This window comes from Heloderma suspectum, chromosome 14, assembly GCF_057233095.1.
Source record: "Heloderma suspectum isolate Gila_16-S chromosome 14, 16-S_ref, whole genome shotgun sequence".
NCBI classification, from domain to species: domain Eukaryota; kingdom Metazoa; phylum Chordata; class Lepidosauria; order Squamata; family Helodermatidae; genus Heloderma; species Heloderma suspectum.
Window position 1 is genome coordinate 24,646,559 of NC_139471.1, and position 54,947 is coordinate 24,701,505.

General features: G+C 52.9%; 2 protein-coding genes across 2 annotated transcripts; one reads left to right on the top strand and one right to left on the bottom strand.

Annotated features, from left to right (window-relative positions):
* Nucleotides 1-557: 557 nt before the first annotated feature.
* Nucleotides 558-16,087, top strand: AMBP (alpha-1-microglobulin/bikunin precursor). Its single transcript, XM_084821462.1, has 10 exons — nt 558-679; nt 2,213-2,355; nt 4,324-4,400; nt 6,484-6,597; nt 7,756-7,857; nt 8,695-8,732; nt 9,345-9,423; nt 10,150-10,317; nt 11,610-11,774; nt 13,275-16,087. The coding sequence occupies exons 1-10, from the start codon at nt 584-586 to the stop codon at nt 13,307-13,309; spliced, it is 1,017 nt and encodes a 338-aa protein (XP_084677588.1). The 5' UTR covers nt 558-583; the 3' UTR covers nt 13,310-16,087.
* A 23,287-nt stretch (nt 16,088-39,374) lies between these two features.
* Nucleotides 39,375-40,027, bottom strand: NRARP (NOTCH regulated ankyrin repeat protein). The gene is made up of 2 exons (XM_084820824.1): nt 39,993-40,027; nt 39,375-39,929 (listed from the first exon to the last, which is right to left on the bottom strand). The coding sequence occupies exons 1-2, from the start codon at nt 40,025-40,027 to the stop codon at nt 39,623-39,625; spliced, it is 342 nt and encodes a 113-aa protein (XP_084676950.1). The 3' UTR covers nt 39,375-39,622.
* Between the last annotated feature and the right edge of the window lie 14,920 nt (nt 40,028-54,947).

Sequence of the window (54,947 nt, forward strand, 5' to 3'; positions counted from 1 at the left end):
GGCAGTGCAAAGCCCCCCCCCCCCCTCTGCTTCACCCTCGCAGCAACCTTGTGAGGTGCGTTAGGCAGAGAGTCTGGGACTGGCCCAAAGTCGCCCAGGGAGCTTCATGGCTGAGTGCGGACGAGAGCCTGGAGCGCCGGAGACCCAGTCCAGCGCTCTAACCGCTACACCACGCTGTCGACAGTCTGCACTGTGACTGCTTGTTCTTATGCCCCCCTGGCAGGTCTTGTATCCTGAGAGGAGGCAGGACAGCGACTGCGGGCAGCAGCCGTCGGGACATCGACGCCAGGCGCGCGGCGAGGCGGGCGACGGCAGGCCGGGGCCCCCGCAGGGGCGGCGCCGCTTCCTCGCCGGGGGCCGCGCCTCGGGGACGACGACGAGGGGCCCGGGCCGAGGCGCCCCCCCGCGCGCCCGGACGCGCCTGCCCGCAGGCCTCCGGCCCGCCCTTCGCCGGCCCCTCCGGCCGCGCGCCCGCCTGGGCCAGCAGGGCGAAGTCCGGCCGCCCCGCCCGGAGCGAGGCTGCGGCCGCCGCCCAGGGGCCGGAGGGCCGCCCGCTCAGTGCAGCAGGAGCCACCGCGGCGGCATGGCGCTCCAGGCGGCCCTCCTCCTCGTCGTCTCCGCGGCCGCCTTGGCCCCGGCCGGCGGCGTCCCGGTGCAGGCGCACTTCGCGGAGCCGCAGGTCGGGCGCGGGCGGGGACGCGGCGGGCGCGCCCAGGGCCCCGCGGCCTCGCGCGGCGGGAGAGCCCGGCTCCCCGCGGTCCCGGCAGCCCCGGGGCCCGGGAAGCCCTGCCGCTCGGAGGGGACCGGCCGCCCGCCGCCGGGCGCCTCCGGGGGGGTTGCGGCTCCCGTCACGGCCCGCCAGCGGGGCCGACGGCCGCGGCGGACGGGAATTGACGGCAGCCCTTCCCCTCCCTCTCTCCGAGAACTGGAGCCCAGCGGGGCCCCGCGAAGCTGGGGGGCGAAGGGGGGGCGAAGGGGGGCTCCCCGCCCCGCCCCGCCAGAGGGAAACCACGGAACTGGCTGCCGCAGGGCGTCGTGGCGGCCGCCGCTTGGGACGGCTCAGAAGGGGGTTGGAGAAATTCCCGGAGGAGGAGGCGATCCGCGGCTGCTGGTCCTGCTGGCTCTGCGCTGCCTCCAGCACCACGCGCAGTGAGCCTATGCGCTCCAGTTGCTGGGGAACATGGGCGGGAGGGGCTGTTGCGCTCATGCCGCTTGCGGGATCGTGGCCGACGGCTGGCTGGCGCCTGTGTGAACAGAATGCTGGACCAGGTGGACCCTCGGCCTGATCCCGCGGGGCTCTCCTGATGTTCATCCGTTCTCACAAGCTGTTGTCCGACACATCTGGAGGGCACCAGGTTCATGACAACTGGTATAAAGCAATCTGTCTCCTCCGGGCCCTTGCTGGGTTAACATCTCCTTGCTCTGCCTTCCGCACTAGGTGTGGGTCATGGACAGCAATTCATTTTCTGATTAAATTTGAACTGTTGGCTTTAAAGCACTAAAATGCCACCTATGATTGTTTAACTCACCCCAAGGGCATTTGCCAATTGGACAGTAATTTTATTGATTTTATTTATTACATTTCCGTACCACCCAACAGCTGATGCTCTCTAATCTAATAAGTCTAGTAAATAAACTAATAAATAAACCAATAGTCCCCCAAATAACCCATAACACAGCCTTTTCCAACCTGGTGCCTGCCAGATGTCTTGGACTACAGCTCCCAGCATGCCTGACCATAGGCTGTGCTGGCTGGGGATGATAGGAACTGAAGTCTGCCCTAACAGGGTGAATGCCTCCAGTGTGGGAGAGCCCACCACCTCCCTAGGTCATCAGTTCCATTGTCGTATTGCTCAAACAGTCAGGATGTTTTTCCTGATGTTCAGCCGGAATCTGGCTTCCTGTCACCTGAGCCCATGATCCCGTGTCCTGCACTCTGGCATGATGGAGAAGAGATCCTGGCCTTCCCCTCTGTGACAACCTTTCAAGGACTTGAAGAGCGCTATCCTATCTCCCCTCAGTCTTCTCCTCTCAAGGCTAAACATGCCCAGTTCCTTCAGTCTCTCCTCATAGGGCTTTGTTTCCAGTCCCCTGATCATCTTTGTTGCCCTCCCCTGAACCCTCGCCTTTGTTTGCTTGTTTGTTTCAAAAGGAGCTCTCTCTCTCTCTCTTCCTCTCTCTCTCTCTTCCCCTGGTCCTTGGTCCTTTGTAGCTCTATGGAAAATGGTACGGCATTGCAATTGGCACGACTTGCCGCTGGATGATGCAATATAAGGACCGCTTCAACATGGGCACGCTGGTGGTGGCCCCTGGGAAAACAAGCGAGGAGATCAGCCTCACCACTACCAGGATCAGGTAGGTTCTGCTCAGGGGCAAAGAATGGAAAATGCAGTGCTCCTCCACGGAAAACAGGAAGACATCCCCGTTGGTTGATGTCACAAAGGAATATGGGAAGAGTCCTGCTGGATCAGACTAAAGGTTCATCCTGTCCAGCATCTGGTTTCCTGCAGTGGACAACCAGATGCCACTGGGAAGCCCAAAAGCCAGCCTTCCCCACTGTTTGCCTCTAAGGAGGTACAGTGCTCCTGGACTTGGAGGTTCTGTTTAGCCATCATGAGCAGCTAGCCACTCTCCTCCATGAAGGATATGCCACCTGTCTGTCCATCTTCTCTTCCTGTGTTTAGTCTCTTGGCCTCCTCCTCCTTCTATTTTAAAAAATATTTGTAAATATAACAAAAAAAAGAAGAAGGGGGGTGGGGGGAGAGAAAGACCATGATATACTAGCATATCCATACATGATAATGTTCACAATACCATTAATAAAAAAAAGGACTCAACACTTCTATTTCAAATATATACATTAATATAAGCAATTCATATATCTAAAGAAGCTTCCATATGAGATTGCTGTAGGACATACATTCAAATGTAGCAAGAGCAGTAGGATCTTCAGACCACTCAATGAGTGTTTATCCTTCCAAGCTTGAAGTGTGAGTCTCTTTGCAACTGTAATAGCTCCCAGAGTCCACTTTTGCTGCCCCTCTGATCACCCCCACATCCCTGGAATATATATTTTAAACTGTATAAAAGCACATGAACATCCACAATTATCACAGGTGTTTTCTTTGCGCAGGCTTCATCCTCGCATGATGAGGGGGCTGCTCTGCGCACAGACTTGCTTTGCCAGTGTTAAATATGTGTGCAGGTGGAGGGATGTTCCCCTGTGGACAGGAACACTCTGCTGCTGGAGGAAAAAGAAGGACGGGGCAGCAATGGAAATCTCCATCCCTGTAGAGGGGGAGGGGATATTGTGGGCCGGCCTGGGTACCTGCTTTTCCTAAGGAACCTTCAAGTGGAAAGTGGCAGTATATAAATTGGGGGTTGGATCCAGGATTTGTCTTCCGTGGGAGGAAGGGGTCTCCCTGCGGAAGGTCTCTCCACCCAATCTAGGGGGATCCCTCTGCCCCCACACCACAGCTCATCCCCTTCAGCAGGGTCTCCGGACTCTCTGGCCTGTTTTGCAGTATGGGTTGTCACTGAATCATGGGTCGTCATTATGCTGGAGCCCTGCACTATGCTTTAGTTCACAACCCAACAACGAACCATGGGTACAGTACTTGTCATGGGTTGTCCATGTAACACATGTACATTTCACATGTACATTCACATGTACTTGTTACTTTCACATGTAACGAACCCACGATTCAATGACAATCCCTACTAAGCCCATATTCTGGGTTGTCGTTACGTGCAAGCCAGGTCTCTGTGCAGCATTTGCAGGGGGCTGGAGGGGCTGCCATGGGGAGGAAGAGGCAGGGAAGTCCACTTCTGCCAGCACAGTTGAGCCAGCATAAATCTGGATCGAACCCTGTGACAAGTCACACAATGCAATAACTATATATCTGGTGGTATTTTCTGGGATGGCACCAACCGTATAAAAATTAACTGGACCAGAGAGATGTGGTCAGAACAGCTGCAAGTCTTTGTCAATTAATCTATCAGGTTTTAATTGGTTAAAAACATTTTGTTCATCTAAAAAAGTGCCCCCATTAATCAAGCAGGAGATTATTCTGTCTTCCCTGCTCTGTGTGTGAGATGAGGGGGAAGCAACTCACAGCCACATTATCTTAAAAAATGGAGTATGCTTTCTTTCCAGCAATTGTGTTTCACACACACACACACACACACACACACGCCTGCCCTCATATGCCAATGTATGTAGATTTAATCAATTTAATGACTACGCTTTCTTTGTTCAGGAGACAGCTCAAGTTCTGAAGTTGCAAAGAGCTGAGAACTGTCCCACTTTCTCTTTCATTGCAGGCAAGGCGTGTGCAGCAAAGTTACTGCAGATTACGAGAAGACCGACATTCCAGGGAAAGTCCAGTATTACAATGCTAGTATGTGTCTAACCAAGAGACATGCATCTACTCATCAGTTGTCCAGTGTGACCTGGGGGATTCTTCTTATGATATTGTTGCACTCCCTTCTTCCTCAACCCATAGGAAGATTCGGTCTTTGAGCAGATCCCTGTCCAGTATTGTGATGCCTCTTGGCATATGCATGGAGCAGATGCCTGCAAGCAGGTGTCCAAAAGCTATGGCAGGCCCTTATGGCTCCCCCCCCCCCCAACATGCCTTTTTTGCCAGCCAAAGGGATGGGGGAATGGAGTCTCCTTGCCAGCCCCAGCCCCAGACTGCAACGCCTTGCCGGGTAGGCAGGCTGGGCCAGCCAGCCACACGTCAGTGCCAATGAGCAGAGGCCATGTCGGCACAGCCACCCAAAGTCACGTCACGTGTTGTGGTGGGACCTTGAGAAGGTCCACATGTATGCAGAATGTGGGTTGCGATTCTCAGACTGCCTGGTGCATAAAAGCAAAGGAATCAATCCATTGAAAAAGTGCCCAGCTGTAGACAAGGTTGCCACCCATGTGGGTCGCTCCGGGCACACCCTATTCCAGCCTCCCCCAACCTGGGACCCTCCAGAGGTGTCGGACTACACCTCCCATAATCCCCCAGCAAGCATAGCTGTAGTCCGATACCTCTGAGGGCCCCAGGTTGGGAGAGCCTTATTCCGAACAGGAGGGAAATCCAGAACACTGCAGGAGTGCTGGGGACGTCATTCTCTCTCTGAAATGCCCCAGAGGTTGCAGAGCAAAGTGCGTGTCTCCAGGATTAATTGGGAGTGGGGAAGAAGAGGGCGGCTTCCTCCCTGAACAGACTTCCCTCTGTCACAGACTTGCAAGCGGTGATCAGAGAAGGACTGGTGTTGCTACTGAGACTATCATGTCGTCTTTGATGGTTTCAATTGCCGTGAACTGCCCAGAGAGCTTTGGCTGTTGGGTAGTATAGAAATGTAATAAATAAATAAAAATAATTAAAAATGGAATGGGGAAGTCATGAAACCGTTACAGTGGATGAGATCTGTGTTTCATACTGGGGGGTGGGGGAACAATAAACATTTCAGAGAGAACCCTGGGGAATCTACATTCAAGGAAGGTTCTCAGAGAGTGTGTGTGTGTGTGCGTGAATTGTAAATGTCTCTTAAAATGGAAAATACTGCAAGGCGGTGTTTTGCTAATCAGGGCATAATTTATGTGGTTTCTGCTAGTCCTGGGGCTCCACCCACACTACTCGTGGCCCTGCCAGGCTCCATGGCCCTCCTGATTTTTATTTTATTTCTTAAGGGTTTTTGTCATGATTTTTTGGTCATTATAAAAAACTGGGAGGCGGGCATGCCACAAAGTATGGTGCTGCCCTCCAGCACCCTCTTTATTTGGGTTCCAAAGATTGGTTTTGTGTTTCAGAGCTCAGCCCCCACCTCTGCCTTGTACGTTGGTTCGTGGGCAAGTTACTTTTCTTTTAGTCTCACCTGTCCCCTTCTGGGAAATGAGTGTTTCGTGTCTGCTGCCGACCACCATGGCAGTCATTTTGTGAGAGTGACCACAACATGCTCTCAACATTCCAAATGTGTTCACTGACCCAAAAGGGTTGGGGACCCCCTAAATTCTCTCCCTCCCTCCACTCTAACCCCAGGACTTCTAGAAATCCTGCTTAGTTCTTTTGCTTCCCAGATCAAATGTCTTCTCATAAGTTCTAGGAACCTGAGTGAGTTTGTTTATTTACACAGACAACCATGAAACCTAGATTCTCAAGAAGATGAATTCTGTGTCCGATATTTAGTTATTTTTATTTTTTTAAGCTTTTCTCCCATCCACCCCTTTTTTAATTCACCAGTCCAGATCTTCAGGCTGGAATAGCAATATTCATAAAACCATAAGCAATCAAACACACATTAAATGACAACAACATGGGCAAATAAAAAACTGCAGCAGTAAACTGGATGACAAAAACAGGGAGCCATTTTCTAATTAGATTATATTAAAACATTAAAAGAGTAACGCTACCAGCTGTCATGGCCAGGCCAAAGAATATCATATATGCAGCTCTCCCAGCAAATTCCCTTTTCCATCTGTTGCTCTAGGGTGGAAGGCAAACATCGAGATGTACGTGGCCCGCACCAACTACGACGAATATGCCATCTTCGTGATGCGGAAGAACAGCACCCAAGGACTCAGCATCACGGCAAAACTTTATGGTACGCAGCCCAAAGTGAGCATGACCCTAAGGCAGCCTTTGCCAAACCCACAACCTTGCAACATGTTGGACTCCACATCCCATCATCCCCAGCTGCCCCGGCTGGGGGTGATAGGGGTTGAAGTCCAGCACCTTGGGATGGTTGAAGCAAGGCACTGAGGAACGGGGGAAGATTCACTAGGCCGCAATTCCGACCTGACCACTGAGTCGGTCACACCACTGCGGGGCCCTAAAATGTGAAATTTCTGCCGCCAGAACAGCCTTGTGATCGCAATAACAAAAGTGGGAGTGCCTCTGAACATGGGCAGCCTTTACCTCACCTCCTTATAACCACAACCAAGCTCCTGTTGTCCAGGATAGGGAGAAAAGTTTCTGCATCGACGCCTGATACTTTAGGGGCGCTGCGCATTTCAGGCATGGACTCAAGGCAGCGTTTCCCTGGGGCCCAGTAGACCAACGTTCCCTGAGCTCCAGAGATGCAGAGCTCCAGGCAACCGGGTCAGACATGTGCCGTAGGAACAGGGGGAGCCGGCTTCTACTGTGCCAAACCCTGCTTGGCCCATCTGGCTCAGCACAGTCGACGCTGACTGGCAGCAGCGGCTCTCTAGGGCCGCAGGCAGGATCCCTCCCAGCCCTCCCCAGGGTGGTGCAGTCACGGACCGAGCCGCGTTCTACCCCACAGGGCTGCCATGACTACTAGCACTGCTGGACGCATTGAGAGCACGTCAACACTACAGACCAGACTGATTTTGTTTCCTCACATGGAAGCGACATTTGCTCTTGGGCTGGAGGAGGGTTGATGGTGAATTTTCGCTGCCTGATCGGAAATGACCACTCCCAGAATTCCTTTGGGAAGCTACAAGGGTTAAAGCCACTTTATAGTGCAGAGACCTTGTCCTGCTGGATTCCCCCAAGCACGCTGTTTCCAACAGTGTTCAGCCAGATCCCTTTGAAAGCTCAGAATTGGGGCAGGAACGGGGGTGGCCCATCCAGCGCCTGGAATTCGGAGGACAGCTCCCTCTAAATGCGAAGGTTCAACTTCGCTCTTGGGGCCAAGGGCCCTCAAAGAAAAAAGGTTGCCTGCAGGGCTCTATGCATCCCCAAAGCATTACGGTGCGGACTGGGTACACAACTGCCATGCCTCTTCTTTCCTTTTCAGGGAGGAGCCCAGAGCTGAGGGAGGATCTCTTGGCCGAGTTCAGACAGTTCTCCCTGGGACTGGGGATTCCGGAGGATGCCATTTTCAGCCTGATTAATAAAGGCAAACGAGGACCTAAAGGGGGGCGGGTAGTTCCAGGGTGGGAGCAGAAGGGGGGGCACTTCAGTTTTCAGAGAGATTAAGGAGGGGGAATGCTTCTCAGCAAGCTCCTGGTTCTTGCTTGTGCATAATTCAAGGTTAAACTCCAGAAGGAGAAACATATCTCAGGATCAGCTGTTGTGATTGCAGTTCTGTCTGTACTTCACAATCGTTGCAGGAAAAGTTCCCAAACTATATGCCAGACCACCCTATGGTGCCATGAGAGAATTGCTGGCACACTGCAAGAAGTAAAAAATAAAATTAATTAAACGGTTAAAGGTTCCTGGGAGCCACTACAGATCTCAGACTCGAGCAGAACACAGCAGTGAGGTGTGGGTGCGTGACGCTCCTGGGGGGGCAAGCCCCTGGGCACAGCTATGGGAAACCACCTTATGCTGGGGGACGTCGTCTTGGAAGCTCACTCATGGTCAAGATGTCCCCCCTCGTTAACCATAAGGACCAGGAAATTGTTGTGGTTTTAAATAATGTTTTTAAAAATTGAAGTTCAGGATTCCAGGACAACGTGCTCAGTCACAATAAAAGCCCCATTTGCCATTGAACAAAAGGTCATGCAGCCCTGCTTGGCTGCTTGTTCTGGCCATTTTGAGCAGGGCACTGGAGAATCACCAGCAAGGCCACCAACTCCAGTTCTCCTGCTGCCAAGCCTGGGGGCTACAAATGCTCCCTTTTACACCCAGATAACGGCCTCATCGGGGTCCAGGCCAGGCTCTGGGGGCTCTGGCTCCTGCAGTCGATTGCCTTTCCCTACCTAATGCCACTCCATCCTGTCTCTCTTCCCAGGGGAGTGTGTTCCCTCCGAGCCCCCCAATGAACCACAGGTAGGTGACGGAGTTAAAAAGAGCCTTTTGGGGGGATCACACGAGCACCCAGGGGATTTGGGGTGGATGAGATGGGTGGGGACGACAGCCGCGCTTCGATGCAGGGCCGGTGCGAGGGCCAGCCTGGCCAGGCACCTGCCGAGGGCCCACCCCCAGCAGGGGCCCCTGACCAGAGCCCCCTGGGGTTGCTCCTCCTCCACCTCTTCCCCGTGGCAGCCTGATGGTTCCCCCACCTCTCGCTGTGGCCCAGGCAACGGCGGGGGTGAGCGGGAGGAGCAGTGGGCGCCACGGCCTGCTCGCTCCCTGGCCCTCCGCCTGCCCAGCAAGCCAGTGGGGGCAACGAGGAGGAAGAGGAGGGGGAGCAGCAGCAGCTGACAAGGTGGACTCCTGGAAGAGGGGCCCTCCAAGCTGTCTTGCCCAGGGCCCTCCAAAACTTGGAGCTGCCGCTGCTTCAACACACCCCCAAGGGACCCCGGAAGGCAGAGCCTCGGCACCACATCCGATCTGCCTAACGCATGCCTGGGTTGTGTGTGGAAGAGAAACGGACCGAAGCCGCTTGTGCTGTTGTGGCTGCAAATCATCACCGGCTCACGGCCTTTCTTGCCTTGGCAGAGGGTTCGGAGGACCGCCTCACTCGATGACGAAGGCTCTGCCGACGGCCCCTGGCAAAACGCCCCTGGCAACACGGAAGGTCAGTTCCCCACCCGTAGCCTTCCTGCCACAGGATTGGGAGAAATGGTGGCCTCCTCTAGGCCAGGGGTGGGCAACTTGTATCCCTCCAGAGGTTGTGGGACTGCAGCTCCCATCAGCCCTAGCCAGCATTGGCAGTGGCGAGGGTTGATAGGAGTTGCAGTCCAACAACCTCTGTTGTAGGCATAAGCTGAGATGAGGGCCACAGTCACTAGACCTCGAAGGTGCCTCTCCAGCTCTGAGTTCCTGAGGAGGGAAGCTGGAGAGACTAGGCAAAGTCAGAAGGCCAAGCTCCTGGTAGATATACTAAGCCTAGCCAGTCTGGAGGCATCATGCTGCTAGCCAGTCTGAAGGGCTGATGTTGCATACCCACGGGTCCATTTGGCCACAAATGATCTCTCAGGCAGCTGGTACATGCCCAGTCCACAGAAGCTAAGTCGGCTCCAAACACAGATCCTACGGGGCTTCCTGAACCCTTGGACACTAGGGTGGCCAGGGGGCTTATTTTACAGAGGTCAGGCCTCTGTTCTGGAGACATGTCAGAAGACAGTCATTGTTTGGAGGGGCTGTCCAGTCCAAGTCAGGTTTAATGTCAAGGAACCATCAGGACGGAGAGCAGAGCAGGGACCATCCTTGGCACCTGAGCAGGGACTCAAGAAGAACCCCCCGTCGCTTCGGCCCAAGGTGTTGGCCCCGCCACTGCAGACGCCCCCTTTGTCGCCCGCAGATGACTGCCGCCAGCCGGTGAGCGCGGGACCTTGCCTTGGGATGAACGTTCGGTACTTCTACAATGCCACCTCCCAGATGTGCGAGGCGTTCTTCTACGGGGGCTGCGTCGGGAACGGCAACAACTTCCCTTCCGAGAGGGCCTGCCTGCAGGCGTGCAGGACGGAGGGTGAGCGGCAGAGCGGCGCGGCGCTCGTGGCCGCCCCCGGCCGCCCCCGAGGGGCCCAAATAGGGGTGTACGAAACCCTGCTTACCTGGCTCCGCCGGGTTCCGCTGGGGGGGGGAGGCGCTCCGTCCCTCCCCGTGGAATCCTGGCCAGCCGGCTCCGCTCCGCTCCGCAGGGATTCCACGGAGCTGCCGGCCAGCTCCGCCAGCAGCCAGACATCCGGCCGCTGGCTAGCAGGGACGCAAATGGCGGCGGCAGTAGCCACTGCCGTTTGCGTCCCTGAATTCAGCCGTGATAGGCTATGTAAAGACTTACGCAGCCTAACACGTCTGGGTTAAAAAAAAAAAACCAAAAAACGTGTACGCAAATGGCGGCAGCTACGCCATTTGCGTTCCTTATTTTTGGCTGTCTTAGTCTACGTAAATATTTACGTAGACTAAGACGGCGAAAATAAGGGGGAACGCAAATAGCGTCCACTACGCTATTTGCGTTCCCCCTTATTTTCGCCGTCTTAGTCTACGTAAATATTTACGTAGACTAAGACAGCCAAAAATAAGGAACGCAAATGGCGTAGCTGCCGCCATTTGCGTACACGTTTTTTTTTTTTAACCCAGACGTGATAGGCTACGTAAGTCTTTACGTAGCCTATCACGAATGGGGGGGGGGGAACAGACTGCAAATGGCGGCGGCGGCCAGTCAGAAGACCAGCCGCCGAAGCCGCCACTGGAGCCGCCACCGTCCGGAACATCCGCACCAGGTAAGTCTTGTCTCGGGGGGGATCCGCGGGGGGGCAGGGGGGTGGCAGGCCGTTCCACCATGGAGTTCGGGGGGCCGAATGCACTGGCATTCGGCCTCACCGAGAACCATGGCGGAATTCTCTGACATCCCTAGGCCCAAAGCGCCCGGCGGCGGGGCCGATCCCTCTCGGCCAGCCCACCCTAGCAGTCTCCGTCCCCCCAGGAGCGGGGCCTCTGCCGAGCGAATGGCCCCGAATCGCCCTCCCCGGCCCTGGCCGCCCTCGAGTCCCTCGCGCCGCAGCAGGGAATGATATCTTGCTGCTGGGAAAATCCCCCCCAGCTACTGTGGGGATCGCAGCTCAGCTCGGAGGGCACAGGGACGTCTGGGGGCGGCGGGGCCCCACTCATCAGGCAGCCGCGAGCCCTGCCCCGCTGCGCCAAGCGGGGAGCGGAGGAGCCCTGCCCGGCTTGGCGGTCCATGGGCCGGTTCAGCCCTACGCTCACCCCAACGGGCCCAGGAGCCCAAGGGGGTGTTCTCACATTTTCTCCCCCCCCCAGCGGCCTGCCGGCTCCCCATCATCCCCGGAGGTGCTTGCAACACCGTGTTTTGGGCCTTCAACGCAACCCAGGGCAAGTGCGTCACTTTCCAGGGCTGTGGAGGCAACGCAAACAAGTTTTACCTGGAGAAGGAGTGCAAGGAGTATTGCGGAGTCCTCCCCGATGGTACGGCCCCCCCTGCCCTCTCAGGCAGCCCTTAGGAGAGCCCCTGACTGCGCAGGGCTGCTGTGTGCACAGAAATAACTCTTCCCCAGCCTGGCGCCCTCCAGCTCTAGGAGAAGGGCGAATGCTTCTTCCAAGGTGGCATTTGCCAGCTTTCATTTTTATAAGTATTTCTCTTCTTAAAAGAACATTAACATTTCAGTCTACTACCCCCATTAATCAGCATGAGTGCGCCTTTTGATGCGAGTAATTTTTAAATGAGGGAATCTGATTAATGGATTAAACATTGTCCCCCTAATATTTATATAAATTTTGCACCAGGAAAAACTGGCTTGTACAACTTGTACATATTGTGCAAACTCAGGAACATTTGCATCCCTTTCCTTAAGATTGCAGCAGTGATTCTGCTTGGACTATTTCTGGGGAGAGGCAAAGAGCTGTGGGAAACAGAGAAGTCCCTCCCCCCAAGAAAAACCCTGATTCAATCCCTCTGCCCAGCTTCTGTGATTTCAGTAGGTCTTGTCCAGGCACCATCTTGCCCATAAGGACTAGAAGCATGCTTTAAAAAACCAAACCAAACAAAATGCGCAGGGTGCTAAATTCCTGAGCATGTGCAGAATTGCAGCGTGCATGCACAGTGCTGGCCCTGAGGTGTCAGGAAGCTTGCTAGGTGGAGCAAAGAACAAACACAACAACTCGAGAACAGCCCTTCTAGGTCCACCTAGTCTAGGCCTCTGTTTCCAGCACTAGCCAGCCAGGCTCTTCCAGGAGGCTCACAGGGCAGGAAAGCCACCATGCTCCCTGGTACTCTATCCCCAATACCTGGCATTCAGAGGTAGACTGCCTTGGAACAGGAAGGTTCCATTTTTGTATTATGGCTCATAGCATGTACTAACTGGTGCAAGGAAAAGCTGGGTTCTGCAACCTGTTTAAACAAAGCTTGTGCAAAGGTGCCTGAATCTTTCTAGTTCACCTCATTTACTCTGCATCATTTCGTCAGGGCTGCTGAGGGCCAGGAACTGGGCAGGGCACTGGGCAGACGTGCCCACCTATCCTGGGCACTGTAAGTATTTTCCAGCTGCCCTTTTGGCTCCTGAGATTTTAGGAAAGTGTTGCCCGTGCGTTTTCAAGAAGATCTTCTCATAAGGACTAGAAAATTTGCCAGAACAAAAGCCAAGGTGCTTAGGGAGATGAATCCTGAACCCAACCGTACGGTTTCTTGCCCCTTAAAACAGAGTGGTGAAAAGGAGAACTGAGCCAGAATTAGCCCCTCCGGATCAGCCAGGCAAGCTGTCCGTTATCTCACAGCCTTAGAGGAATCCTCTGGATCAGCTTCCCCAACTGCCCGCCCTAGCTGTGTTGGTCTACAGCTCCCAGCATCCCCCAGCCAACTGTGCTGTGGGCCCTCCAGGTTGGGGAGGCTGGTCTGGGAGACCACAGGGCCCTCAGGCGTTCAAGTCCAACCCTGGCCACCATTCTCCTCTCCTCTTTCCTTCCTCCCAGGAGATGAAGAATTCCTCCGCCCGTCCCCGCAGTGAGGTGGTGTCCAAGGAACATTTGGGGCTGCTGATGGCAGAGCTGCGTCTCTTTCCAATTGGCCTTCCCGGAGTGTGCCAGCATGAATAAAGGCAATCTTTTAGACTGAACCATGTGGTGCATTCAAGACCGCCCTCTGCAGTCTCCTACGGGGGCTCCCCACCCCTTGTGGCATCCAGCCTAAGCTGCTAGTCCTCAGTGTCAGAGTCCTCCAAGGCCTTGGCTCTCCCTAGCTGTCTGCTCGTATCACACCCACTGACCCACTCATGAGCATCAGTCCCGCTCCCTTAACCTCTTGTTTTCCTGTGCTGCCCCCATTTCCTGGAACATGAGCATGACACCCCCTCCCCGCTCCCACTTCAACTCCCTCCCCATTTCTGTGGGGCCTTTGTCTTGACCCTTAGTCCTCATTCTCAGCTTCAACAAAGCACTAGCTTGAGAAAGCACACGTGTGCTCAGATTCATCCCTCCCACACACACTCCTTGTGACCCCCCCTTCTCCTGCCTGTTCTTTCCTCCACAGTTGAAATTTGGATCATGGCCTCCCCCTTTCTTTCTATAAAGCATCATGTGGAATGGTGGCTAATTGGAACCAGTTTATAATGGTTATACCTTAACATTGCATAAATCATCATCATTGCAAATTCAGCATTAAAGCAATTGCACAGAGCAATCGATAATTAAACATTTTAAAACAGCCTGGAGGGGGTCAACCTATAGCAACATTTACCTGCTGTGTTCTTGTGCAAATCCTGTTCATGTCAAATCCTAAGGCACATAAAAAACAAAAGATAGCCATGCTGGTCCATGAGTAAAAATCCAAAACCCACAGTTAAGAACATAAGAGTCGTGCTGGATCGGGCCAGGGTCCATCTAGTCCAGCACTCTGTTCAGACAGTGGCCAACCAGCTGCCGACCAGGAACCCACAAGCAGGGCATGAGCACAACAGCCCCCTCCCACCCATGTTCCCCAGCAACTGGTGCATGTAGGCTCACTGCCTCTGGTACTGGAAGTAGCACATAGCCCACAGGACTAGTAGCCATTGGTAGCCCTCTCCTCTGGGAATTTGTCCAACCCCCGTTTAAAGCCATCCCAAGTGGTGGCCATCCCTACATCTTGGGGTAGCAAATTCCGTAGCTTAACTCTGCGCTGTGCGAAGAAGGACTTCCTTTGATCGGCCCTGAATCTCCCCCCAGTCAGCTTCAGGGGATTACCTCACTGGGTTCTAGTATTATGAGAGAGGGAGAAAAATGCCTCCACACCATGCATCATTTTGTACACCTCTGTCATTTGTATAAGGGCGGTATGATTTTCACCATTTTATTTTTGATTCCTTTCCTAATTATGCCTAACATGACATTTGCTTCTTACACTGCAGCTGCACACTGGGTCGACCCTTTCGCCGAGGGGTCCACTACAATCCCCAGGTCTCTTCCTTGGTCAGCCACCACCAGCTCAGATCACATGAGGCTATACGAGTTGGGATGCTGTGCCCCAAGGTGCATCACTCACACTCACCTTCAGGTCTCCCTTGGGCAGCGGGTTGGCCACTGTGGGAACAGAATGCTGGATTTGATGGACCCTGGCCTGATCCAGCACGACTCTCATGTTCTTAAGTTATGGACCAGCTTGGCTGTCTTGTTTTTTATCAAGACAGTGATAGACTTTATCTCCAGTTTAGGGAGCTCCACTGTTAGGCAATCCATTTCTTAAAAAGGTAAAGGTAAAGGTGTCCCCAACCAGTCGTGTCCGACTCTAGGGTGCGGTGCTCATCCCCGTTTCTAAGCCGGAGAGCCAGCGCTGTCCGAAGACGCTTCCGTGGTCATGTGGCCGGCATGACTGAACACCGAGGTGCACAGAACGCTGTTACTTTTCCTGCCGAGGCGGTACCTATTTATCTACTTGCAATTTCTTGCTTTCAAACTGCTAGGTTGGCAGAAGCTGGGACTGAAGACGGGAGCTCACTCCGTCACGCAGCACTCGGGTCTCGAACTGCTGTCCTGACGACCTTCCAGTCTGCAGTTCAGCATCTTAACCACTAAGCCACCGTGGCCCCATAATCCGTTTCTTAGGACCAACCAAAATGCCAGAAAAGATTAAGCGAGCTTTTGAGTTTCCCAGAACTCTTCATCAGGCTGAGCTTGATGAACACTAAACTGTTGAAGGGTCCTTGGGAACTCGAAAGCTTCCCCAACCTTTTGTGGGATTTTCGTTAGTCGTAATAAAGACATTGCCTAGCTGCGATTTTTGGATTTTAAATCCTAAGAGCGCCTCACTACTTCCTGGTGTCAACAGGTGGCGCAAGAGGCCAATGGATCCCTTCTCCATCATCACATCACTTGAATCGCCCAAAGCCCCAGGTCTTTTGGAAGCACTTTTCCAGTGCTTGCTGGACAAATGTAAATCAGATATGAATGCATTTGCATGAATGTATCAGCTCAAGCATTTGTCCTCTTCAAGGACAAGCAGCAGAAATCACACTTTTCTGCTCCAAGCCCGTTGAGGGAGAACAACCCTTCCTTCGCCATGGCACTATTACTAGTGAGGTGCATCAAAGCAAAGGATACAAGAAAAATGATGTGTTGGGGTGGGAAAGGCTCCCATCTTTTCACTGCCCCCAATGGTGAGGGCTTTAAAAAATATGTATTGTTCTTTATTTTTAAGTATTTTTATACTGCCTTTCTGCAAACAGACCAACCAACCAAGGTGTGGTACAACAGCTCCAAACAATACAAACAGCAACATAAACATGAAAATCGGCAATAAAACCATCATTAAAACATTCAAAAGAAATCACAGTAAAAAGGCTAGAATCCCGTTTAGAAGGCCCAGACCAAATAGTGCACCTTGACAGGTTTTGTAAAAGCAGAGAGAATGGGGATTCCTCGGAGGTCCAAGGGAAGGGCATTTTCATCCAGTGAACTCTCTTCTCTCTGTGATCTTGGGGTTACACAATGGTGCGGGGAGGCAGAGAAGCCGTGGTGTTCCAGTCCTCCAGCAGCAACCATGGCATGTGAGAGCTTCCCCTTATTAACACCCTGGCAGTGCCATCCTGTGCCTGCCTACTCAGGTCGGTCCTAATTAGTTCATGGGGCTTACTCCCAGGTACATGGGTATGCACTTACTTGGAAGTAAGCTCCATTGAACTCAATGAGACATACTGCTGAGTGAACCTGCACAGGATTTTAATGCCCACTGATTGCACCCAGGGAGCCCTTCATGTTTAGCAATCTGTGTCTTTACGTGGGGCGCATGGCTATGTGTGTTTGTGCTCATGGGAATGCCTTCCCCCTTGTAAGCTCCATGGGGCAGAGGACTGTCTTCTCTGTTCATCCTCTAAAGCACCACGGACATCCATGGGGCTGCATAATTGATAGGACTGAACTTGTTTGTGGAAAAATGTTAAATCTCTTTAACATTTTTATTAATGACTTGGAGGAGGAGGTGCAGGGAATGCTGATCAAATGTGCAGATGACACAAAATTGGGCAGGATAGCTAATACTTTTGAAAACAGAAACAAAATTCAAAGTGATCTGGATAGACTGGAGCGCTGGGCAGAAAACAACAGAATGACATTTAATAGGGATGAATGCCAAGTTCTGCACCTAGGAAAAAGAAACCCAATGCACAGTTACAAGATGGGGGTACGTGGCTCAACAACACTACAAGCGAGAAAGATCTTGGAATTGTTGTCGATCACAAGCTGAATATGAGCCAACAATGGGATGTGGCTGCAAAAAAGGCCAATGCTCTTTTGGGCTGCATTAATAGAAGCATAGCTTCCAAATCCCGGGAAGTACTAGTTCCCCTCTACTCAGCACTGGCTAGGCCTCATCTGGAGTACTGTGTCCAGTTCTGGGCACCATACTTTAAGAAGGATGCAGACAAACTGGAGAGGGTTCAGAGGAGGGCAACGAAGATGATCAGGGGACTGGAAACAAAGCCCTATGAAGAGAGACTGAAAGAACTGGGCATGTTTAGCCTTGAGAAGACTGAGGGGAGATATGATAGCACTCTTCAAGTACTTGAAAGGTTGTCCCAGAGAGGAAGGCCAGGATCTCTTCTCGATCATCCCAGAGTGCAGGACACGGAATAATGGGCTCAAGTGACAGGAAGCCAGATTCTGGCTGAACATCAGGAAAAACGTCCTGACTGTTAGAGCAATACGACAATGGAACCCATTACCTAGGGAGGCGGTGGGCTCTCCCACACTGTAGGCATTCAAGACGAGGCTGGACAGCCATCTGTTGGGGATGCTCTGACTTGGATTCCTGCATTGAGCAGGGGGTTGGACTCGATGGCCTTGTAGGCCCCTTCCAGCCCTACTATTCTATGATTCTATGATTCTATTCTATGAAAGCTGACAGGAGCTGGGAAGCATCTGGTCTGGGATGAATTGCCCCTATGGGATGAAGATGAAAATGTTTCCGATTGCCCAAATGGGGACAGGGAAGGGATAGGCCTGGACCATATGGTGAAACATGATAGCCAGGCAAAGAGGCCAAAGTGCCATAGCAGAAGTTGCAGATGCCAGAGGCATCTGGGGCAGGGCAGTATGTACAGGTGTTTCTGTGCAATGCTAGCAGCCTCTGAGCCAAAATGGGAGAGTTGGAGTGCCTGGCTTAAAGGAGAACCTAGATGTGGTGGGCATTCCATGGGTAGAATGGAGGGAACCAGTCGGATACAGTCATCGATACGAAGGTCAGAAAGGACAGGGAAAGGCGCACTGGAGGGGGTGCTGCTCTGTAAGCCAAAGAGGGCATAGCATCAAGCCGACTAGAGAACCAAAACCTAAAAGAAAGGCTGTGGGTGATGATTCCAGGCCCCAAAAGTATTTTAGTGCTGGGGACATGATATCATCCCCCCAGTTCAGAACACTCAGGGTGATCTTGAGATGGGAAATGAAATCAGGGAGGCCTCCAACAGAGGAAGTGTTGCAATGACGAGCAACTTCAATTGCCTTACATTGACTGGACAAAGGCAAGTTCCAGTCACGACAAAGAGGTTACATTTCTCAATGCCCTAAATTACTGAGCCTAGAACAGTTGGTCATGGAGCCGACCAGGAGGCGACTCTGGATTTAATCCTAAGTGGTGCCACCCAGGACTAGCATGAGATGTGAGTGCTGTCGAACCGACTGGAACTATGAGTAGCACTCATAGTCAACAAAAGGGTGGGAAAAGCAGTACTGGGGTACAATCTCAAAAACAATAGAATGATCTCAGTACGAATCCAAGGCAAACCATTCAACATCACAGTAATTCAAGTCTATGCCCCAACCACTGAGGCCGAAGAAGCTGAGGTTGATCTGTTCTATGAAGACCTGCAACACCTTCTAGAATGAACAACAAAAAAAGATGTCCTCTCCATCATAGGGGATTGGAATGCTAAAGTAGGAAGTCAAGAAATCACCGGGATAACAGGCAGGCATGGCCTTGGTGTACAAAATGAAGCAGGACAAAGGCTAATAGAGTTTTGCCAAGAGAACACGCTGATCATAGCAAACACTCTTTTCCAACAGCACAAGAGGCGACTCTACACATGGACATCACCAGATGGCCAATATCGAAATCAGATTGATTATGTCCTTTCAGCCAAAGATGGAGAAGCTCCATACAGTCAGTAAAAACAAGACCTGGAGCTGACTGTGGCTCAGATCATGAGCTGCTTCTTGCAAAATTTCGGCTTAAATTGAAGAACGTAGGGAAAACCACTAAACCATTCAGGTATGACCTAAATCATATCCCTTATGAATATACAGTGGAGGTGAGGAATAGATTGAAGGGATTAGACCTGAGAGACAGTGTGCCTGAGGAACTAACTATGGATGGAGGTCTGTAACATTGTTCAGGAGGCAGCAACTAAATCCATCCCAAAGAAAAAGAAATGCAAGAAAGCCAAGTGGCTGTCTGATGAGGCTTTACAAGTAGCTGAGGAAAGAAGGGAAGCGAAAAGCAAGGGAGAAAGGGGAAGAGATATCCAACAGAATGCAGAGTTCCAGAGAATAGCAAGGAGAGACAAGAAGGCCTTCTTAAATGAACAATGCGAAGAAATGGAGGAAAACAACAGAATGGGAAAGACTAGAGATCTCTTCAAGAAAATTGGAGATCTCAAGGGAACGTTTTGTGCAAAGACGGGCATGATAAAGGACAAAGAAGGCAGGGACCTAACAGAAGCAGATGAGATTAAGAAGAGGTGGAAAGAATACACAGAAGAACTATACAGGAAAGATCTGAATGATAGCCATGATCACTGAACTTGAGCTGGACATCCTAGAGAGTGAAGTCAAGTGGGCCTTAGGAAGCATTACTAACAACAAAGCTAGCGGAGATGACAGTATTCCAGCTGAGCTATTTAAAATCCTAAAAGATGATGTTGTTAAAGTGCTGCACTCAATATGCCAACAAATTTGGAACACTCAACAGTGGCCACAAGACTGGAAAAGATCAGTTTACATTCCAATTCCAAAGAAGGGCAACGCCAAAGAGAGTTCAAACTACCATACAATTGCGCTCATTTCACATGCCAGCAAGGTGATGCTCAAAATCCTACAAGCTAGGCTTCAGCAGTACGTGAACCGAGAACTACCGGAAGTACAAGCTGGGTTTCGAAGAGGCAGAGGAACTAGAGATCAAATCGCCAACGTTCGCTGGATCATGGAGAAAGCAAGAGAATTCCAGAAAAACGTCTATTTCTGCTTCATTGACTACGCTAAAGCCTTTGATTGTGTGGATCACAACAAACTGGCAAATTCTTAAAGAGATGGGAGTACCAGACCACCTTACCTGTCTCCTGAGAAACCTGTACGAGGGTCAAGAAGCAACAGTAAGAACCAGACATGGAACAACCGATTGGTTCAAAATTGGGAAAGGAGTACGACAAGGCTGTATACTGTTGCCCTGCTTATTTAACTTATATGCAGAGTACATCATGAGAAACCCTGGGTTGGATGAATCACAGGTCGGAATTAAGATTGCCAGGAGAATTATCAACAACCTCAGATACGCAGACGATAGCACCCTAATAGCAGAAAGCGAAGAGGATCTCAAGAGCCTCTTGTTGAGGGTGAAAGTGGAGAGTGCAAAAGCTGGTCTGAAACTCAACATTAAAAAAACTAAGATCATGGCATCTGGCCCCATCACTTCCTGGCATATGGAAGGGGAAGAAATGGAAGCAGTGACAGATTTTATTTTCTTGGGCTCCAAGATCACCGCAGACGGTGACTGTAGCCATGAAATTAAAAGACGCTTGCTCCTTGGGAGGAAAGCTATGGCAAACCTAGACAGCATAGTAAGAAGCAGAGACATCACCTTGCCGACAAAGGTCCATCTAATCAAAGCTATGGTTTTCCCAGTAGCAACGTATAGCTGTGAGAGCTGGACTATAAGGAAGGCTGAGCCCCGAAGAATCGATGCTTTCAAACTGTGGTGCTGGAGAAGACTCTTACGAGTCCCCTGGACTGCAAGGAGGTCAAATCAGTCAATCCTAAAGGAAATCAACCCTGATTGCTCATTGGAAGGACAGATACTGAAACTGAAGCTCAAATATTTTGGCTACCTAATGCAAAGAGAAAACTCACTGGAAAAGACCCTGATGCTGGGAAAGACTGAAGGCAAAAGGAGAAGGGGACGGCAGAGGATGAGATGGCTAGAGAGCATCACTGATGCAATGAAAATGAACTTGAGCACGCTCCGGGAGAGAGCGCAGGACAGGAAGGCCTGGCGTGCTATGGTCCATGGGGTCACGAAGAGTTGGACATGACTTAACGACTGAACAACTTGCCCAAATGAGGAAAAAGGGAGCACAAGCTTGCACAAAGGTGATGCAAGCAGACAATAAGAGGTTCAAAAAGGCATTTTGAGGAGCATATCACTAACAACATCAAGGCCAACAATAAATAATTCTTTAAATATATCAGAAGCAGGAAGCCAGCTAGGGAGGCAGTTGGACCATTGGATGACAATGGAGTTAAAGGAGTACTGAAGGAGGACAAGGAGATTACAGAGAAGCTGAATGAATTCTTCACATTGGTCTTCACTGCAGCACATACAGGACAGATACCTGTGCCTGAACTGATGTTTTTAGGAAGGGAATCTGAGGAACTGAGGCAAATAGTGGTGACAAAAGGCAAGTTCTCAACCATATTGACAAAATGAAAGTTAATAAATCACCAAGCCCAGATGTTCTTATAAAATTCAAATATGAAATTGCTGATCTTCTAACAAAAAATAAATAAAAAATATAAGGACTGCAGAATGGCCAATGTAGCATCAATTATTAAAAAGGGATCCAGGGGGAACCAGGAAATTACAGACCAGTTAGTTTAATGTCTGTTTAGGGTAAATTGATTGAAAGCATTATTAAAGATAAAACTAGTAAGCATATAGGACAAGCTCTGCTGAAAAAGAAACAACATGGCTTCCCCAAAGGTAAGTCCTGTCTCACTATCCATTTAGAGTTCTTTGAGAGTGTCAGTAAACATGTAGATAGGGGTGATTCGGTAAACATTGTTTACTTGGACTTCCAAAAGGCTTTTGACAAAGTCCCTCACCAAACACCATTGAGCAAACTCAGCAGTCATGAAATAAGAGAGGTCCTCTTATGGATCAGTAACTGGTTAAAGAACAGAAAGCAGAGAGCAGAAATAAATGGTAAATTCTCCTGATGGAGGGATGTAAATCATGGGGTTCCACAGGGATCTGTATTGGACACAGTACTCCAGATGAGGCCTAACCAGTGCTGAGTAGAGGGGAACTAGTACTTCCAGGGATTTGGAAGCTATGCTTCTCTTAATGCAGCCCAAAAGAGCATTGGCCTTTTTTGCAGCCACATCACATTATGGGCTCATATTCAGCTTGTGATCAACAATTCCAAGATCCTTCTCGCTTGTAGTGTTGTTGAGCCACGTATCCCGCATCTTGTAACTGTGCATCTGGGTTCTTTTTCCTAGGTGCAGAACGTGGAAAACGTATCCCTATTAAATGTCATTCTGTTGCTTTCTGCCCAGCACTCCAGTCTATGAAGATCACTTTGAATTGTGTTTCTGTCTCCCTGGGTATTGGCTATCCCGCCCAATTTTGTGTCATCTGCACATTTGATCAGCATTCCCTGCACCTCCTACTCCAAGTCATTCATAAAAATGTTGATGACTGCTGGGCCCACGACTGAGCCCTGCGGTACCCTGCTTGTTACCTCTCCCCAGTTTGAGAAGGTCCCACTGAGAAGCCCTCTTTGAGTCCGATTCTGTAGCCAACTGTGGATCCACCGAATCGTTGTTTCATCTAGCCCAACCCTGAAATTATTCAGGGTTGGTAAAACAAAAAGGTATGGGTGTCCATTTGATGGGCTGTCCAGCCGAAGTTTGGGTCAGGGTCAAAGAACTGTCTGTTGGGGGGGGAGCCAAGTAGGGGCCTCGAAGTTGTCCATTCATACTTACCACCCAGGCACACAGGCCACCTGGTCAGTCTTCTCGAGGATTTATATTTCTATTGAAATGTGTGCCTCTCCCCCTAAAATTGCATGTGCAAATCAGTGCGCTCTTTTGCCCTCTTGGTTTTGGTGATGCCATTCCATTTTACCAATGCATAAATGGCCACCCCACTGGATCTCTACGAGGGTGAGCCTGGCATGGGTCTCCCACCAACTCTGCTGCCCTGTTAAAGTCTGGCTAGTGCAGCTCGCTCCATCTCATCTCCTCAGGGTTCAACTCCCCCTCCAGGGCAGAAGTGGTGGGAGGGGTGTGTGGTTGCATCTTGTTCCTTGAGCTCTTGCATCAGATTGCACCTCTGAAATGTTGGGGGATGTGTTGCTACGCTTTGTCCAGGAAGGGATGTGTAGCACAAACCTCCCCAGTTATGAGATTTTCTACACAAAGCATGTATTGTGTGCTCATGATTCCTTACTCACGGTTGTTTATCAGTTCTTTAGACAACGATGTGATCCTCCAGTTTCATTTCAGGTTTTTAAGAGAGTTTTCCCAGGTTGATGTGGGGTGGGGAAATGGGGTATTATTTCTTAAAGCAAAATAACTACTTGTGTATTTGTGCTGTTTAGCTACAGCACACCACCACCTACAGGTTATGTAGTGGAAAAGCAGGAAAGGAAAAGCTCATTGTGTAGATCTTGGATGTCAATTCTTCAACTAAACCGAAAGTTGATACAGCAGTTAACAGCCTCATGTAGAAAAGTTCGATATTAGAAAGCCAAGAGGCTCCTCTGGAATGTATGTTCTTGGCAATTTCTCAGCCAGCACGTCCCTTCCCCCCTGAAACACGCTCACGCACACGCTTGCCAGTTTCGATTTTGTATCTGAAGCTCCGGCAAGAAGGGCCCCCCGTCGCTGCGGCCCAAGGTGTGGGCCCCCCTTGCCGCCCGCAGATGGCTGCCGCCGGCCGGGGAGCGCGGGGCCTCGCCGCGGGATGCGCGTTCGCTCCGTCTTCCGCGCCACCTCCCGGGCGCGCGAGGCGTCCTTCTGCGGGGGCGCGTCGGGGCCGGCAGCAGCCCCCTTCCGAGCGGGCCCGCCTGCAGGCGTGCAGGACGGAGGGCGAGCCGCGGCGCGGCGCGGCGCTCGCGGCCGCCCCCGAGGGGCCCACAGCGCCGGCGGCGGGGCCGATCCCTCTCGGCCAGCCCGCCCTAGCAGTCTCCGTCCGCCCAGGAGCGGGGCTCCTGCCGAGCGAGCGGCCCCGGCCGCCCTCGAGGCCCTCGCGCCGCAGCAGGGGCGATACCTTGCTGCCGGGAACCCCCCAGCTGCCGCGGGGGTCGCAGCTCAGCTCGGAGGGCGCGGGGGGCGGCGGGCGGCGGGCCCCGCTCGTCAGGCAGCCGCGGCGCGGCACCCCGCGAGCCCTGCCCCGCTGCGCCGAGCGGGGGGCGGCGGAGCCCTGCCCGGCGCGGGGCCCGTGGGCCGGCTCAGCCCGACGCTCGCCCCGACGGGCCCAGGGGGCGTCCTCCCCCCCCCCGCGTCGCCCCGGGGGGGCTCGCAACGCCGTGCCCGGGCCTGCGACGCCACCCAGGGCTGCGGAGGCTGCGCGAACAAGCTTCGCCCGGAGGAGGAGTCCTGCGGAGCCCCCCCGAGGGTGCGGCCCCCGCCCTCTCAGGCGGCCCGCAGGAGAGCCCCGGCCTGAGCAGGGCTGCTGCGCGCGCGCGGAAATAACTCTTCCCCAGCCTGGCGCCCTCCAAACGCGATGGACTACTACTCCCAGAATCCCCCAGCGAGTCAAGTTGATGTTTAGAAGCCTGAACTAAAACTGAGGCACAGAATCAATCCGGTAAAACAGCAGTCAACGCGTGTGGGTAATATGCAAAGTTATTTACATATACATTGGCTAAGCTGAAAGGCAGGTGATTAATCAAGTAAATGATATCTAATTGGGTTGACAGCAGAAGTAAAATAACAGCAGCATGTTTTGACCTTATGTTCAGCAGTAGCTTGACATGTATCAGAATGTTCTCCATTCGATGGCGCATGCACCTCCCCCGCCCCCGTGTATGCTGTTTTGTCCGTGTGTCCAGAATTATGTTGCTGTGAGGATTAAAGAATCTCCCCATGCACCTGTCCAGGAATACATTCTTGTGGACAGATGCCTGCAGCAAGGAACACATTTCTGCACATGCTTGAACATTAATGCACACACAGCTGTCTGATGGGGTCTGTGCTTGAGAGTGCCTTTGTCCTTTGGTCCAAGGGCACACAGACAGACACCCCACACACACTTGCTCAGCACCCCGTGTCCTTTAATTTGGAGGGAGCCCTCCACACTGCAATTGGGGATGTAGGCACAGGGGTGAGTGTCCCTCTGACAGATCTCACATGGGACCCCCAGACGGCTCTTCCGCCACCATGACCCTTCAGCCCGGCTCCGCCAGTGCTGCTACTCAAACTTCCCTCTGTTTTCTTCTGGTGTGTCGCTTTTGCCCCAGCCCCTCCCGCAATGAACAACCTCTTCTCTCCCCCCCCCCACCCCCACAGCTCTGCACTTTCCAGCAATTAAAAAGAATAAAGCAACAGTTGTCTCAAGGCAGGCCAAGGGGCTGAGTGACCCCGATTTTCTGTGTGGCTGGGCAGTGTGAATGGGGCCTTTGAGAGCCCTGATGACTGGCACCTCCATCAGCCCCCCCCCCCGCGCGCACAGCCTCCCTCCCCACCTCCTTTCCCCCCCCCCTCACTTTTTCATTTCCTTCCTGGACAGGGAGCTCATGCTGTCCTCCCATTGGCAAGGTGGGGATTAAAAAGGCCCACGGGGTTGGGAAGAGGCAGCGTGAGCGTGGCCTGGCCAGGAAAGAAAGGGGGCACAGTGGGGCACCGGAGCAGGGCCCCCCTGCACTCCTGACCAGGGCTTTTCTTCAGAGCCCTCCACAGGACAGCTGCCGCTGCAGGGCGCAAGCTAGGAGGGCAGGCGAGCCTCGCCTCTTGCCCCACATCAGGGCCTGCAGGGGCCCGTGGGCTGCTCTTGGTCATGGTCGGACCATGGAGCTCTACCCTCCAATCCACGGGGCCAATGAAAAGCCCCTGCACCTGTTTGCTCTATGCATGTGTGCCTGTTTTTTAATTGGTGAGGCCAGTTTTGAATCAGCAAGTCTTAGCAATTTCAGGGCACACATCTCCTTCTCCTTTTTAAAGACTATTTTCCTGGGTTACTACTGTTAACGGAAGCGAGAAAAAGGAAAGAAAGAAAGAAAGAAAGAAAGAACGAAAGAAAGAGCTTGCACCTCTAACAACACACTCATACTTGCCTCTTTAAATTGTAACTTCTTTTGCCTTTCCTTGGGCATCTCAAGATGGTGCCCATGTTTAAGGCCTTGTTCATATGCAAATAGATTTCATTGGATCAATCGGTTAAATTGCGTAGTTCTTTCATTAGTTGGCAGCTCTAATGTACCAATTGTTGGACTTCTTTGATAGCCAGGTTCCTATGCAGCAGGAGGAACTTATATAGGAACTTCTGCTATACAATAAAATAAACTTGTTAGGGATTTCTCCCATACAGTAGATGGAACTTATATAGGAACTTCTGCTATGCAAAAGAAGGAATTTATATAGGAATTTCTCAGGTACCCTAGAAGCAATTAGCCCATCACAGTGGACACACCCACCTTCCCCAACCTGGTGCCCTTGGATTACAACTCCCAGCATCACCTTTGTAGCAATAGACCAGCTCTGCCAAGAGGCAAAGTGAGGCAGCTGCCTTGGGCAGCAAGATGTGGGCTGAGGTGTTGGAGCATAGAGCTGCGGGCGGGCATACACACACCCACACACCCACCGCCCCCACCAGGCTCGCTTGCTGCCCTCAGGCGTTGAATTAAGATTGAACTGCCAGCCTGGCCCACCTGAAGGGGTGGGGGAGTTGCCTCCTTTGCCACAGGCAGCAAAATGTCTTTGGTCCTGTGGGACAAGCTGCCCATCTTCAAACTGAGGAACCCAATGACCTTCCAGGTAACCCTACAGTTCCAAGACCACCAAAGCAAGAAAAACAGGTCCTGGGATTTGACCAGTATCACTGGAAGGGACCAGGGGACTGGGGGGGATATTGTCTCGACTACGAGCAGTGAAAGGAATTCAGTGGCCCGGTGAAGCCAGGCCGTGCCACCGTGGGACCCCTTGCCCACCCTCCTGCCTAGCAAGGTGCCGCAGAACCGGAGCAATAGGCCAGAATGGCCACCGCCGTCGCTCCTGTGCTGCAGGAAAGGTGCTGGGCCTGTGGCCAGGGAGGCCTCGTGAGCACCTTATTTGGGCTGAGATGCACAGAAAGGGCGGCGGTGCGGGAGCTGCCCCCCCTTAATGCAACGCTGTGAAGACGAGGCGCTCCTCCGGTCCCTGTTTAATGGATTTGAATGTGAAAAGGTGGTGGGATTTGGGTGCCGGGGGGGGGGGGCTCGGGGGGGGGCTCTTTGTTCAGAGCTGCTGCGCCTGGCATAGAGTCCTTTCGCCTCTGGAGGGCATTGCGGGGGGGGGGGCTCTTTTTCTCTCCCTCTCCTGGTCTGTCCCTTTCTGCCTGGTGATCATTAGCATACCAGCTGCTGCTTGAGAGAGGGACCAAAGGAGGGGGCAACAGAGGCGTCCTGGGAATGAATAGGGGCGGAGGGGGGTAGCTTTTTAAAAAAAAAGAAAGGGAGGGGGCGGAGGCTATGAATGGCAGTGGGGAGGAAAGCTGAAAAGATGTCAGTGCCGTTTTGAATGAAGCAGGAGGGGTCTCCCAACGGGTGCAGAGGGCGGGGGAGGCCTACCCCAAGGGGCAGGGGTGGGGGGAAGCAGACGGAAAGAGAAGCAGCGGCTGGGAGGGGGAAGCGGGCAAGGGAAATCTGACCTTAGAGTGAGCACATGGAGGTGTAAAGTGAAGCCGCTTTTCACGTGCGCCACCCTCCACACACACACTGCAAGGGGCATTGAGGTGTGGGGCTGCAACAGCAAAAGCCTTTGCCTCTTCCACCTGCGCCCCAGTAAGAAAGGGCCCCAGAGCAAAGAAGAGTGCACAAAGGCCCCTAGCCAGCGTGGCGCGATGGTCATGCAGTGTGGGACTGGGGCGACCCAGGGTCTAGTCCCCATGCCACCATGAAGCTCCCAGGGTGGCTTTGGGGCAGTCTCAGCCTAACCTACCTCACAGGGTTGTCGTGAGGATCAAATGGAGAGGAGGAGGAGCCATGTGAGCCACCTCGGGCTCCTTGCAAGAGCAGGAGGAGGAGGCAACAACGACAAGGACAACGACAATTGCCTGGGGAGGCGGGGGCTCTCCCGCACCGGAGCCATTCAAGACGAGGCTGGACAGCCACCTGCCAGGGATGCTCTGACTTGGATTCCTGCATTGAGCAGGGGGTTGGACTCGATGGCCTTGTGGGCCCCTTCCAGCCCTACTATTCTAGGATTCTAAGGATCCACAAGGATTTGTGGGCTAAAAAGGAAAACAAGAACTTCCCTGTCGGCCTCAGACATTAGAGTGCCGAGATTGCTTCATGCATATTGTCTCGGCAATCCTGAAAACAGCCTTCAAGGAAGGCCAGCACTATTGCCCCGTATGGCAGACACGGCAGGGGAGGTGGCTAGAGGCTGAGAAAATACCAGATCCTGGCTGGGTTGAGAGGTGGCCAGGGGATCTCTTGGTCATCTTTACTGATTTATTTATTGCAAAAATTCAGTACTGCTTTTCATTCTTTAAAAAAATCCCAAAACAGTTTACAATATAAAACCACAATACAATACAACAAACCCAGTCACTCAAACAATAGAACAATGACTGCAAACAAAAACGTCTCACTAGGAACAGCCAGGGGTCGCTGGCCATACCAGCAGTTGGGGGATGCCTGGGCAAGCAGGCATGTGGTCTTTAGTTGTCAGCAGAAGCAGTGCACACAGACAGCCTGCCTGATCTCAGTGGGGAGATCCTTCCACATGGTGGGTGCCACAACTGAGAAGACCGTCCTGCATACCACAGCCAAAGGAGCGTTGGTGGGCCACAGTGTGGTCAGCAAGCCCTCCCTCACAGAACGTAAAAATCGGGGCAGCCTATACGGAAGGATGTGGCCTCTCAGATAATCCGGTCCTGAGCTGCTTAGGATCTGATAAACCAGCAACATGGCTCTGTAGCTAATCTGGCAGCCAGTGCAGAGCTTTCAGCACAGGACTCATACGTGTGTGGCAAGAAGCTCCGCGGAGCGATTTAACTACCGCGTTCTGCAGTAGCTGCAGCTTCTGAACCAGTCCAGGCAGCCCACATAACGCACATCACAGTAGTCCAGTCTTGACTACCAGTGCATGAATTGCTGTGGCCAAGCTACGCGCATCTGGGAATGGCTGTAGCTGTCATGCCAGCCAAAGCCGGCAATAGGCGCTCCTTGCCACTGAGGCCTGTTGGGCCTCCGGTGACAGAGATGAATCCAAGAGCACCCCCAGACTACTTCCCTGTCCCTGTAGGAGGAGGACAACCCCATCCAGGATAGGTAAGTTACCCAACTCCTGGACCTGGGAACTGCTTGCCCACAAGATTCCATTTCAGTTGAGTGGTCCTTGCGCAGTCCACCACGGCATCCAAGCACTGATCCAGGTCATGCACGGCCACGCCTGACTCAGTTGTCACAGCGAAACAGTGCTGGGTGCTCTCTGCATATTGATGATACCATGCCCCAAATCCCATAATGAAAAGCACTGGCAATGGGATTGTGCCCTGGTGAACCCCACAGCATGCAACCCCCCAATGCCACTCTCTGGAACAACCCCACAGCCAGGAACAGAACTATGCGCCCCCTAATCCAGCCTCACAGAGCCAATCGAGGAGACGCCATGAACGATGGTATCAAAACTGCTGAGAGATAAAGGAGAAGCGATGGGGTCGCACTCCCCCTGTCCCTCTCCAGATAAAGGTCATCAACCAGGCTAACCAAGGCCGATTCCGCCCCCAAACCAGGCCTGAACACAGATTGAAATGGACCCAGATGCTCCGTATCCTCCGGGAGTCTGCAGCTGTGCCGCTGCCACCCTCTCGAGCACCGTGACCAAGAAGGGGGTATTTGCCACTGGGCGGGAGTTAGCACAGACCTCCGGGTCCAGGGAGGGCTTTTCCAGGAGCAGTCACACAATTGCCTCTTTAAAGGAGGCTGGCGCCATTCCCTCACGTAAAGACGCATTCACTATGCCCTGCACCCACCCAGTCAGACCTCCCTTGCTAGGCACGATGCACAAGGGGGCACATGGCTGCTCATGTTGCTGCAAGTGTCTAGTCCACATCATCATCAGATCTCATCCCCTGGGATGATCCCACAAAACTGGGCGAGTTGGTGCACTGGATACCCCAGCAGGGCCTGTCCCGACACAGGTCACCATGAAGAGCAGCGACTGGGCCTCAACATGCCTAGCAGAGTCGTCGGAGCAGGCCCCTGGCCGTCAGCACGCTGCTTGTGGCACAGATGACATTGAGCCGTGGCCCACTTGGAAAAGCTCCGTGAGGCAGCTCCTGGAGGATGCCACGCAGGCCGCACTGAGCCTTCTTTGCAGATCTCCCTGCCACGCAGTTGGTGTGAGGGGTGTGCTCCCACACATGTTCAGCCACACTTGCAGTAAGTCCCAGGCCACAAGCACTCCAGCCTTCGTCCGGCCTGCCACATCCTACCCTGGCTCTCCCTTGAGTCAACCCTTCCCTGCCTGTTCACCTGGAGGAAATCCACGGTCACCAGAGGCAAACGGCCATTGGGAAACTGGTGGCAGATGGCAGGCACCGGTGCGGGGGTTGTGTTTGTATGCATGCTGGGGTGCCCCGTTGGGCGGATGCCTTCTTGCCACTTTGTCCCATGAATTCATGCAAAACCTGCCCGGTGGATGGACTTCTGCCACCAGCTGAGAGAGAGGCCTCAGGCACAGGGAGGGTGTCGTCTCCATGCCTGGCAACTTTGGGGAACAACTGTGTTGGCTGGGAAAGAGGGGAGTTGCAGCCCAACACATCTACAGACCTGCGAGCTGAAGGCTGGACCAGCTGCTTCCCAACCCCGATTGGCTCTGCAAGATGGACCCAGTTGCTCTGTACTAAAACCATCTATGTTGTACACAAGCACACAGAAGGTTCCCCAGAAGTCATTAATTGCCTCTTTAAAGAAGCATCTTAATGGCTTTTAGTATCCCAATGATACATTCCCAACCAAGCTGTTTAAAATGCATCAAACACTGAAAACAGGCCTTTGTAGAAGAACTTAAGGAGAGCCCTGATGCTGGATCAGACAGAGTCCACTATTCTGTTCACACAGTGGCCAACCAGCTGCCCACGGGAAACCCACGCGCAGGACAGGAGTGCAACAGCACCCTCCCGCCCATCTCCACCATTAACTGGTGCACATGGGTAAACTGCTTCTGGTACTGGAGGTAGCACATGGCCATCAAGACTAGTAGGCACTGATTGTCTTTTCCTCCTCCATGAATGTGTCCAGTCCCCTATTAAAGCCACCCAAATTGGTGGCCATCACTACATCTTGTGGTAGCAAATTCCATAGTTTAACTCTGCGCTGCATGAAAAGGTACTTCTTTTTGTCTGTCCTGACTCTCCTGCCAATCTGCATCACTTCCACTCTTTGCCCCTCCATGCACTCATCCCTTCCAGTGTTAGCCCCCACCCCCCATTCAAATATAAACCCACCCCAATCCATATGAATTATTTGATTCAGGAAGCTTGAAACTGCTTGATGGATGAAGAGAAACCTAACTTGAGACAAAGCCATTCAGCACTCTTCGTTTGCTGCCTCCCCTCCACCCCCACCCTCGCCTAGAACTGAGAGGTGGCTGATCCATCTGTTTTGGAGTCAGTCACGCAAACAAGATCCCAGAGACAATTGCAGGAAACACTTGAGGAGTTCAAAATTCTTTCATGGGTTTCGGTTGCAGCGACATTAGCCTACACAAGGCAGCCGGTGGACAATGAGATGCAGAAAAAACACACCCTATAATACCGGACTGGTGTGTGTGTGTGCGCGTGTGACCAAAAAACCCAAGAAGTCCGTAACAGAAGTAACCCAAGCATTGGAAAGAGAAGGAAAAGATGGCGGTGTTGAGGCATCTCTAATCTGCTGGGGGTACGATTATTTTGGGGACAGTGGAACAAGGGAGAACTTGGTCTCCTGACAATTTGAGGGGGGCTCTCTTCCTCTAGCATCCCTGAAGCATTGCAAAGACCTCCAGGAGGACTTGGGGTGTCTCACAGCGCCCCCCACCACAGAAGGGCTGGAACTCAGTGGGAGCACCTGTGCTTTGACTGCAGACAGTCCAGGTTCAATCCCCAATATCTCCAGCTAGGGCAGGGGGGGGGCGTCTGAAACCCTGGAGAGCCGAGGCCACCAGTCTGTTTAGCTAGAGGGACCAGCGCTCTGATTTGGAACACAGGAAGCTGAGTCAGACCTTGGTCCATTTAGTGCAACATCATCTTCACTGACTGGCAGCAGTGGCTCTCCAGGGTTTCAGGCAGAGGTTTCTCCAGCCCTACCTGGATATGCTGCTGGGGGTCGAACCTGGGCCCTTCTGTCCGCAAAGCAGGGGCTCCACCACTGGGTTATGCTCTTTTCCCTAAAAATGAAGATTCTAGTCCTCATGATTCTAAGTAAGGAGTGGAACTAAGTAAAGGGCTGAACCACAGAGCCACAGGCCCATTTGATCCAAGGCCATTTCCCCTGTTCCTTCCCAGCCCAGGAGTAACACCCATCAGGGTCTCTGCACACCTGGGCTATCCCATTCCAAGCTTTGGCAATGAGGACAATGGCACTTCAGCAGAACTGGCCATGCTGGACAAAGTCAAAGGTCTCCTGAGGTCATGGTCCTTTGGCCAAGAGCAACCAGCCACATGGTGCTGGGATGCTCATGAGCGGGACATGAGGGGGTCCACCTTGCCTGTCACTTTTGTCTGTTCATGGGCGCTCCATTTCACCTTCATGGCTAACGGGGTTAGGGGGCCATTCATTTGTTCAAATCTTTCCTTTAAAAATTGGCATTAGCTAGTGGTTCTTGCCACATTTTGTCCATATGAATGGGAAGGAAGTCTCTGCTTTTGTCTGTCCATTGACAATGGTGATGGTGCTAGGAACTCAGGCAACACATGCCCCCCCCCCCCCCCCGGAACACACACATATTTTATTTTTACACAAAAGTCCTGTGAGACAGATTAGCTTGAGAGATTGTGGCCATCCAGGGTGCAGAGTTGATTGATTTTATTTGTACCTTGCTGTTCCACCTAAAAATGGGCACTCAAGGTGGCTTACAGACATGGTTAAATTGCTGGTGAATGGAAATTTGAAACCCACCACCCCACCTCCTGTGTGCCTCTAGCAACGTATTCCAAAGTTTGATGATGGAAAACAGGCATCCTTGCCCTATGGTTAGTGAGCCAGAAGTCCACAGCCACTGTTTGGATGTCCAAGCGCATCACAAGCCTTCTCCAACCTGTGGCCCTCAGAGGTGTTGGACTACAACTGCTGGCTGGGGGTTATGGGAGTTGTAGTCCAAGACCTCTGAGGGCCACAGGTTAGGGAAGACTGGAGCGGGCCGGAGGACTTTCGAAATCGGATATTAAGCTCAAGTTTTTTTGGGGGGGAATGTTCTAGGACTCATCTGGCAGTTTTCACACTCCACTTGCACCTGACACATTGAATCCCGCACAAAGCACTTGATGGTACAGATGCTCAGCCTGCGCACCAGCCATGCTGCAGCCGGTCTTCCCACCAGATCTGTTTCCAGCCAGACCTCGTCCACCAGCGGCTCAGCTCCCATGATTACGTGCCCTGCCCTCTCTTTGCCAGGGGATTCTGGCTGGGGTTGATGGGAGCTGTATTCCAACACATCTGGAGGGCAGCCACTTGGGGAAGGGCGGGCCACATGCTTGCAACCAACAGAAGCAGCCTGTCCATGGGAGAATTGGCTTCCGTGGGGCATCGCTCCTCCATCCGGCAGGCATTTCTGAGATCAGGCGCCGTGCGACACCTGACCGCCAGCCTCCTTGCCTCTGGGGCCTGCTGCCCTGCTCCCTGGCTGCTTTGCCCCCGCCCTCAGGCTTGTCAGGAGGCCCTGCCCCTTGGCGTGCTGTTGGCAATGCCACGCTTGGCGATGTGTGGTTCGGCACCGTTGGTGCGTGCCCCACCTTGGGTCCCCTTTCTCTATGGCCTTTTCCTCACATTCTGAGGATAAAAATGACTGGGGGGAGGGCAGCTTTCTAAAGAAAGTGACAACAGAGCCCCAGTGCATGCCCAGAGTGCTTCCCCTCTCGCTGGTCATTGTTGGAGGGCGCTGTTACACTCCAGCCCTGCCTGTAGGTTCCCTGTGGGCAGCGGGCTGGCCTCCGCGTGAACAGAATGCTGGACTGGAGGGACCCTGGGTCTGATCCAGAATCAGGGCTCTTCCTCTGTTCTTACCTTATAACAGAGGTGGGCAGAAATCAGGTCTCCAGATATTTGGACTTTAAGTATGTAAGAAGAGCCATGCTGGAGCTTCGGCTAGTGGGTGGTATAGAAATAAATAAACAAACACACAAACAAACAAACTTAAGGTGTGTGCAGAAACCGAATGGCCAATTCAGGTGGGGGGTGCCCTAGTTTGTGGTGCCCCCTTGCTCAAGCTCCCATTTCAGCCACAGACCACTTTCCAGGCAGTCCCATGCCAAAGCAACTCAGAATTCTACACCAGGAAGGCCCCACAGGGTGCCCAAATTATCTCCCTGGAGCCCTCTGCAGGCATGTCAGGGCTGGGGAAGATCCGTGCCTGAAACTCTGGGGAGCTGCTGCTGCTGCCACCCCTGGGAGATGGACCTGATGGAACTCAGGAGAAGGCAGCTTCTGGTATTCCTGTTAGCTCAGCCCTTTACTTAGAATCACGAGGACTTTGATTTTAGGGAAAGGACCATAGCTCAGTGGGACAGCCCCTGCTTTGCATGCAGAAGGCCCTGGGAACAGACGCCTCCTTGCTGAATCGGGCCAAGGGCCCAGAGTCCTGTACCCCCTCTCCAACTGTGTTGCTGTGGTCTGCCCCTTGTGACTGGTACTCAGGAGACTTTTGCTGGCTATGGAGGTTCTTATAGAGACTATTGTATTGACAGACTCCAGACATTCGTCCAAACCTGGGATTCTCCTCAGCTGCTGGTCATTCACACTTATTCACACTGGTCATTCACAGGAGGGAGCTTAATTCCTCCATGGGTGGAAGCTGGGCCCTCAGATTTGTGTGGCACTGCAACTGGTTCTCTGGACCAGATGGAGGGTGCTCAGCCTGTTCCGGATGGGGCTGCACTCCCCCTGAAGAAGCAGGTCCGTAGCTTGGGGGTCCTCCTGGAGCCACCTCTGTCACTTGAGGCTCAGGCGGCCTCAGTGGCACAGAGCGCTGGCCCAGGCACACCTGTACCTGGACAGGGATAACCTGCCTTCAGTAATTTATGCTCTGGTGACCTCCAGGTTAGATTACGGCAATGCACTCTATGTGGGGTTGCCCTGGAAGAGGGCTTGGAAGCCGCAGCTTGTGCAAAATGTGGCAGCCAGATTGATAGCAGGGACCGGGAGGTCTGAGCATATAACATAGTTCTCGGGCCAATGGTGCCGTCCGCCTGTATATTTCCGAGTCTGACCCAAGGTGATGGTTTTGACCTAGAAAGCCTTACATGGCTCGGGGCCACAATACCTGATGGAGCGCCTCTCCTGATATGAGCCTGCCTGTACACTATGATCAACCTCTGAGGTCCAAGGGAGGTTCAGAGGGGGGCAACAAGGGGAGGGCCTTCTTAGTGGTGCCCCCACAATTGTGGAACACTCTGCCCAGTGAGGTCCCTCTGGCACCAACATTGTCATCTTTTCAGCAACACATTGTCTTTCCTCCACTCCCAGGCATATGACAGCACAGGATGGGGCACTTTAGTGGGGCTTTTTAATCAGTTCCTGGCAGTTTTATCATTACTTTAAAAAAACTGTTTAAAACTCTTTAATGTTGAAGGTTTTCTTTTCAAGGGCGCTTTGGCTATTGGGTGGAACAGAAACACAAGAGATGGATGAACTCTCATCATTCCCAGCCAGCAGGGCCAATGGATGGGCATGATGAGCATTGCAGTGCAAGACATTGGGGGGGGGGGTGTCAGGTTAGGGAGGATGTCCTATACCCCCTCTGTCACCTACATTACAGTCTCCCCAACTTTTAGTATTATGAGAAAATGAAGGGGGGGAATCTCTCTCCAATGAAACGTTTGAGAAGTGTCTATTGTGCCCCTGCCTTAGCAGCCTTTTCTTCCTAACCTACACAGCCCGGCCACGTCACCCCCTTTGGCTCCTTCTCCCTTGAGGTGTCACTTCAATGCTAAAGTGCCTGCTGGTGTAGGTCTGCTGGATGAAACCAGAGGGCTCTGGCCCAGCCAGCCACTTCCTTCCCAGAGGACAGTGAGAAGGAAAGTGGGCTTGTTCAGGGGCAGGTGGTCTTTGAACGGGGGGGGGGAGAAAGAGCCACAAGGGACGCATCCTACGGTCTCAGGCACTTGTGCACATGGGAGAAAGCCACACTGGGAAAGCCTCTCTGTCATGACATGCACCATCTCTGGTTGCAAGCCTGGACCTGAAGGGGAGCCATTCTGTGCTGGGGGAAAAATCAGCAGAATGTCCACCTGATCGTGCGCATGTCTGCTCAGAAGTATGTCCCAGTGTGTTTGATCTACTTTTCCTGTGATTGGCCCTAGGACTGTAGCCTTTAAAGGGGAGGGGGAAAAACCACAAGGAAACATATTTTTCTTTTTTTATAAAACGATCAGTGAAAAAATTTATTTATAAATTTCTTACCCTGGGACTACGCAACACTATCATACACTTAGGAGTATGCCATCTTGTACAGAGTTGGTGTTTCATTTTTTTATCCAGTTAAAAAATGATCATACAGTGACCCACATACAGCTTCAATATAAGCCTAAAACTCTTAACAAATTAATTAACATAATTAAAAAAGGTATTTGCCATCTAGAAGAGGGGGAACAACAACATTATCTACAGAGAAACTCCTCTGAGAAGTAATTTGTTTATTTCACCATCAGAATTAGGGAAGGAATGCTGAATGGATCCATGATGCACAAAACAGAACCACCCCAAACCTCTCTCTCGCTCTCTCATTAAATAAGGAAAAGAGAGATTCTCCATTTTGGCACAAAAAGTCACAGCAGCACGACAAGCCAAACAATCAGAGGAGGAGAGCTTTATCCCTTTTTATTTCTCAAGGTGGGGTAGGCAGAACATCTAGCCATATAGGCAGGCTTTATGGGGTTGCATAGAAAAAAAAAAAGCCCTCAAACCCTACACACTCAGGCTGAAATCCAAACTCTGCTTACCAAGAGGGGAAGTCCCACTGAATTCAGGGAACCTACTTCTGAATAAACATAACTCAGGATCACACTGTAGCTGAAGCAGCAGCTTGTTGGGATAAAGGCCAAAATATAAAGAAGCCCCCAACTCACAGAGGTGCCCATTTCCAGAGCAAGAAATCCTCCCCTCCTGGGAAAAAAAAGTGTGTTTTCCTGAGCCGGTTCACATGGCGGCGCGGGGGGGGGGGAACGCTATGCAACTGGAAAAAGACTCCCCAGTTCTTTAAATGGGAGGGGAGAAAACATCCAACAACAAAAAACCTCACTCCTTGTTTCATGTCACCCCCCCAAAAAAAGTTTCACAGTCTTCAAAGCCAGATTTTTTATATATACAAAAATATAAATATGTTTTAACATCTTTACAAACACTCCCAAGAGAGTTTTCCTTTAGAAAATTGGGTTTCAAACCAAGATCTTTTCCTAAACCCTACCCCAGATCTTGGATTACTGAACATAAGCTACTTTTTAAAAAGTCATCATAATAATGTCATAAATGTTATGACATTTTATTGTGGCAAATCCATCTAAGAAAAGAAGAAATTATGTGCAACTCTAAAACAGACACCAGAACACAAACAGATGATTCTCCCCCACTGAGAATCCTAAAAGAAAAGCACCCTCCACACGCGCCCTTCTCAGGAACAGTTTGGGGAAAAGCAGGCACACAATTGCTTGTGACGTCACAGCATTCATAAAGGAAAAGCGAGGGAGGCCAGTGGAAAGAGGCCAGCCTGGTCCCTCCCAGCGTAGATAGGGGGACGTGAAACTATGGAGACGGCAGAATAGCTCAGTGCAATGGGGGGGGGGGTGAACATATTGCGAACCACACTTCGGAAGAACAATGCATAATTCATTTCCTTCCCACCCCCCAACTGTATTTCCAAACCACTCAAAGACCCCTTCAAACAAAGCACCCAATTCTCTCCTCTCTCTCCTTCTCTCTCTCTCTCTCTCTCTCACACACACACAGATAAATAGTTAAACATGCAGCCCCAACACAGTGGGAAACTATCTTTAAACGGTTTAATGGCTATTTGACAGGAGGGTGGACGCAGAGAGAAACACAAGCGATATGGCAGTGGAAAATATTTATCTCTCTCTTTAGTGCATACAAAAAGATGGGAGAAGAGACACAGACTACAGGAAGGAAAGGGGATAGACGGACTTCTCGGCATTCACGGGAGATAAAGCAGCGCAGACATTTCCCACGCGGCCCTACTTTAAAACAGGCTTCCTCATTTTTTCTTCCCCTTTCAAGATGGACTGAACGTTGGATTGCGCATTGAAAAGAGTTATTTTTAAACGACATTGATTTCCCCACCCCCAGTAGTTTCTCCCCTGCCAGCCCCCTTGGACAGCAGGGGGCACGCGTGTCCTTCCAGAGAATGTTCATAAGCTGTTTCCCAGACTCCTCGCTCCCCCCGCCCCACGGTGGCCCTGGCTGAAGTCACCAATTAAAAAAGCCCCCCCTCCCGCCCCGCAGTCTTATGTACGCTACACTGATCCCCGCAATCTTATGTATGCTCCGCTGATTTGAAGGAGAAGCAAACTGAAAAGCCAAGCCCCAAAAGAGCGGGGCGGGGGACGAGGACGACACATATTTTGCATTAGTGGTTTCGCATTGCTGATTTTGCATCAGTAGGAGTCTATTTCAGTTTGGACACCATACACTATAATAATAATAATAAAATAGTTCCTGAACTATTTCTGTATTCTAGTGAAGGTGGGAAGAGGGGCTTTGTTTTTTTGCTCTGTGATAAGGAGAAAGCCCACCAACTCCAGAATATGATTTGTTTTAATAGCTGGACCTGTAACTATTCAGTTTTACCTAGTTTACACCCAAAGAAAGAGTTTGAACTCCAAGAGGTTAATGACAGGGTGGTTCATTTTTCTGGGAGGGGGTGGTTGGGAAAACTGTGTGTGTGTGTTTGTAGGAAGGTGTCTGAACGCACCTGACCAGTTCCTTACACTGAAAACGGGAAAACAGCAAATACTGTAGAACAACCGAGGTAGATGGAAGACAAAAAAGGAGAAAGTCGGCGGGAGCGGGGTCGTTTTGTTTTACAGTAGAGCAAACACCAAACCTGGTGAAAGACATGAAACCCTTCCCCGCCCTCCCCAGTAAAACTTGCATGAGTCCCCGCATCTCTTTTGCACACAAAAATAAAATAATAATAATTACAACACAAAAAATCCAAGCAGCTTCGAAATCTCTCTCCTTCCCAGATGGGGCTTCTTGCAGGACCTTGAGGCGGCGGCGGCGGCGCGCGGGGGGCGCGCAGAGTCTCCGGGCGGGGAGTGCGCAGGCTGCGCGTTGGGGGCAGCCTCGGCCCTCGCCAACCCCCGCGGCTCAGGCGCCCGGCCCCCGTCCGGCGCATCCCGTTCCCGCGCGGGGGGTCTGGCGAGAGGCGCCGCGTCCCTCCCGCCTCGGCCGGGCCCCCGAAGCCCCTCGGCGGCGCGCGCGCTGCTGCCCGGGCCGCGGGGCTCAGCCTCGCCCGCCCGAAGAGTACTTGGCCTTGGTGATCAGGTAGAGGACGATGTCCTGGTGGCCCCCGAAGGCGGCGATGTGCAGCGCGCTCCAGCCGTCGCGGTTGGCCAGGCGGATGTCGGCGCCGAACTTGACCAGCAGCTTGACCAGCTCGAGGTTGCCGTCGATGACGGACTGGTGCAGCGCCGTCTGGCCCTCGGGCCCGAACGCGTTCACGTTGAACTCGCAGCTCGTCATGCTCTGCAGCAGCGCCTGCAGCTCGCGCGTGTTGCCCTGGCGCACCGCCTCCTGGAAGACGCGCTGGCTGGCCGTCGGGGGCGCGCCGCCCGGCGGCGCGGCGCCCGGCGGCGCGGGCGGCGCGGGCGGCGGCGCCGCGCAGGTGGACAGCTCCGTCTGGCTCATGGCGGCGGCGGCGGCCCGGGCTGGCGGGGCCGGCCCGGCGCGGCTCCCGGCATGGGCGGCGGCGGCGGCCCGCTGGCCGGGGGGGCGCGCGCGGAAGCGCAGCCGGCGAGCCCGCCGGCGGAGAGGCCCCCCGAAGGCGCGCCGGGGCGCATCCGAGGCGGGCGCCCGCCGCTGCCCCGACGACGGCCGGCCGCGTCCGAGGGCGGCGAGGAGGAGGCGGCGGCGGCACGGGAGGCGCGCCAGGCAGCCGGGCGGCGCGGCGACGCCTCTGCTCCCTCGCCGCCCCGCCTGGCCTCCGCGCGGAGCCTGCTGCGGCGGCTGCTCCGCGGGCGGGCGGCGCTGCCGGGCTCGAGCGCGGTCCGGGGCGGCGCTGCTGCTGCTGCTGCTGCTGCCGCCGGTGCCGCTGCCGCGCGCGGGCTCGCTGCTGTCCCGCCGCCCGCTCGCTGCCTCCGCCGGAGCGGGGATGCCCACGGGGCGCCTTTTAGGCGGCCCGGCTCATTTGCATAACAATGCCTGGCGACGCGTCCCCGCCTCTCCGAAGGGGGGAGGGGAGGCCGCTGATTGGCCGCCGCCCGACGGAGGGAGCGCTGCCGGCGGAGGGGAGGGGCCAGGCGCCCCCCTCCGGCCCCTGCGGACTTTCGCCGGGGCCGGGCCGGGCCGGGCCGGGGCGCCCCCGACTGGGAAGCGCGTCCCCGCGCTGCGCCGCCCTTTGCTCGCGAGCCGGGCCAGCTCACGCCGAGGCAGGCTGCAGCCGGGAGTGATCCCGTGAGGGTCGACGGGGCTGGCGTCTGGCGGCTCCCTCGGGCTTCCTCGGCGGAGAAAGACCCGGCTCGCCTGCCGTGATCGGGGGGGGAGGTGGCGGGACGGGGAGAGAAGGGCCGCCCGCGAGCGGGGCGGCTGGGGAGACGGCTCCTCTCCGCTCGCGCACGGCCGCCCTCCGATGGCTGCTGGCCGGGGCCTGGCGGTTTCGGGCGGGGCGGACCGGGCCCGTTTACTCGAAGCCGGCCCGCGCGGGTGCCCGCGCCGAGAGGCCCTGCTCGCCGGCAGGCGCGCGGGGGTGGGCGCCGGGCGGCTGCCTCGAAGCGGGCCCAGCCGAGCTCGAGCCCAGCTCCTCCTGCGGCGGCTGGCTGGGGCTGAACGGGACTTGTAGCTTCGACCGTGTCTTGTCCCTGACAGCGAACCAGGCGCCATAAATCAGCCTTCCGCAGCTGGGCCTTCCAGAGGGAGCTGTCGCCCAGCCCCTCCGGAGCGCCCCAGGGTTTGCCGAACCGGAGGAGCCCAGTCGACGCTCTTGTCCCGTGAGAGTGCCACGCCCGCGTGTATTACGAGGGCGGGGAGGGTCCGCTTCCCGGGTCCGAATTCCGATGGGGAGCCATGAGACGGCGGGCAGGCGGGCAGGCGCTCCATGGCCGGCACCGGGGCGCCTCCAGGCGGCTCGCCGCTCGCCGCCCGCGGTGCTGCGGCCACAGATCTGCGGGGCGCTCCGAACAAAAGCCTTCTGCTCAGGTGGCGCCGGGGGGAGGGGATCCGCCCCCCGCCCGCGGGAGGAAACGGCGGGATTTGCGGGAGACGCTCTGCCCGGCCGCGCGCAGGGGGCGCTGATGCGCAGCGCCGCGCCGGGAGCGGGTCCCCCCGCGCGGGAGAGAAGGAGGCACGGGAAGGGCGATTACGATAAAGGGAGGATTTTCTCCCCCCCACCCCTCAGATCCCCCCCATAACTTCTACACTTTTCCATTATTTTTCTCCCCCCGCCCGCGCCCCCTCGCAAAAAAGAAAAAAGCCTCGTGTGAACTTCCACTCGGAGGAAATACGGTTTCGGCCCCCCTTGGACCTGCCCCAGAAATCACTCTCGCGCACACAGCCCCTGAGTTCTCCCGGGTGGCAGAAGGGATGGAGAGGGAACCCGGAAAGGAGCCCTTTGCGCCTTCCAGGCGTTGGAGTGCGCCAGGCCGACATCCATCGCTGCTTCTGGCCTGGGGGAGCTTCTCTGGTTGGATTTCAGCCTTTCCAGGACCCGTCTGGAAAAGAAAGGTGCCTATGGCACCCAGACCCACTCCAGGCCCTCAAGCAATGTCAGAAAGAGTGGAAGACGGAACTCTCTGTCACAAGATGTGGCCTGGAGGAGACTAGGCCCACCTTTCCCAGCCTGGTGCCCTCCAGAGGCATTGGACAGGGCTGGCTGGCGGATGCTGGGAGTTGTAGTCCAACAACACATTTGGACGATGTCAGGTTGGGGAAGGCTGGATTAGACCAAGGCATCGAGGAGGAGGCTGATCCCCCCCATCACATGACCGCAGGGCCTCTCCATGTTCAGAGGTGCCCTGCTCCTGAGGAGCAGCTGCTTGGGCGCAGGCCCTGCGGGAGGTGAGAGACAGCTGGGCCAGGCCGGCCCTTGCGCCGACTTGCCCTCGTGCTCCCGGAGCCCCTCTGACCGCCTGCGGCATGCCCGCCTCTCACCACAGCATCTGCACAAGCACCCCTTGGCCCAGCATCTGGGATCGGGGGCAAGGGTGCCAGAGCAGGCAGCTCGCCATCCTGGGAAGCTGGACTGCCAGTCTGTCCAGGCAACCCACGGTCTCCCTAGGGCACACTGGCCACAGCAAAAGCCCCGTTGGCTTCGAGGCAAATCAGGAGAGGCCTGGAGCCTAGGAAGCTGCCTTATCCGCATTCAAAGGCCATTGGTCCTCGTTGGCCAGTATTGCCTGCGCTGACTGGCAGCAGCAGCTCTCCGGGGTTTCAGCAGGAGTTTGTCCTCACCTGGAGGTGCTGCCGGGGATCGACCCAGGGACCTTCTGTGTGCAAAGCAGGGGCTGTGCCATGGAGCTAGAGCCACTCACCTAGGCTAGTCATGACACAAGGCTAATCAGGGCACGTGGAAGGCTCACACGGTGATCCTGGCAGAAGCTTTGGTGGACAGCAGCCTGCTGCATCAGGTGCATGAAGGGTTATCCTGAACGGCAGGTGTGTGTGTGCACGTGGGGGTGTGTGGCTAAACAGTGAGGTTAGAGGGAATGAAATGCAGAAAGTACACATCAGGGGTAGGAACCTTTTGACCAGAGGGATGCATTAGCTCTGGGGAAAGATGCTGAGGGCTGCATGACAGCAGTGGCAGGCTGTGGCTCAGAGTGGGAGGGCTGGGTCCCTCCCCACTCCCCCTGCTCTCGGGCTCTCACACACACACACACCAGCAAAGCCAAGTTGGCCTCAAGATAGCAAGAGGGCCTTGAGTTGGCAGCCAGCTCTCCTCCCTACCAGGGACAGATTCAGGGAGGGGTCTCAGTGGGCACTTCAGCAGGCCGGATGTAGAGGGCTGGCCGAGTCTGGCCCATGGGCTGAAGGTTTCTCATCTCTGATAAAGATGGCGACAATTACCGTAAACCAGAACAGAACAGACCCGGGCAAGTCCTCCTGACTCCACCCAGATATAACAGTCCAGCACCACCTAGCCACTAACTTGTAGAGTTATCCACGCATCTCCCCCACACCCTTACTTAAAGAAATAAACACTAATTAAATCCGTACTTTTGAAACTTCTGGGGGTGTTGAGATAAATTGATCACTCCTCTCTAAATCTCAAAAGCTTCTGAATAATTCAGCGGCAGTAAATGACAACTGCTGAAGCCTTGCAAGATGGCTCGAGCAGAGTCTCCATAGATGCACTTACATTTTGGGGTGCTGCTTGGGCACTTGGCAACGGTCAGCTTCTCAGGGCTGGGGGGGAAACTATGTCAGTGGTTTCTGCTCAACATGCCGCACGGGGTGTCATCAGTCTACGACAGACTTCCACAACCTGATGGCCTCCCGTTGTGTTGAACTCTCAGCTTTCCAAGGTACAGAAAGCCGCAGACAGGCCCCCTCCACTGTGCCTGGATTCTCCTCTTCCGCCTCTCCCACCTGCCACTGAGGGGGACTTCTGGAGGAGAGGAAGCAGCAGCCCTGATGCTGTGCAGAGATCCACCTCCCTGACCCGCTGAACTTCGCGATTGCAGAGCTAGCGCCTGCATTTTGTTTTTTCCTCCCCCTGCTCCTCTTTCCTTTTGTGTCCTGTCTTTTAGATTATAAGCTTGTGCACACAAACTGTCTTGTTCCTTATCTTTGTAAGTGACTTGGGGGCCTTTTTGGATGAAGGGTGGGATAAAAATATATTGAATGAATGAATGAATGACACAGTCTGGGTGACTCATTTTTTTCCCTTGTAGGTTAGGTGAAGTCTGCCATGTCTTTTCACCATCAGGTTTGACACAGACTCTTTCTCTTTGCTCTCAGCATGGCAGTTCTCGCACTGAATTGTGCCGGGTATGGAATGCTCGCAACCCCTGTGAGCTTTGTAATCTGGCAGCTTTGTAATCTGGAGCGCTTTTCCCAGGTCACACCACTTCGGGATGAGAGTGTTCTCCGGGTTGGAATGGGTGTTCTGATTCGTCTTTTACATTAGCAGTTCTCATGGACAGTATCCAGCAGCAATCAGTGGTGTTGACTGGTAACTTACAAAAGCAACATCTGGGTCATTCTGTCTCAATACTTTCTTTGATGTCTGTACTGCTCTCTTTGCCTCCCTGTTTGCTTGAAGGTAGTGAAGTGTAGTGGTGCTATGGTGAAAGTTGTAAACTGTCCGGAATGACTGGATTTCTCCCGTTGTAAATTGCATTGCTGTTCATGAGTTCATCTGGTATGCCAAAGCAAACCAGAGGTATTCTTCAGTTGCACAACTAAGCTGCAGCAAGTAATGTCAGGAAAGGGGAGTACGTCAATATATCTAGAATAGTAGCCCAACAACGAAAGAGTGTCAGTCTTTCAATTGAGCCATGAGCCCTTATCAAGGTCTGTTGGCATGATCAAAGGTTCCTCTCATCATGCTGACCTATTTCTTCTGCAGGAGTTGCAGGATAAAATTTAGTTCTTTATGCAGTTCCCAATACCTGCGCACCATACTGTCTGCTTGCCTTACAGACACCTTTCCCATAGCGTAGCAGAGGGGGCTTACTTGCACCATTCCTTCCTCCTCCTAGACCTTTGTGGCCATGCGAAAGCAAGCAATCCTTTCCATTCAGGCCATGCAGCAGGATTATTAAAGCTGAAGGCTTCTGGCATCTGGAATAGTGTCATTTTCTGTTCTTGTTCAAAATGGACACCATACCATGGAAGGCTTAGAGGACACCCCAGCCAGGAAGTGACACAAGAACTTGACTGACTCCACCCATATGCAACTGCCCCCACTGCCCCCTAGTGAATAAACTGTAGAATGACGGTATCCATCTGAAAATATCTTGTGAGCTCTGTTGTGTGGCTTGAGCTGTGCTGGGTGGGTGGCTGTGCTGCTGTGTACATGTGCTCCACCATCACCTTGTTGCAGCAGGCTCTTCTCAGGTCTGATCTGTAGCCAAAAATATTGTGGGCCTGGTACCAGGGAGGGGCAGACGTAGGATTCCTATTTGGTGGTCAGGGTGCAGAGCCAAAGTCAAGGGCAGAGAACGTAGGGCTGTCTTCCCCAACCTGGTGCCCTCCAGATGTGTTGGACTACAACTCCCAGCATGTCCCAGCCAGCTATGTGTAGTCCAACACATCTGGAGGGCACAAGGTTGGGGAAGGCGGCCCTAGGGGTTCTGGAAGGGGAGAACCTGGTAGGTCTGGGAGTGAGATCAAAGGAAGACAAAAATACTAACCCCCACCATGGGTCAAAATAGAGGGAAAGCCATGGGACAATCATGAAATCCACAAGCCCCACCTTCTGATCCCCCATAATTCTAGCCAAATCATAGTGTGTGCCCCCAGAACCTTCTAAAACGAAGGAGCCACCCCCAGAGGTCCCCCATTGCTGTTCCCGCCCCCACAAGCAATTTGAGCACTTTAACAATTCTAGTTTATAATACAAAATATGGGGTACAGAACCTGAGGCAAAAAACCTGCCATGCCAAGAGGCCCTGGAGCCAGGTGGAAAAATTTGGCCCCCATCCCCCAGGGTGAGCTGACAATCTCTTGTCTATCATTTGTGCTCAGTTACATTGTCCAGTCAGGAGCAGGTCAAGAAATTTGCAGCCACTTGGCCCTGTGAGGTCCAGCTCGCCATGGAAGAATGTTAATCACCCCTGACTCATTTGGGCACCTGAGGATTCTCTGTGCCGCCCCCCACCCCGAACCAGGGTCTGCGGGAAAAGTGCCTTTTGTGCAAGGAAAGAGGGGCTGAGTTTGGCTTCCTCTTGGCTTGTGGCATGGGGGGGCGGGACATGGCAGGGTCAGGCCTCTTGCAAATGGACCAAGCCTTTTACCATATGGGATGGCTCAGTGTGGCATGATGAAGGCCCTTATCTGTGGCCAAGAGAGCAACAGAGTGGAAGGAAGAAGAAATCAAACACCCAAACCAGCAAGGAATGCCTGACAAAGCAATTTGGGGAAGAAAAAGAGGGAGGAAACTGAAAGTTGGGGAGAGGAAAGTGCAATGAGGGGGTGACTGGTGTATTTTGGAGGCCCAAGCAGCTGTTTTAAGCTGGGGGAAGGGAGTACCCACACAGCAGAAACTGCCTGACAAAGAGTCCTATGTGATTTGAAAGCTTGTCTGTTCTTGTGCTTGTGGAATCTTGCCTCAGCCACAGATTCACACAGCAGCCATAAATGAATCACTGTGCTCTCAGTCTCCCCTCTGTGATATGGGGACAGTAATCCTAACTACCTTACCAGGTTCTTGTCAGGATCATGTCTATAAAGTGCTTTGATCCCTCCAAAAGCAGCCGTCCTCAACCTGCTTCCCTGAAGATGGACTACAACTCCCATAATCCCCAGCTGCTCATGGTGGCATTACACTCTTCCTTGTTATTTGTCTCCAATATCCAGTGCACCAAGGTTCTGCACAGCCATCTTGACTAGCAGACATTGGCAGACTTCTCCACCATGAATTCTCTCTCTCTCTCTCTCATATGCCTTCTTCCAGAGTCATCATCATATCTGGCAGCTGTGAGTTCAGTTAAAAGATCTCTCTTTGCAGAGCTTGCACAGGAATGGCCTGCAATGATCATTTCACTTTTCTGCTAGGCCCAGATACTTCTTGACAACTTCCCACGGCCCCTCTCATCTGGGTTCTGGAAACAAATGGCCCCCAAGATCTCAGATACAGATGGGCACTGTCCTCATCAGCACCTCGCTGGCCTTCTGCCAGCCCAGAAGGCTCCCACAGCAAGTCCTGGCTGCGAAGCCCCCAATATGTTCTTCCCAGGCCTGCCCATTTGCTCAGTGTTTTGACCAAACGGACAAGTAACCTGGGAAGCGGGACCAGTGCATGCAATGTTTTTTGCACCTCCTGTGTCTGTCTGCTGAGTGGTGGCTGGGGTGACACCAGCACTGCTATGCTGAAATTGCAATTCACCGATGGAGGAGATGCCTTGTGGAGGCCAGGACAGCTTTCAATGTATTGTTAATTTTAATGTTCAATACTTTGAAAAGCCACACAGCAGCCCCCTGCCCTTAACCACGATCATTGCAACAATTGTTTAAAAATGCATAGGACTGTTGTCTTTATACATTTCTAGGCTGCCTGTCCTTGGGGAAGGAAACAGTATTCTTGCCATGAAAACTAAATGGATCAGTACAACCAGAGATATGTCGGTATACCATCGGAAGATGGGACTCCCAGGTCGGAAGATGGTCAAAATGCTACTGGGGAGGAACAGAGGATAAGTTCAACTAGCCCCAGATGTGATGACGCAGCTAGCTCAAAGCCGAAAGGACGGCTAGCGGCCGATGGTGCTGGTGGTGAACGACGAATCCGATGTTCTAAAGATCAACACACCATAGGAACCTGGAATGTAAGATCTATGAGCCAGGGCAACTTGGATGTGGTTATTGGGGAGCTGGACTCGACCTTGGGGGAACTGGGGGTGGCGACAGCTGACAGGAAGCTCTGGCGTGGGCTGGTCCATGAAGTCATGAAGAGTCGGAAGCGACTGAACTAATAACAACAACAAGGCTGCCTGTCAGGCAAAAGCTCATCCAAGATGGCTTCCCAAAAGGGATTCTCCTGCAGGTCTCAAAAACTGGGCAGGTTCAAAGCCCCTAAGTGATCTTCAGCCCATCCCCATCTCTCAGTCAAACCTACCTCACACGGTTGTTGGGAAGGGAAAATATATGCTGCCCTGAGCACCTCAGAGGTGCATTGGTGGTAGCCTAGTTCATAAAATCAACAAAGGCTGCAATTCTATGCACATTTAGTTGAAAGGAAGCCCCTCTGAACTCAGCTTACTTTTGCGTAAAGATACACAGGATTGTGTCACTTGGCTGCAGTCCTAGGGTGCACTTTCCGGGGAGAAAATCTCCTTGAATCCAATGGGACTTAGTTCTGAGTAAACATGTATTTTACCTGTAGCAGTTAAAAAGAGTAACATCAATCCTATGCATACCTACTCACAAGTAAGTCCTATTCAATTCCATGGAGCTTACCCCCAGGTAAATGCACAGGGGACTGCAGCCAAACAGATTTATTACAGCATAATAAACTTTTGTAGACTAGATACAGAAGTGCCCCTGTGAAGCTGAAATGTATTTGCAAAGTTGTAAATTCTGAAATAAATAGCTTTGCACAAGACAGTTAAAATACAATACAAATACGATAGCAGCAACACCTGCTAGACCGCGCATTCCAGGGTTCCCCACCCCTCAAGTCCACTCAAACGCCGGCATCCTCGCGCGCGCTCTTTTTCTCTTTCACGCTTCTGCTGCTGTTGCCGCTTTTGCACGAGGGCTTCTGTTTACCGCCGGTGGCTTGCGGCGCTGATGGCTGCGTTTATTGGAGCAGCGTCATTCTTGGGGCTCACCCGCTGGTCTGTTTGTGGCCTTCGCTAAAGTCGCGAGAGGTCTTAAGGGCCTTTGTGGAAGAAATGAAGAGGCGTAAAAAGGCTGCAGCACACACAGAGACGTATACAATCGCACCTGTGGCAGCTGCTTTGCGTCGCTTTCAAACTCTATTTCTAAGTTTCCTTTCTTAGATTTGGTTCCTGTGTTTCGTATCTTAGATTCGCTACTGTGCTTTCATTACGTTGCAGTCGCGCCTCGGGGCCCAAGGTCGATCCGGCGCGCTGCTGGGGCGCGCAGGGGGGGCGGCCGGGCGGCTTCCGCGGTCGCGCGCAGGTTCGCGGAAGGGCGGCGGAGCCCGCGCTCAGGCGCTGCCGCGTCCCGCGCCCGGCGCCGAGCTCGGCCGCCCGCTCCAGGCCACTCGCCCCCCCTCCGCGGAGGCCCCTGCACGGCAGCCGAGGGGCGCGGCCCGGGCGCGGGGGCGGGGCCGGCGGCGGCCTCGTCGTCATGTGGGGGGAGCGTGGGAAAGTCTCGGGCGTTCCTTCCCAGCGCAGCGCCAGCGGCCGAGCGGGGAGCGGAGGGGCGGGGCCGCAGGCGAGGGGCGGGGCGGGCGGGGCCGGAGGAGCGCTGCGGGCGGGGCGGGGCGGGGCGGGGCGGGGCCGCCCCGAAGGGCAGGGCTTTGCGCTGGGCCGGCGGGCAGCAGGCGGCCCTGGAGCGGGATTGCGGGGCGGGAGAGGTGGGGACCCCCTCGCAAAGTATCTGCAAAAAGCCGCAGGGAGCGGGGAGAGGAGTTTCATGCCAGGTCAGTGTGCCGATGACTGCAGCCTCAGAGGGTGGAGGCCATTCGGCAGGGGGCAGTGAAACGGGGCTTTTGGGGAGGCGGGCAGGGGTTCATAGGCCCACGCCCATGAAAGGATTGCCCCCCACAAGAAAAAGAAGTGTGTGCGTGGGGCGGGGCGGGGGGGATTTGCCAAGGAAGTGATGCACAGGCCTTGGGTGGACGGATTAGATGACTGACTAGAGAGGGGGGGGGGATATAGCAAGTGCTGCCTGGAATATCGGGGAGGAGGGGAGACACACACGGACACACGCCCTTCAAATAAGTTTCATAGGGAAGGAATTCCATGGAAGAGAGTTGCCAACTTCTTCCTGGGTGGGTGTGCCATCAGGAGCTACAGCAATTAAACAGGCACAGTTCCTCCACATCTCAGCAAAAGCATCACCTGCTGAACGTCAGCCTGACATGCAACTGTTAAAGGCACCTGGAGGAGCACAGCAGAAGTACAAGGGCTGTCCAGTGACTCAGCTGAGGAAGAGATGGGAAGGCACTCTGCACTTTCTCAGAGGCAGCCATGATTGCTTAATGTCCTTTGGGACTGGGTACTAGTGCTGAAAGCAAGTTGTGCACTAGCTCAGTTAAACACAATTCTCCACGAGGCACAGGGCACAATCTAAATTTAACACCATGGGGGCAGTGGGGGGGCAGAATGAGATTTCAGATATTTTAACATTCTGCTTTTCTCCTTGTTCCACCCTTTGGCATCCCACCTCTCTCGTATCATGGATCCATTTATATAGCCCATTTTTCTGGGAATATTTTTTAGGGAGATGACAGCAACTAAATTGCTGTTGATAGGGCCCTGAGCTATTAGGATAGTCTGGGACATAAACCCAAATTAAAAAACAGAGTCCTCGGCCCAGTGCTCTTCAACATTAATTAATGACTTGGATGAGGAGGTGCAGGGAATGCTTAGCAAATTTGCAGATGACACAAAATTGGGTGGAACTGCTAATACCCTCGAAGACAGAAACAAAATTCAAAGTGATCTTGATAGGGTGGAGTGTTAGGCAGAAAGCAGAATGAAATGTAATAGGGATAAATGCCAAGTCCTGCACCTAGGATAAAGAAACCAAATGCACAGTTACAAGATGGGGGATACTTGGCTCAACAATACTACAAGCGAGAAGGATCTTGGAATTGTTGTCAATCACAAGCTGAATATGAGCCAACAATGGGATGTGGCTGCAAAAAAGGCAAATGCCATTTTGGGCTGCATTAAGAGAAGCATAGCTTCCAAATCACGTGAGGTACTAGTTCCCCTCTACTCAGCACTGGTTAGGCCTCATCTTGACTACTGTGTCCAGTTCTGGGCACCACACATCAGGATGCAGACAAACGAGGGATTTCAGGGGAGGGAAATGAAGATGATCAGGGGACTGGAAACAAAGCCCTATGAAGAGAGACTGAAAGAACTGGGCATGTTTAGCCTTGAGAAGAGAAGCCTGAGGGGAGATAGGATAGCGCTCTTCAAGTACTGGAAAGGCTGCCACAGAGAGGAAGGCCAGGATCTCTTCTCGATCATCCCAGAGTGCAGGACACGGAATCATGGGCTCAAGTTATGGGTAGCCAGATTCCGGCTGAACATCAGGAAAAGCCTCCTGACTGTTAGCGCAATACGACAATGGAACCAATTACCTGGGGAGGCGGTGGGCTCTCCCACACTGGAGGCCTTCAAGACGAGGCTGGACAGCCACCTGTCAGGGATGCTCTGACTTGGATTCCTGCATTGAGCAGGGGGTTGGACTCAAAGGTCTTACAGGCCCCTTCCAACCCGACTATTCTATGATTCTATGAAATGAAACCTCTAGGAGAATGTTCAATTTTACTGCAAAAATGCAAATGTTCAGTCTGTGAATACTCCCCCCACCCCCAAATAATTTCCCTCAATTTCTGCCCTAGTAATAGCATTTGTATATGCACATGTGAATTAATGTCATTGATGGCTTTAAAAACTGCCTCTGATTAATCTGGCAACAGATCTTTAGATGTTTTAGCAATAGCTTTAATAAATGTTCTTGTAAAACCACAGACAGCAACTTGGCAAGTGCCTCTTTAGAAGAGGCATTCTGCCTCCTCTCTCTCCCTTTCTCCCCCCACCCCCATTCTGGAAGGAATGCTTTTTCTAGGATTATGCCATCTGTAAGAATTGTTTTTTTCTTTAGAATTATAGCTTTTATTCATATGCAAATATATGCAGATTTAATCGACTGATCTACTTAAAATATAATCCAGTGACAGGCTATGTATCTATCACACACACACACACACACAGACACTTGAAACAGCAGAATTTTAGATCCCTATTCATTTCTTATTTCTTCCATTCCACTGTATTAATCCATTCATAGCGCTTAAGAGGATGCAATGGAACACCACCATAAAAATATAAAAGTACATGATTATGGCATTAATAAATGTTAAAAGTTAGCGGTGGTGATGGCAGTTGTTCCTTAAAGAAACCCAGTCACCTCCCCTGATCAGAAAATACCCTGTTCTGATTTTTTAAAAAAATTGGCAGACGGAATGTGTCTTTGATGTCAAGCCACTTTTCAAGCTGGGGCCATTTATGGCTTCCTCGGAGCAGTCCAAGGCCAGTTTGCCACAAACAGCATCCTTTGATTTATTCTTAGAGATAATGTGGGTGCCAGGAAGCGTCTGAAGCATACCCTCTTTTAGGCAAAGTCTGATGGAGGAAGAGGCACAGTTCCAAAGTGGTGCAATCGAGTGGCCATCTGGGAGGACCGCATGCCTAGTCCTCATTAAGCCAGGAACTCGGAACTTGCTGTCTCAGTTCCCCATGCATAAAGCAGTAGGCGCTGATCAGTCTCCCTTGCTGCCCCTTACACTTCGGGCGCCTCCCTGGGGTCTCCTTTCCCTCTCAGCGACGTCCATTTGGACTGTGCCTGTGAGCGAATGTGGCACTTTCGCAGAATAGGCCAGGCAAGCAACCATCCTCCAGGAGTTCACAGGGGACTGGTCACAGTTCACAGCAGTTGGGGTGGGGGAAGAGACAGCAGAGGAGGCAGGAGAAGGGCAAGGATGGATACTGTGCAGGCGTCGGGGAGGCTTTCATTTCATTTCTATGCCGCCCAATAGCCAAAGCTCTCCAGGCAGTTCACAAGAATTAAAACCACCAAGTACAACATAAAATAATATAAAATATGAACGCTTAAAACTACAGTATAAAAGTACAGCCAGAATAAAATTAGCAGTAATGCAGTTTTAAAATACAGATTTAAAACAGCAGAGCTAAAAGACTAGCATGCTGAAGTGCTGGGAATCATGTGCGTGGCTCAGCCATGGAGTGCAATCTCCCCCTCCTTGAACTTCCTGCTCTCTCCGTGCGGGTGGACCCTGGAGGTCTGGATGCTGCGGGCTTCTTGGGGAGCCACTGACCTTGTCTCACCACAGGGGGTTGGTTTGGTGCAGTGGCAGGCCACTTGTTTTGGCCTGCAGAACTCTTCAGCACTAGCCAGCATAGCTGATGGTGAGAGATCATGGGAGATGTTGGCCAAAACATCTGGAGGGCCACAAGTTGTCCAGCCCTGGCCTAGATGGTCTCAAGGTCTGTTTCAAGTCTGATTGTTTTCCTGAGACCAACACTGGGTGTTGGGCCATTTTTCTCATTCATAAGAACTAAGAGGAACTGTGCTGGGTCAAACCAAAGTCCTATCTAGTCCACATTCTGTCCCCACAGTGGCCAACCAGATACTCCAAAGGGAAGCCCACAAGTAGGACATAAGGGCAACAGCACTTTCCATACTGCCTCTCTGATATCGGAGATATAGCCACCAGGACTAGTAGGCATGGGTGGCCTCCTCCTCCTCCATGAATGTCTCCAATCCCCTTTTAAAGCCATCCAAATTGGTGGCCATCACTACATCCTGTGAAAGTGAATTCCATAGTTTAACTCTGCACTGTGTGAAGAAGTCCTTCCTTTTATCTGTCCTGGATCTCCCACCAATCAGCTTCATGGGATGACCCCATTGCGTTCTAGTATTACGAGAGAGGGAGAAAAATGCCTCCCTATCCATACCATACATAATTGTGTACACCTCTATCATGTCTCGCCTCACTTGCCTTTTTTGAAGCTAAACACTCCCAGAGGTTGTAACCTTCCCTCATCGGGGAGTTGCGCCAGCCCCTTGATCATTTCAGTTGCCCTTTTCTGCACCTTCTCCAGCTCTACAGATTCCAATCTGTGTGCGCAGATTTTTAATAGGACAAACATTGGAGGGTAGAGCTCCCCTGGGATTGTCCCGCTTTGTCTCTAGAAAAACTCACAGAGTCCAGACCAGAAGACAGCTTCCAAACTGCTGGCTCACTGCCTTGTGCAAAGAGGATGAGGAAGGAAGACAGAACTTCCTTCCGGAATTACGGCGTTCCCATGCCAAGAGAGCCGGCCAGCTCTTCCATGATACAATTCCCAACGAGACTGGTGCTCCCTTCCCCTCCTGCTTGCTCGGGGACAGAGGGTTGCTTGTTGTAGCGGTTGCCATGGCTTGCAGAGGCCTCCTTCCTACGGCTCTGGGGAAGCTCGCTCCAAGCCCCAAGAGAATTGGGCTGAGTCGGCCAAGCTGGAGCCCCAGGATCGCAGGAGTGGGGGGCGGGGAGGAAGAAGGCTACCTGTCTGCTCCTGGAGGGAGGCAGAACTCTTGCGCTTCTTGGAGGCAAAACCAACGTGCCAGTCTTTGTGGCAGGCTGGATGGCATATTCTGCACGCTCGTCTTAACCAGCAGGGGAAAGAAGCATCTTTTAGATGCATGACCCTCAAACTCGGTGTTTGAGGATTTCAGCAGCCTCTTTTCCCCCCACCAGCACAGCTGGCTTGCTGTTTGTTATGCTTTGGGGGCAGAGCACGGCTGGGGTGCGAAGGATTAAGATAAGCATTATGGAGCCTGAGCTTCCAAATCAAGTCAGAGCCCCTTGCAAGACCTGCATTGTTTTTTGCAAGTTACATTACAGGCACAGTCCTATGCATGTTTAGACAGAGAAAAGTCCTACAACTCCTAGTATTCGCCAGCCAGCCATGCTTGCTGGGGAATGCTGGGAGTTGTAGGACTTGTTTCTGTCTAAACATGCATAGGACTGTGCCTTAAAATACACCTAGCCAAACCTGAGGTGCTCAGCAGCTCCAATTTAAGGTCTTTCGAGCCAGCCCTGCAAGTGCTTAGATCAGCCTTCCCCAACCTGGTGCCCTCCAGATGTTTTGTACTATAACCCCCACCATTCCTGACCATTAGCCCTGCTGGCAGATGGGAACTGAAGTCCAAAACATTTGGAGGGCACCAAGTTGGGGAG

Coding starts and splice junctions, on each gene's coding strand:
- AMBP (XM_084821462.1), top strand. CDS start 584: ATGGCGCTCCAGGCGGCCCTCCTCCTCGTCGTCTCCGCGGCCGCCTTG. Junction 4,401..6,483: donor AGTCCAGTATTACAATGCTA/GTATGTGTCTAA, acceptor CTGTTGCTCTAG/GGTGGAAGGCAAACATCGAG. Junction 9,424..10,149: donor CGCCCCTGGCAACACGGAAG/GTCAGTTCCCCA, acceptor TGTCGCCCGCAG/ATGACTGCCGCCAGCCGGTG.
- NRARP (XM_084820824.1), bottom strand. CDS start 40,027: ATGAGCCAGACGGAGCTGTCCACCTGCGCGGCGCC. Junction 39,930..39,992: donor CTGTCCACCTGCGCGGCGCC/GCCGCCCGCGCC, acceptor CCCGACGGCCAG/CCAGCGCGTCTTCCAGGAGG.